Source organism: Callospermophilus lateralis, chromosome 1 (assembly GCF_048772815.1).
Source record: "Callospermophilus lateralis isolate mCalLat2 chromosome 1, mCalLat2.hap1, whole genome shotgun sequence".
In the NCBI taxonomy this organism is placed as follows: domain Eukaryota; kingdom Metazoa; phylum Chordata; class Mammalia; order Rodentia; family Sciuridae; genus Callospermophilus; species Callospermophilus lateralis.
In genome coordinates this window covers 12,333,517-12,400,957 of record NC_135305.1, presented here as the reverse complement: position 1 = coordinate 12,400,957, position 67,441 = coordinate 12,333,517, and the positions used below count along the sequence as shown (strand labels likewise).

The 67,441-nt window shown below is 48.7% G+C and overlaps 3 protein-coding genes across 9 annotated transcripts; 1 reads left to right on the top strand and 2 right to left on the bottom strand.

The window, feature by feature from the left end:
• Nucleotides 1–1,847: 1,847 nt before the first annotated feature.
• On the bottom strand, nt 1,848–8,617 carry Fam131b (family with sequence similarity 131 member B). 2 transcript variants are annotated; one of them, XM_076859834.2, is made up of 7 exons: nt 8,571–8,617; nt 5,987–6,096; nt 5,604–5,639; nt 5,212–5,305; nt 4,720–4,917; nt 2,962–3,105; nt 1,848–2,745 (listed from the first exon to the last, which is right to left on the bottom strand). In XM_076859834.2, the coding sequence occupies exons 1-7, from the start codon at nt 8,596–8,598 to the stop codon at nt 2,273–2,275; spliced, it is 1,083 nt and encodes a 360-aa protein (XP_076715949.1). In that variant the 5' UTR covers nt 8,599–8,617; the 3' UTR covers nt 1,848–2,272. The 2 variants fall into 2 exon arrangements, with proteins under 2 accessions (XP_076715949.1, XP_076715957.1); XM_076859842.2 differs by lacking the exon at nt 5,604–5,639.
• Nucleotides 8,618–33,486: 24,869 nt separating this feature from the next.
• Nucleotides 33,487–42,921, top strand: Zyx (zyxin). 6 transcript variants are annotated; one of them, XM_077110440.1, is made up of 10 exons: nt 33,487–33,611; nt 34,520–34,739; nt 35,195–35,394; nt 35,537–35,629; nt 35,724–36,254; nt 40,308–40,443; nt 40,573–40,742; nt 40,847–41,025; nt 41,920–42,040; nt 42,416–42,921. In XM_077110440.1, exons 2-10 carry the CDS (start codon nt 34,532–34,534, stop codon nt 42,518–42,520), a joined length of 1,743 nt encoding a protein of 580 aa, XP_076966555.1. In that variant the 5' UTR covers nt 33,487–33,611; nt 34,520–34,531; the 3' UTR covers nt 42,521–42,921. The 6 variants fall into 6 exon arrangements, with proteins under 6 accessions (XP_076966555.1, XP_076966556.1, XP_076966545.1 ...); XM_077110441.1 differs by lacking the exon at nt 33,487–33,611 and adding an exon at nt 34,241–34,369 and having other exon boundaries at nt 40,323–40,443; XM_077110430.1 differs by lacking the exon at nt 33,487–33,611 and adding an exon at nt 34,241–34,369.
• A 371-nt stretch (nt 42,922–43,292) lies between these two features.
• On the bottom strand, nt 43,293–58,609 carry Epha1 (EPH receptor A1). Its single transcript, XM_076859823.2, has 18 exons — nt 58,528–58,609; nt 57,427–57,494; nt 52,554–52,835; nt 50,746–51,148; nt 50,374–50,529; nt 49,710–50,057; nt 49,453–49,580; nt 49,074–49,224; nt 48,778–48,877; nt 48,490–48,548; nt 47,580–47,705; nt 46,545–46,730; nt 46,373–46,434; nt 46,066–46,272; nt 45,682–45,831; nt 45,218–45,411; nt 43,462–43,617; nt 43,293–43,371 (listed from the first exon to the last, which is right to left on the bottom strand). The coding sequence occupies exons 1-18, from the start codon at nt 58,607–58,609 to the stop codon at nt 43,293–43,295; spliced, it is 2,937 nt and encodes a 978-aa protein (XP_076715938.2).
• Nucleotides 58,610–67,441: the final 8,832 nt, after the last annotated feature.

Here is a 67,441-nt window from a genome sequence, read left to right as displayed (position 1 = left end):
CAGGGGACCAAGCCCCAGTCATGTGTGAACCCTACTAGTTCCTTCAGCTCTTTAATCATCTTCCATCGGGGACCATTTGGCTTCGTTGGGAAAAGGAGGGAGGAAAGAAAGCTGCTTTAGTTTACCTTTCTGAACTTCCCAGGGCCCTGAGCAAAAAGGAACTGTACTGAATGAACCTGCTTCCTGGATTAGGCATCCATCATGAGCTAGGGGTAGAATGTAGGGTACTGGGGGATGAGACGAAGAGGAGAAGGTGATGCACTGACAGAGTGGGTCGGATAAGGCAAGGAATCAGGGGCCTTGTGGGTGGAGGGTAGCCTGAGCACACAAACCCCAGCGACCTGCAGCAGGAGATGGGCCGGGACAGCTGCCTGGGTAGGCAAGCTAACCCCTTCCCGACCTCCTAGCAGTGAGGCCCTGGTACGCCGAGTCAAGACACATTAGCAAGCACAAGAGGTATTTTCTCCGTTCAGGCAGCATTAGATGAAGTAAGTGACCAGTCACCTACCGTGGCTCACCATGCCCACTCTCATTTCTGCCAAGAATCAATCTCAGGATAGCCATTCTCCCCCTCCCCTGGAAGACAGCACTGGCTGCACTTGAGGGGCACATGTGTATGAGGGTTGGAAACTGGTGGAGGACAAGGGTCATAGATGGACAGAAGCACCCCAACTCTTGACCTCTTCACTCCAAAGCCACAGAAGTCGGGCCTATGGGAAAATGGGTAGTTTGTGCTCCTGTCCCAGCAGAGGATCAAGTAGTAGGACCCCTAACAGAGTGTGTGACTCAGGCCTTGAGCTGGGGCCTTAGGAGCACAAGGAAAGGGAAGGAGGCTCTGAGCCTGAGTCTTCTGCTCCTGCCAAAATTCTACCTCCACCATAAGCCAGGAGTGGGCCACCACTTCAATGGTAGGGGCAAGTTCTGCCCAGCTTCACTCCCCAGTTCACACTGGCTCCTGTCCTCTGGCACCCTCACAGAAGTACTGGGCTGACTTGCTGCTCCATGTCCCTACCTTCCAATCCAAACCAGAGTGGACACTGGGTGCCCACGGTAAGCTTGTACCCCACTGCAAACCCATCCTGAAGGAAGGATGCACTGATTCTCCCCTCTTCCTCCTCAGGCAGCCCAGGGAGGGAGGGAGGACACCTGGGAGGCCTTCCCAGGAGTTCTGGGAGGAGCTGACAAAGGGACAGAAGGAACCAGTGCCCACCTTGGCCCACAACCACCAGCCTCATCGGGCGAGGCAGCAGCAGCACCCGACTCCTCCCTCTGCCCTGCTCGACCCTGAGTCCCACAAAGTTATAAAAATGTAGAAAAGGCAAAGAGAAAAGTGTAAACAGCTCCAGAGAATTAGGGTGGGTGGGAGGAGCCCTGGCCCTCATGCTCCCCACCAGCCAGGACACCTACATCCTGTGTCAGCAGATCTCGTGTCCCTCACCCTCCTCAGGGCCAGAATCCTGGAGCAAGGGGTGGAAGAAGGCAGGAAGGGAGCCAGAGCTGGAGCAGCCAGCCCCAGCTGGTCTTTTCCCAGATCTTAGAATCCTCCTTTCAACCATGAGACATTCGAGATCGAGATCCTAGAACAAGCCGATCCTAGAACAAGCTGCCGTGTTTGTCCTTGATCTCATTAGTAACCCTCTTAACTCTGGGCAGGCCTTGAGATAAAGAATCATGCTTGTACTCCCTGTAAATCCAGCTGCCACGTCCACCTCCTCCTTGGCTCCTGATCTCAGAAGCCAAATTACCCATCGAGGGCAGACTGTCCACCCTAGACACCTACGTGCCCTTCAGTGCCCGCCGAGCCATGAGGTCTGCTCCTCACAGTTGGAATAAGCTGGGGCCACTGCCAGAGGAAACACAGAGTCGGGAACAGCAAGAGTGAAATGGAGAAAGGAGGCATTCAGACAGCACAGCCAAGGCTCCTGGAAGACGGAATCAGGGAGCAAAGAACTGAGATCCAGTCTCCAGCAGGCCCGTTGCCCTCCTGTCTCTGGGCTGCACACAGGCAGACCCAGAGACCCACAGCCACGGCTCTTCTCTCACTACCATGCCAGGTTCACAGCCATATAGTTGCCTGGGTCTCAGTTCCGGGCCTGTGGTTTCTAGAGCGTAAGCCTAGATACAACCCCTGTGGGTCCTCCACTTTCCAGGCGAGGGCTGGAAGCTCCAGGGTTCCCCGAGGTCTTCTGCCCGGGTTTCAGCTGTGCTGCTGGGGCAAGGGAGGGTCTGGGTTGCAGCCATGCCCCTCAGGTGAGAGTGGCCTAGGAAGAAGCTAGTTGTTGGCCTCACCCTCCTCCTCATCAAAGGACTGCACGCCTGAAGATGTGACATCAGACACCTTCCTGCTGAGAGCAGTGGACACCTCAGGGTCTTCTCGTGGGGAAAGTGACTCAAGGTCTCGGCATCCCGCATCCTCTTCCTCCTCAGGGGCCAGTGGCCTCTTCTCCTCCTCAGCAGGGCCCCTAGCCAGGTCCACCCCACCCACCCCTGGCACCCAGTCAGTGTCTCCCCCCAGCAACGGTGGAGGCTCCTGAGCAGAGTATCCTGAAGCAGGGTGGACAGGCCCCATGTCATGTAGGCTGGGCTGTGAGTCATCAAATGCAGGGCCAAGGTAGGATCCTGTGGCTGGAGAGGCAATGAGGGACTGGTCACTTGCTTCCCAGGCATCAGACGATCCCAGACAGTACATGCCCTGGGACACATAGGAGTGAGGCCAGCCATCCATGGGGGCTTGAGCAAGGGCATCTGTAAAGAGAATCAGGAAGGTTGATGTTCTGCCAGAGAACATCAGAGGCAGTGACGACAGCACAGAGACGGAGGGTAAAACAGAGGGTGCACAGAGTGGGAGGACAGTGGGAGAGTCGAGACCAACAGGAAAGTCCTGGACAGGTAGATAGAGGCAGCCCAGAAACCGGGGAGCCTCTTAGGCCCCAGGGGTTAGGTTCTGGAACCCTGTCTCACCCTGACTCTCCATCAACTCCTGGTAGTTGTCACTGTAGTTGCAGCCCAGTGGCTCCTGGGTGGAGTTGACACTCATGTCCTCACCATCCATGGAAGACCAAGCCATGAGTGTGGCCTCGGAAATAGCAAATTGTTCCATGACTCCTGGGAGAAGAAGTGCAGTCACCAAGAGATTCCTCAGGGAACCCGCAGACACACGCAAAGGGGGAAGAGACACCCTACTGCAGCGAAGCTCAATAGAATCAGAATGCAAGCCACCAGTTTCATTTTAAACTTCATAATAGCCATATTTAAGAAAATAAAAAAGAAACAAGTAAAACTAACTTTAACAATATATCTTATACCCTATGTAGCTCAGTATGTATAAAAGATTATAATTTTACCATATCATCAATATAAAAACTATTAATGGGGGCCTGGGGATGTGGCTCAAGCCGTAGCGCGCTCGCCTGGCATGCGTGGGGCGCTGGGTTCGGTTCGATCCTCAGCACCACATAAAAATAAAAGATGTTATATTCATCAAAAATTAAAAAATAAATATTAAAAAATTCTCTTTCTCTCTCTCTTAAAAAAATTTTAAAAAAGCTATTAATGAGATATTTTACATTCTTTTTTTTATATGAAGTCTTTGAAATCCAGTCAGTATTTTACACTTAGAGCACATCTCCATTTGGACTAGCCACATTTCAAGTGGCCAGTAGCTACTGTATTGAACAGCACAGTTTTTGTATATGCCTTGAAACAAGGCAATATTGTGGGACTTCCCAGAAGGTCAGATTTAGGATGCCTAGGGGAAAGAGTTGGGGGTCTCTAGTGAGATTAAAGTTAGGGATTTCCAAAAGTTCATCTTCGCAGGTTTTTAGGAATTGAACCTAGTATTAGGCGGTTGAGAGCAGAAGCTAACTGGCAAGTTTCAAGAACACCAGAGAATCCCCAAAGGCACATCAAGGGAATGTGGGTCTCCAGTGTTATAAACTGTAAGCTCAAGGGACTGGAAGGAGAAAGAAGGGTATAATAGTGGGATGGTTGTACTTGGAGGACCCTATTCTAGTCAAAGTAATGAGTCAGTTGAAGCTTGAATTGCTACTGCCCTGTCCCAACCCCTGCATGTCCTGCTGTTTTCTCCATTACCCATACCACCAACACACCAACACACCAAATCTTGCCTTGCTGCTAGACCTATCCCTCTTTGTAGGCATTTTTTTAGACCTGTCATAAGAGCTCTGCCACCCTTATGGGTAAACTACATGTCTGTAATGGAACCTATACCGCGTTCCTAGAACTCAACTCCTTCTGTGGACCGCTGTCTCCTAGTCCAGTTCCCTTGAGCATGAAGAGGTTGTCACAAGTAATGAGCCCAGGAAGTGAATTCCTGACACGAAATGCTGACAGGCTAAGGCTAGAAGAGATCCCCAAGGCCTGGCCTTCTTTCACTTCTAGAAACATGAGTAGAAGCAGAGGTTTTGAAGCCCAAGGCTCCTGCATTTCTCTCTACTAAGGGAGTCGTGGGGTAGTCCCCCAATGTAGGAGAGAAAGCATCAGGATAAGGGGGCTCACAAACCCCTTAGAATTTCTTTCATTTGTAAGATACAGGCATGTTTGAAGGCCCTTCTCAGCATCCGGTCAAAACACTTGAAATTATTGGGAAATGTAAGCCTAGGGTCAGCATATGGATGGGGTCAGCATAGGGAAACAGTTTGGAGAGTCAGTCTGTGGTCATCTCAAAACATATCTCTTGAGGGTTCGAGGTTCAAGTACCTGCTAAAAAGCGCGCCTCCTTCTCGCCATCGCTGAGGTCGGAGTAGGCATCCGTATCCCTGCGCACCGCCTCATGGCTATGTTGCGGCTGAATGGTTGGGGCCTTTCCCCAGCCCTGCCACTCAATCATATGGGCCACCCGGCCTTGCCCCATGGCTGTGGGCTTTGTCACATGGTCCTTCATGCTTCTTGAGATCCCTAAGGAGCCAGACATTCTCCATATCCTCCAGAATATCACACAATTAGACCCTGCCCCCCATCATCCCTGCCCCAGGCCATAGGATTGCCATCCCATTAGAGCAAGTATCCCACGGGACTCAACATAAGAGGGACAAGCCTCGAGGAGGACACAGGAGCTTGGAAAAAAGAACAAATAACTCAGGGGTATATGGGGATGTGGGCCCTTATCAAGCCTGAAAGGATGAGGAGACAGAGACCAGGAGCTTGTAAGTATTCCCTTGTCTGGATGCATCTCCAGGTTGCAGGTCTCACCTGAGAAAGATGACTTGGCCAGGGCCCCAATGCCATAGGCGTTAGAGTTTCGTTTAAGCTTCGGAAGGATGGAAGTTGTGTCCTCCATGGAGAGCTGCAATAGGGAATATGGGAGGAGGAGCAGAAGAACAAGAAGGTATAGGGATGCTCTATGAGTGGAGAGGGGTCCGTGGTTTCTACAAATATTATGCACTGGGGCAGGTCATATATCCTAGAGTCCCCAGGAGGTATATACTCCAATCACTCTTGAAAATGGAGGACACGGTGGAGCATGGGAGGGCCCACAGGGCCTGCTGGAGCTAGGCAGCACGTGTCCCCTGGAGGGTCTAAGGGAGACTATAAAGAAGAGGGGTTAGTGTGGACTGGGGGAGGCTGGGCACAAGTGCACTCACGTTGATGCCGTCCCAGGAGAAATCAGTTCGCGTTTGCTGTAGGAGAGAGGAAAGGGAATGGTATTGTAGGCACTTCCAAGGGTGTGCATAAACCCACATTCCTCAGAGGGATGTCTAGAAGTATGCAGAGTGCAGCCAGCTTTCCTGAGGCTAACTTGGGGAAGTAGGATCTCAGTGGGAACGGCTGGCATGTATTTTCAGAAAAGCGGGAAAAAAATGTTCTGTAAAAGTGTCAGTCTGAAGGAGTTTTGGGGATGTTGCCATGGAATTTGGAAAGGGAATTCAAAGATCAGGCAGCTAGACACTTAGGGGCTTCATTCATGGCTGTTCTTGGGGTCTCTGAGTTCTCCAGCAAAGGGGGCAGCCAAGCATGGAGGCCTTACCTCCGCAGAAGGCCGGTGGAGGCTGCTCCCATGCAGTGAGCTGGTGCTGTCCATGTTGATCTGGTCCACATCCTTCAGACCCTTCCAGTCCACTGCAATCACCTCATTCCCTGAAGGGACCAGAAGGTTAGTTGCTCACTCTTGCCCCCGGGCCTGTCCTTTGTCTTTTCTCACAGAATGCTGAGGCCACAGACTGGGACTATACATACCCCATCTCTTTTCAACAACTGTCATGCTTTCTTCTGATTTCCCATTTCCTAGTGTCCCAATATTTTTGGTGAGAGAAATAATGATGCTGAGCCAAAACATTCAGTTTTAGCTCCACCAAGAATAGCACACTCAGAAAAAGTGTTTCATGGCCTTGTTTGTTGTTGTTGTTTACACAGAGTGGGAGGAATCCGAGGTTGGATTTTAGTAGGATAACAATCCTCCATTCTGTCCAGAGCAACCTGACAATTTCTATATGGGATCTGGGTTTTTCACCAACTGCAGAGTACAAAAGGGAGCAGAACTTTAAGGAGATGCTTCTTGCCTAGGCTTTATTATTTGGGTGGGGATGGGGAGAAATGTGACTTCCCTCAAGAAAAAACCTTCTGAAAAGAACTGCTGAACTTGTGGGGATAAAGACAGAGTGGCAAGGGCTCGTGTGTTTCCAGAGAAGCAGTGAGAGTAGAAAGAGTGAAGAATGCGATGGAGACACTGCACTGTTGGGAGACAGGTGATAGATTCAAGGGGAGGGACAGGAAAGTAGGAGACAAGGAGACTTTGCAAAATCGGCATTGAAAGTATAGGAATTTGAGGCAAGTTCAAGAAGACTGAAGACAGGGGAAGAGGAGACAGGGTTTGAGGGCTGGCAATGTAAGGGAACCAAGGCGCGTGAACCAAGGAGCCAAGGGGTAGATGCTTAGCCCTAGTGCAGAGCGGCACCGTCTGAAGTCTCAGGGAAGAACTTCTTGGATAGTTGCTGAGGGATTCAAGCATTAAATGGCTGTCTGAACCATTTGCTCTTATGGATCTTCTACACAAAGAAGTTTTGTGACTCAGTTTGGGGTTACAGGTCCCTTCTTGGAAAGGATGCATTGAATGGGGTATTGGACATGAGGAGGCATTGGGCATCTCTGATACAAAAGGAAGGGGATTGGAATTAATGGGATTGGGGGAGGGAGGACCCCTGTCAAGCTGGCCAGCTCCCCCTTGGGTACCTTGGGGGATGCTGAGACGGGTCACGTCAGGGGCTGTGACTGGGATACAAAATATGGACATCTGCACGTAGCAGGAATGGGGCAGGCAGAGAACAATCTCTGAGGAGAAGAGAGATGGCGGAGGGCAGAGTGGGAGAGAGGGGAGGGAGGAAAGGTGGCCTTTGAGGAAGAGGGAGAGCTGAGTCAGAGCCTTGGGGGGCAGGGAGGGGGAGGGAAGGGGAACTGGGGAGAAGGGGTGAAAGCAGAGGAGGAGGGGGGTCTCCATGGAAATAAATCGGGTCTCAGAGAAATCAGGCTTCCGGAGAGTGAGTTTGTTTGTAATAATAATACGAATTATTCTCTCAGCCTGAGGTCACTCACTGGGGCGTGTAGGCGGGAGAAATTGGGAGTTGGAAAGGGAAAAATTGGGGGTTTGGGAGAGGGTTGGGTTAATTTGTTAAACCGTAAGAGCAGAATGGGTGTATGGGGTGGGGGATAGAAAGGCGGTAGTAAGGCAGAGGTTGAAGGAAGAGGTCGGATTAGGAGGCGCCTTCCACCTCCCGCAGGCAAAGGTAAATAAAGAGCCGGCCCCGCCCCGACAGCCCCCGCGGACAGGTGCCGGCGGGTCCTGGGGTTCCTCCGTGGCGCCGGCCCCACCCTTCTGGGAAGCGGGCTCCGGCCCCTCTCGACGCTCCAAGCCCCAGCCTCCGCCGGTGTCCAGGTGTCCACCGCTCTCCCCTCCACCCCAGCCCAGCCCGGTTCCCTGCGGGCGCGGAACCGGTTCCCTCCCCAGGCACCAGGCTCTTCCCGCCCCCGCCCCAGAGGGAAAATGCACGTGAACAAAGCAAATCGGGGGAGGCAGGAGCGACGGGAAAAGGCAACCGAGAGGAAAAGGGTTGGGGGCAAAACACCCGAGCCAGATGGAGGTTGGCGGGATGGGGTGGGGGCGTGCAAAAGGCACTCGGGAGCCGAGAGCGGGGCAGGGGGCTCTTAGGAGGGGGCTGCTCTAGAAGCCGCGGGGCGAGGAGGCGCTGGGCACCGCGGAGTAGAGGCGACGGCCTGGAGGTGGAGGGTGAGGGGACCCAGAGTAGGGCAGAGCGACGGAGGAGCGGAGGGAGGCTGCCGGAGAGACGAAGGGAGAGGGACCGCGCCTGCGGGAAGGCGACGGGGAGAAGGGACCGAGCCGAGAGGGACGGAAGCCCTGGAGGCGCCAGAGGCGAGCCAGGAGGACGAGGAATGGAGGGACCGCGAGCGGATGGAGGGAAAGTGGAGGCGCGAGGCAGGGCCGGGCGGGCGCGGGCAGCGGTGCCCGGAGGGGCGAGGGCAGGGATGGGGGAGGGGGCGGAGGAGCGACCCGGGGCCGAGCCCTGCCTCCGCCGCCCGCGCCCGGCCGCGGTACCCACCCACAGTCCGCGAGCCGATGCAGCCCATGGCTCCGGGGGCCTCCGGGGCCGGGCCCTCACCGACTCGGGGAGCGCGCCGGGGGGAGCACCGGGAGCCGCGCCGCCGCCCCAGCCGCTCTGCAGCGCCGCGGCTGTCTCCGCTCGGCTCCGCTCCCCCCTCCCCTCTCCATCCCTCCCCACGGCAGCCTCCGTCGCCGCCGCCGCCGCCGCCGCCGCCTGGCTCCCCCGCCCGGGCTCGGCTCGCGGCGGCCGGGGAGGGGGCGGCCCGGGGATTGGCTGCGCCCGGCGCCTCCCCGCCCCTGGCCCCGACCCTGCCGCCGTGCGCCCCGCGCCCCTCGCCGCGCCGCTGCCGCCTCCCTCTGTCTGCCCTTCCCAGACCCCTCCCCGGGGTGCCGGTGGGATCCCAGGGTGCCCGGCTGGCGTGTTGGGAGCCGGGGCAGGAACCCAGGGCCCACCCTTGGACGCCGGCGGGTGGACTTTGAGGGCTGGGGGTGGGAATGCTTTAGGAGAAAGTAGGATGGGGTGGGAATCAAGCCCCACTGAAGGGCCTTGGATACCAAATTCCGCAAACACTTATTTTCTTCCTGGGGCCGCATCTGGGACGCACACGGGAGCGTGATTGGATACAGCTTTGGTTGCTCTGCGTTTCATGTGCGCTATTTTGTCCACCCAAACAGATCGTGAAGTCTTTGCCAGTGGGTCGTGTGTGAAGCGTCCCTGTGCTCTGTGCTCGCTGGACGTTCTGCGATGGGTGTGGGGACGGTGCGGGCAACCTAACTCCAAGCCTGACCTGGGATGGGGAGTCGGGATAATTCAATCACAGCTTGAGTGCAGTAGAAACCTCAGGACGCGAGGCTGGCTGGAAGACATAGTTTTAAGTCCCATTTAACTTTCTAAGCCTTGCTTTCCTCGGACTAAGGAGAGCGTGGGTGTCACGAAGCAAGAAAGGGAGAGGAAGGCGGACCTCTGGTGGGAAGAAGTGAGGGAGATACCAAGGGCGTCATGGTGGTCTCCTACCATGAGTTGCAAGGGCTAAGGGCACTATGTCATAACAGGGAAGAAGTGGAGTCCTGGAAAGACACTTGAGAAGAGGCAAGGAGCCCCTTTAGTCTCAATAGTCCCAGCAAGCCCAAATTGTGAGAGCAGGTCAGGTTAGCCCCAAGGAAGATAAACACTAGTCCAGGATGTGTTTGCTCTCCATAGCTTTGATGTTCCTCCCTAAGTTGGAGAGACGACGGTGGGCCAGAGCCCCTGATGTGTGCTTCTAGCAAAGGAGAAGTCTATGGATGCAACTTTGCAACATTTCAGTTATGAATGGGAAGCTGCATCCTATGGAATTCCAGAAGATGCGGGCAAAGATAATTCGTCTGTTTTTTTTTTTTTTTGTTGTTGTTGTTGTTTGTTTTTGTTTGTTTGTTTGATGCTACAACAAAAGACTGAAGACTAGGTAATTTATAAAGAATAGAAGTTTAGGGCTAGGGTTGTGGTCCAACGGTAGAGTGCTCATCTAACACATTCAAGGCGTTGGATCCAAGCCTCAGCACCACGTAAAAGTAAATAAATAAAAATAAAGGAATTATGTCCAACTACAACTTAGAAAAAAATTTTAAAAATTAGAAGTTTATTTGGCTCACAGTTCCCGGAGGCTGGAAGTCCAAGAGCATGGTGTGGCGTTTGCTCAGAGTCTGGTGAGGGCTTTCTTGCTGTATCATGACATGACTGGCAGGTATCACATAGGGGAAAAACAAGCACACCAGGTCTAGTCTCTTTCTTTTCTTATAAAGCCACTAATGCCAAAATGGGAGTTCCATTCTCATGATTGCATCAAATACTAATCACCTCCAAATGACCCCACCTCTGTATGATATTAACATGTGAATTTGAGGATTAAGTTTCCAACACTTGGATTTTGGGGGGAACACATTTAAGCCATAGACAATACTAGTAATCTAATTGCAGATCTGAGAGGCAAGATTATGGAGAGAAATTGATCTTTTGTTTATGTGCATGAAGAAATAAACCAAATTGAATGATATAACGCCTTAGGGGAGAACAGATAAGAACCAGTTATAGGTCTGCTTGGATTTTAACAAATCAGTACAGTTTGTGGCAGCAGCTGATGCCTTATTTCAACAACGGAGAAAAAAAGTACTTTCTTTTCCCCCTCATCTACTATTGTTGGTGATACAACAGAAACATCAAATAGTTTCAGTCCTTCTGGAATGTATTGTTTTGCTGCAAAGGAAAGAAAACAGAAAAATGGTAAAACAAACAAGAAAAAATACTAGTCTCAATGCCCTAAAACCCCTATTACTTGATCAGAGAAAACATTGACAAGTGAATGGCCAGATACAGAGATCTTAGACCAACTGCCTTCCGCCATAAACTGCTGTCCCCTTACAGTAATCCTTGAGTGATATATTTATATTGTACTACGTAATCCTGTACCATGGTTACCATTGCCTTCCTTTGGTCCCCCTCCCAAAGCTATACAAGGCTGAATCTATCCAAATGACTTAAATCGGGTTAGCATGAGGAATCCCAGGCCCTGGAGACCCCTCCCACATTTTGTCCTGAGGATGTTTCCAGCACCAGAGAAAAGCAAATGAACTCTAGGCTCAGTCCAGGCCAACTCCACTCCCTGTCAGGGTCCTCTTCCCTCCCATCATTTAGGGCATTCTCCCAGTCTCTTTGTCACCTTCTGAGCCAAGGCCAGAGATTCCAGTTCTAATCGGAATGGAAACAATCATTCTAGAGGACAATTTGACAATACCAATCAAAAAATTGTTAACATATGCATTGTTCTTGTGGTTGTTACTAAATTGTGATACAACTATTCCATTTATAGAAATAGTCTAAAGGAATAAAAATAGAATGTTGACAAATATTTAACCTTCATCACTCATCAGAGCAAAGCTGTTAACATCATACCTGGGAATTATTTAAATAAATCATGACATATGTCTATAATAGCATGATATACCATTATTAATAATATTGTATAGTAGCATTTGTTGACATGGGAAAATATTCATGCTGTATTGTAACATTATAAAAGGTAGGCCTATAAAAGTTATTATAAAAGGGAGAGTATAACAGTTTTTGTTTAAAATACACACACATTCTTCCTATCATTTCTCAGTCTTTCTATCCCAAGTAATTTATGGAATTCCTGATGAAAGCTCATGTTTCACAAGGCTCTAAGTCCATTCATACTATACAGTTTGACCTCCAATGAAATCATAATATTAACTGGGTTATTTCCAAAATCTAAAAATATAGGACTTTGGCAGAATGCCCCTGTGTGCATTGTACTTCCTAACTGGTTGCCTTTGGGACACAGTCCCAAGGTGAAATCATGTCTCCCAACCTCTGTTTTGCTGGCTTAGGAGAGGCTGGCCTCCTGTCGGTAGTTCTTGGATAGAAGGAACTGATCAGGTTCAGTAGCAATAGTGTTTATATTCTTGTTCTAGGATGCATGGAGAGAGTAAAGAATCCATAACCTTGGATGGGAAAAATGACATCTTCATATGCACTAACTTGTAACTGTAATTCCCATTGACTTCTGTAAACATGTAGGTAGCAAGGACTGTAGAATCAGAGGTGTTGTACTGTGTCTTTGTCACCAATACAAATCACAGATGTTTATAAGATAGTCATTATATTGTTTTACAATATCTATTATGTTCATCACCATTGCCTTTACATTTTTTATTTCATGCTTTGTCTTTGTATGTATGTGCATATAGGAAAATGCTGTACCTCTGAGCTATATCCCCAGATCCTTAGTTAATGCTTTTATAAAGAAGCAAATACGTTACTATAATACAATTTTATAATAACTCTATTTTGATATAATTTTCTCCCTCTCACTTTTGTTTCTTTCCCTTTTCTCTTTCTCTCCCTGTTTTCCCCTCCTCTCCCCTTCTTTCTTTCCTTCTTTCTCTTTTTCTTCCTCCCACTCTTTTTCTCTTACCTACCTTCCTTCCTCCCTTTCTCTCTCTTCCTCCCTTTCTCCTTCTCTCTTCTTCCCCAAAACTGTCAATTGAACTCAGAGGAGAGGCTGGCCTCAAACTTGCCATTTGGCTTTAGCCTCACAAGTCATTGGGATTACAGATGTGTGCACCTTGCTCTGCTGTAATCATATTTATTTCATTTTACACATTTAATATTATTTTGAGAGGGGAGAACATGGGCTTTCCAGATTGCGAGTCCAGGGCACAAAACCATTTAAGAACTCCTAGCCTCCAAAGATGCATCTGGTGGAGAGATCACCTCTTTCATCACCCCTCTCTGTGTGGACTTAATCGTGTTAGCAGTTGCAAACAAAATGGCCTAGTAAGATATGTTTCTTCTCATTTGTATCTGGGGTGTTCAAAAACTATGGTAGGTTCTTTCCTCTTATCTGAAAGACTGAGGGTGTGAAAGCTGGGGTGGGGGGCTGCCTTTATACACACAAGCACAACAGCTTAGTGATGCGTTTCATATATATATATATTTCATATATATATATATATATATATATATATATATATATATATATATATATATATTGTGTCCACCTACAACATATATATATGTGTGTTGTAGGTGGACACAATACATTCATTTTATTCATTTATATGTGGTGCTGAGGATTGAACCCAGGGCCTCACACGTGCTAGCTGAGCACTCTACTACGGCAGAGCCACAACCCCAGCCCTTAATGATGCATTATTATTGTTTTAATGGGAGACATTAGATCACTGTTAAAGGCCTAGGAAGTGATCCAGCTGAGAAGGGGAGGTTCCAAGTCTAAGAGGACAGCACTGATTGCTTAGGCAGTGGCAGGTGTGTGTGTTGGGGGAGCTCAGGGAGAGGCATTAGGCTCAGCAGGAGGAATCCAGCTCTTTCATCCTAGCAGAGGGAAAGATGGGAGAGGCCAGCAGTCTGCATGTTTGGTGTTGGAAAGATGAGGGATTCCTGTCTGCTGGCATCTGTTCTCTCTGACAAAGAGACAAGATCATCTACCAAGAGTCAGGTAATGGGGGAGAGAAGTGGGGAAGAGAGGAAAAGTAAATAAATAACAATAGATAATATGCAAATATCGCTTTGCAGTTGATCAAGGGTTTTCAGTCTGTTTTTAGGACAGCCCTGTAGGGAAGACAGTGAGGTAGCATTGCAGTTGAGAGTCAGGGGTAGAGGTCAGTTAATTTTCGTGTCCCCAGGATCATCCAGCTGGACAGAGAAGGAATTGGAGTTTTAAATTCAATTCAGACAGGAAAACCCAACCTGGATTCTATAGAAAAGAGCTTTAGTTATGCATTTATTCATTTGTTTTTGTTCTTTGTTTTGTTTTTGATACCAAGGATTGAACCAAGGGGCACTTAACCACTGAGACACATCCCCAGCCATTTTTCTTTTTTATTTTGTGATAGGGTCTCACTAAGTTGCTTATGGTCTCACTATTTGCTGAGGCTGGCTTTGAACTTACGACCCTGCACCCTGGTGCCTGCCTTGTTCATTTGTTTTTTAAATAAAGTTACTAGGCTCAGAAAATCCAATTGAAACATATGTTTTCACTCTTGACATTTTAAAAAATTTATTTTAATTAGTTATACATGATAGTAGAATGCATTTACGCACTTTGATGTATCATACATAGATGGGATATAATTTCCCATTTTTCTGAGTGTACATGTTGTAGAATCACATTAGTTATGCAGTCACATATATACATACAGTAATAATGTCTGTTTCGTTCTACTATCTTTCCTGTCCCCACAACCCCTCCCCTCCCTTCCCTTGACTTCTCTCTACCTAATCTAAGGTAATGCTATTCTTCTCTAGTGCCCCCTGCCTTATTGTGAATTAGTATCCATGATTAGAGAAAACGTTCAGCCTTTGGTTTTTTGGGATTGGCTTATTTCGCTTAGCATGATATTCGCCAGCTACATCCATTAACTGGCAAATGGCACAATTTCATTCTTCTTTAAGGAATATATTCCATTTAATACATACCACATTTTCTTTATCCATTCATCTATTAAAGGACACATAGGTTGGTTCCATAGTTTAGCTACTGTGAATTGAGCTGCTATAAACATTGACTTGACTAAAAACCGAGGAGTGGGATAGCTGGGTCAAATAGTGGATCCATTCCAAGCTTTCTGAGGAATCTCCATGCTTTCCATAGTGGTTGTACAAATTTGCAGTCCCACCAGCAATGTATGAGTGTACCTTTTCCCCCACATCCTCACCAACATTTATTGTTGCCTGTATTCTTGAGGATTGCCATTCTGATAGGAGTGAGATGAAATCTTAGAGTAGTTTTGATTTTCATTTCTCTAATGGCTAGAGATGTTGAATACTTTTTCATATATTTGTCGATCGACTATATTTCTTCTTCTGTGAAGTGTCTGTTCGGTTCCTTAGCCCATTTGTTGATTGGGTTATTTGTTTTTTTTGTGTGTGTGTGTGTTAAGTTTTTTGAGTTCTTTATATATCCTAGAGATTAATGCTTTATCGGAGGTGCATGTGGTAAAGATTTTCTCCTAATCTTTAGGCTCTCTCCTCACATTTTTGATTGTTTCTTTGCTGAGAAGAAGCTTTATTAAATTTGATTCCACCCCATTAATTGATTCTTGATTTTACTTCTTGAGCTTTAGGAGTCTTGTTAAGGAAGTTAGATCCTAGACTGACATGGTGGAGATTTGGGCCTAATTTTTCTTCTATTAGGCACAGGGTTTCTGTACTAGTGTCTAAATCTTTGATCCACTTTGAGTTGATTTTTGTGCAGGGCAAGAGATAGAGGTTTAATTAAACCTCTACATATGGATTTCAGTTTTGCCAGCACCATTTGTTGAATAGGCTATCTTTTTTCCAGATAATGTTTTTGGCAACTTTGTCTAGTATAACATAACCGTATATATGTGGGTTTGTCTCTGTGTCCTCTATTCTGTACTATCGGTCTACAAATCTATTTTGGTACCAATACTATGTCGTTTGTGTTACTATAGCTCTGAGTATATTTTAAGTTCTGGTATTGTGATGCCTCCTGCTTCACTTTTCTTGCTAAGGATTGCTTTAGCTATTCTAGGTCTCTTATTTTTCCAAATAAATTTTATGACTGCTTTTTCTATTTCTATGAAGGATGTTATTGGGATTTTAATAGGAATTGCATTAAATCTGTGTAACGCTTTTGGTAGTATGGCCTTTTTGACAATGCCTATCTGGGCTCACAGGAGATCTGTCCATCTTCTGAGGTTTTCTTTAATTTCTTTCTTTAGTGTTCTGTAGTTTTTGTTGTTGAGGTCTTTCATCTCTTTTGTTAGATTGATTCCTAGGTATTGTATTTATTTATTTATTTTAAGGCTATTGTGAAAGGGGTAGTTTTTCTAATTTCTCTTTCAGTGGATTCATTGCTGATTTACGGGAATGTGTTTGATTTGTGGGTGTTGATTTTATATCCTGCTACTTTGCTGAATTCATTTATTAGTTCTAGAAGTTTTCTGGTGGAATATCTTGGATCTTCTCCTTTCATGGGATAGTATTTCATTTGAAGAATATTGCTGTTAATTCTTCTTTGAAAGTCTTATAGACCTTGGCTGAGAATTCATCTGGTCCTGGGCTTTTCTTGGTTAGTAGGCGTTTTGTTTTGTTTTGGTTTGGTTTGGTTTTAATTTTTGCTTTTGGGTACCAGAGATTGAACTCAGGGGTACTCAACCACTGAGCCACATTCCTATTTTGTATTTTATTTTATATTCCTATTTTGTATTTTATTAGAGACAGGGTCTCAGTGAGTTGCTTAGTGCCTCGCTAAATTGCTGGGGATGGCTTTGAACTCATGATCCTCCTGCCTTCGCCTCCCGAGCTGCTGTGATTACAGGCATGAGCCACCTCGCCTGGTGGTTGGCAGGCTTTTGATGGTGTTTTCTATTTCATTACTTGAAATTGATCTGTTTAAATCATGTATGACCTCCTTCCTCATTCAGTTTGGGTAGGTCATATGTCTCTAGAAATTTGCCAATGTCTTCAATATTTTCTATTTTATTGGAGTATAAATTTTCAAAAGTAGTTTCTAATTATCTTCTGCATTTCAGACATGTCTGTTGTGATATTTTCTTCTTCATTTTGTATTTTAGTGATTCAGGTTTTCTTTCTTTTTCTCTTCATTAGCATGGCCAGGAGTTTATCTATTTTATTTATTTTTTCAAAGAACCAACTATTCTTTTTGTCAATTTTTTTTCAGTTGTTTCTTTTGTTTTGATTTCATTGAGCTCAGATCTGATTTTAATTCTGCTGCTTTTGGTGTTGATTTGTACTTTATTCTAGGGCTTTGAGATGTAGTAGTATTAGGTCATTTATTTGTTGACTTTTTAATTTTAATGAATAAGCTCAATTCAATAAACTTTCCTCTTAGTACTGCCTTCACAGTGTTCCAGAGATTTTGATATGTTGTGTCAGTGTTTTCATTTACCCCTAAGAATTTTTATTTTATCCTTGATTTCTTCTACTATCCATTCATCATTCAATAGTGTATTATTTAGTCTCCATTTTTTACAGTAATTTATATTTTTTATTTTATCATTGATTTCTAATTTCATTTCATTGTGATCTGATAGAATGTAGGATATCATCCTTTTTTTATTTACTAAGAGTTGCTTTGTGGCATAAAACATGGTCTATTTTAGAAAAGGAGCTATGAGAAAAAAAGTATATTCACTCGTTGATGGATGAAATATTCTATATGTCTGTTAAGTCTAAATTATTGATTGTATTATTTAGTTCTACAGTTTCTTTATTTAGTTTTTGTTTGGAAGATCTGTCCAGTAGTGAGAGAGATGTGTTAAAGTCACCCAGTGTTATTGTATTGTGGCCTACTTGACTATGGAAATTGAGAAGGGTTTGTTTGATGTACTAGATGCTCCATTGTTTGGAGCATAAATATTTATAGTTGTTATGTCCTGCTGATATATATTCCCCTTAAGAAGTATGAAATGTTCTTCTTTGTCTCTTCTGATTAACTTTGGTTTGATAAAAGGTTGGAAACCCGTGCTTGTTTACGCAATCCATGTGTGTGATAAGTTTTTTCCCATCCTTTCACCTTCAGCCTGTGGATGTCTTTGCCCATGAGGTGAGTCTCTGGATGACAGCATGTTGTTGGGTCTTGCTTTTTAGTCCAATCTTCCAATCTATGTCTTTTGATTGATGAGTTGAGGTTGTTAACATTCACTGTTATTACAGAGATATGATTTGTATTCCCTGTCATTTTAATTTATTTCTGGGTTTTAATTTGACTTAGTTTCTCCTTTGGTTGAATATTCCTTTAATGTAGACCCTCCCTTTACTGGTTTTCACTTTTTTCTTTTTCTACTTCATCCTCATGGAATATTTTGTTGAGAATGCTCTATAATGTAGGTTTTCTAGTTGTGAATTCTTTTAATTTTTTGTTTATCATGGAGGGTTTTAATTTCATCTTCAAATATGAAACTTAATTTTGCTGCACATAAAATACTTGGTTGGCATCCATTTTCTTTCAGAGCTTGGAATATATTATTCCAGTATCCTGTTAGCTTTGAGGGTCTGGATTGAGAAATCAGTTGAGATCCAAATTGTTTTTCCCCCTATACGTAATTTGATTTTTTTCTCTCATAACCTTTAAGATTTTATCTTTATTCTCTGTATTAGTCATTCTCATTATAATGAGTCTTGGTGTGTTTCTGCTGTAATTTTGTACATTTGGGATCCTGTAAGCCTCTTGTATTTGATTTTGCATCCCATTCTTTAGGTTTGGGAAATTTTCTGCTATTATGTCATTGAAAAGATTGTGCATTCCTTTGGTTTGTATCTCTGCTCCTTCATCTATTCTGATCACTCTTAAATTTGGTCTTTTCATGTTATCTCATAATTCTTGGATGTTGTGTTCATGATTTTTTAATATCTTCTTTGCATGTTCAACTCTACTTTCAAGATTATATATTTTTTTCTTCATTGTCTGAGGTTCTGTCTTCCAAGTGGTCTAGTCTGTTGGTGATGCTTTCTATTGAATTTATAATTTGGTTTACTGATTCCTTCATTTCAAGGATTTCTGCTTTTTTCCCCCACAATCTCTAACTCTTTTTTGAAGTGATGTTTCACTTCCTGTAGTTTATCTTTGATTTCCCTCCTTATACTATCCTTTACTTCACAAATTAATTGAACTATATACAGTCTGAACTCCTTTTTGGACCTTTCTTCTACTGTGTTATCAGCGGCTTCTGTCATTAAAGCATCTTGGTTTGTTTGAGACACTTTATTCCCCCCACACTTTTTTTCACGTTGTTAGTGAGTTTTCCCATCTAGAAGTTTGGATCTAAGGCAGGATAAATTATGCCCTGTAGAACTATTGTGTCCCTGAAGGTTTCCAGCGCTTCGCTTTTACTAGTGAGACCCATATCAACAGCACCCAGTGTTCACAATAAATTAATAGTTCCCACTAAGGCGTCTACTGCTTTCTCACATTAAACCAAAATGATAAGTTCAATAACTATCTATAGTATAAACAGAAAATTTGTTAAAATGGTGTACAATTTCAAATGGTAGATGAGAGAACAGAGGTAGTGTAGTACACAATGTTCATGAGGGAGGGATAAGCTAGAGGCAAAAATTCGAAGGAAGAGTGGAAGGGAGCCAACAGAGATTGGCTGTTGGTTGGAGAAAAGTTGGAAAGAAAATCCAAGAAAACAGACAAGTAAGAGGAAGAGTACAAAGATAAAAAATTAAAGACCTAAGAATACAACAAAAATGCAAAACACCAAGTATATTCATTGTCCTCCACACACTGATGCATAAAAAAAGATCCTATTCCAAATATGGTACAGATATTAGTGAATTGAAAAATAAAATAAAATAAATCTTGCTGGAAAGTCAAGCTGTCTCTGTCAATGTTCAACAGTTTCTCAGCCCTGTCTCTGATGTCTCTTGGGGTCACCAAACCCCGATCAGCCCTTGTAAACCCAGTCACTATCCTATGGATCTGGGTTTCAGATACCTCAGGCTCAGCCACACTGTAGTCCCAAGATCTCAATGCGGCTCCTACTTGCAGAGAGACCACCAGGGATACACTTATGTAAAGGAGCAACCCCAAGATGCAGCAGCAAGACAAGGGCCACCAGCAGGAAGACCCCAGGCTCCTCCAAACCTGCAGGCACCCCCACATTGGACCTGATGGGAGTCCCACCAGGGGAGATAGAGGCTCTTGTGGAGGTAAACCTGCTGGCACCCGGGACCCAGGCCCTGGCCCTTGTCCCCAAATGGGTGCGGTCCTGTGTAACCAAACCTGGAGTCGCCCCTGCAGCAGACCTCTTGGTGGTGGTAGCAGCAGGAATGGCGGCGGTTGGTGGCAGCAGATAGCCGGTCAGCAGCAGTGGTAGTGAAACAGTGTCATCAGCAGCTGCAGTGGTGGCTACAGTGGGGGTTGCAACTGTGACTGTGGGGTCAGTATCACTAGGCGATCTCAGGGACCAGCAGCAGGGCTGGTGTCAGTGGCTTCAGGGGCAGTGATGTCTTGGGTGGCAGCATGGGCAGCAACCCCCAGATAGAAGAACTCCAGGTCACCTGGGTGGCGGGGCAGCAGTGGTATCGGAGGCAGCAGTAATGGCAGTAACTGATCAGAGAGGAGACCTCCGGGCTTCAGTGGTAGCCACCTCAGAGGTAGCATCAGAAGTAGCAGCGGCGGTGCCCAGAGAAAAGACCTCGGGGCACTGCAGCGGCCTCTGGGGCAGCGGGGTTTGCCCACTCTTGACTTTTTTAAAGGTGTGCCCATAAGCTGAAGAGAGGGCCATAGCTACTTACATTCCTAGATTTTAAAGTGGAACAGAGATGATCTTTCCTTAGAGTGCCTTGTAAGGAGAGCTTTGTCATGAAGTCTCAGTGATCAACATGTGGGAAGGGGCTGGAGTCTGAATCTTGGGGCTTGGAGGAGGTTATGCAGGCAGCTCAGCCTTGGGTCAGCTTTTAGAGGTTCAGAAGGGACCCCACGTGTTTAAGGCACCCAACATGGGAGGATGGATGCTAGAAAACTGGCAAAAACAATCTTGGGGTCTGGGTGGAAATCACCAGGGTCTGAGCACTAGTTATGATGTAGATCTGTATTCTTTTTTTTTTTTTTAATATTTATGTATTTATTTTTAGTTGTAGTTGGATACAATATCGTTAATTAATTAATTTATTTTTATGTGGTGCTGAGGATGGAACCCAGGCCCTCACCCGTGCTGGGGGGCGCGGGGAGCTCCACGGCTGAGCCACAATCCCAGCCCCAGATCTGTATTCTTTTAAAGGAAGTAATTTCCTCAGTGCTCCGTGAACAGAGCACCAGGAGTAGGGTTTGGGGGAGTTTGATTGCTGACAAGGGACCCCATTCACATATGGGTACTGAAAAGAGCTAAGTTCCAGATGAGTGGGAGCACTGGTAGTGTGGGTGTTGTATTTCCACAGAATAGGGAGTGGCTGCCAAATCTGCCCTGCTGGGCTAGGTTGTTCCAGTCCCCACCCTCAGCTGGGTTTCCCAAGCCATCAGTGAATCATGTCCCAGGCCTCCATGCTAAGGCAGGGCCCTTCCCTGAGCAGGACAAGCTGGCTGGTAAAGGAAGGACATCTCGGCATCTCAGAGGAGTTGGTTATAGAGGAAGCCATGGTCCCTAGCAAAACCCTCTAGTTTCTGTCAGTTGTGGAGAAAAAAGGCTTCACTTGATCAATCTCTGACCTGATGGACACTGAGGACAACAGGAGCCTTAAGGGCAGCATGAATCGCTTATTTGATAAAGTGTGAAGTCTTTGCAAAATACCGGGTTCTAGGTGCGTTCACTCTGGTGTTTAGATGAGGACCATCTTTCTGACAGCTGCCATAGTGGCCTGGCAGGTAGTTTTGCATCCATGGTGCTCTGACCTTGGTGCACTCCCAGGTACACATCTCCATGTGAAGCTTCCTGCATGGGCAGCTCAGCATCACCGAATCCATCTTGTACAGGATCCTGTGGTTCCTGTTCAGCAGAGGAGAGTGCCCAGGCAAATGTTCCCTGCAGACTCTCGTAGAGGTTGTGTTTCAGATCACACGTAAATGGACTTGCCTAGTATTTTTTTTTGGGAGACAGGTCTGTGGGAAAGCCTGAAAGACAACTATTTCAGATTCCCTAGTTCCATCCACTATGGTTTGGTTATAATTTGTGCTCCAAAGATTCATGTGCTGGAAGTTTGGTCTCTAATATAACAGTTTGGAGAGGTGGTGGAGTGTTTAAGAGGTAGATCCTAGTGGGAGGTGATTAAAGGTCATTGAGGATACCTTTTCTGAAGGGATTAGTGCCCTTAAGCAAAAGTGGGTTAGATAACTCAGGGCTGGGTTGAGTGCTGTCAGAGTAGGTTGTGGTAAAGCTTGGCACCATCCTTCTGTGCTTGTACTGCTCCAAGCTAACTCCATGATGACATCCACCATGTCTGATGCAACATGAGGTTTGAGAAGTGACCACTCAAAACTTGGATATTTTACCTCCAATGTCATGAGCCAATATAAACCTCTTTCTTTATAAAGTACCTAATCTCAGGTATTTTGTTTTAGAACACAAAGAAAGCTAAGACACCATCCAAATTACTCATGAGAAAGGCCAGTCTGAGAGTTCTAGGCTATGGGGTTCCTGCATCTCTCTCAGAGGGCCCAGAAGAATGTGTAAACATTCCTGCTGTTTCCTGATCAGGCCCCCAAACAATGCAGGGCTTCAGGGTACCATAATCATTACCAGGTCACAAGTGGAAGATGACCAGTTAAATTGCTAGGACCTAAGAAGCAGGACCTAGAGTCTGAGCGACCAGGAGTGAGAGCCAGGTAAATAATACATATTCCCAGAGAAAAGAACAAGGTGGGATCTTCAGAAAGTAGCTGCTCCGCAACCACAGATCTCAGAGCATTTACAAAGAAAGGAAGGGATAGGCTGTGAAATACAGATGGTGGTTGCTTGTCCAGCCCCAGTGGCTGTGACTTGTCAGTTTTATAGCCCTCCCTCCAGGAGAGCCAGTGAGAACCTGGAACTGGAAGACCCCTTTCTGACAGTTGCCAGAGTGGCCTGGCAGGTATTTTTGCATTCAGGGAGGGGGGGCAATGGATGATGTCTCACTATGCTCTGGAGCCCTCCCATCTCCCCTGGGAGCCCTTAGCCCTCTCCCTTCTGGGTGGCAGGCCTGTTGATTGGAACACCTTCCTGTCAGTCGTCTCTGTCACCAAGGACAGCTGACACCCTACCTCAGATTCCTGAATGTACTCTCTTCTGAGTTTTCCAACCCTGTGTCCACTCTGGATTTGGGGATTTCCTGCAACCTCAGCCTGGACCCCTCTTTGTAAATGCTTGATTGGGTGAAGATCTGCTTCTGGCAAAGTCTACCTGTCTGAACCTCTTTTGCCATCCTGATCTTCCTGAAAGGTACATAATGCACAAGGGGTAGACGTGGCTGCTGTCTGCCACCTCCTATGAGCTGGTCCACTGAGTCCAGAGAGACACATAGAGGCATTTTCCTGAAAATTAAAGAGCAGCTGGTACACAGAGCATTAACTGCAGACTGCTGCATGCTGGAATTGAAAGTCAAGAGTCTTACTATCCTTTCACGGACAAGGAAAACCCATCTCTCAGATCTTCAAAGCCACATAACTCTAAGTGGCTTTGTAAGTGGCCTAACTCTGACCAAAATTCAGGGCCTTTTTTCTTGGTCTATCATCCTTTCCCCTCTTCTATGATACCTCCATAATAACTTTATCTTAGATTATTGTTCGTTGATTTTGATTATAGCATTAAACACTGTTGAAATAAACTCTCCTCAGTGTCTTTTCCCCCCCCATCCGTATATAAGCTATTTATTAACAGAAAAGGCCTACAGACTCATTTCTTCTTAGATACACCCACGGTGTGGCCGCGGCGCCCAGTGGTCTTAGTGTGCTGGCCTCGGACACGAAGGCCCCAGAAGTGGCACGGTCCCCTGTGGGCCCTAATCTTCTTCAGTCGCTCCAGGTCCCCCCGGAGTTTATTGTCTAGACCATTGGCCAGAACCTGGCTGTATTTCCCATCCTTTACATCCTTCTGTCGGTTCAAGAACCAGTCTGGGCTCTTGTGCTGTCGTGGATTCTGCATAATGGTGATCACACCTTCAACCGCATCTTCAGTGAGTTCTCCAGCCCTCTTGGTGAGGTCAGTGTCTGCTTTCCTCAACATGAGCATACCTTCGCCCCACACCCTTAATTGGCAGTGATGGCAAAGGCTATTTTCCGCTGCCCATTGATGTTTGTGTTGAGTACTCGCAAAATGTGCTGGAACTTTTCAGGAATCACTAGAGACACGGCGGCAGCAGAGCGGCAGCGTGTGGAAGAAGCTCCACAGTGTCTTTTTGTTCAGGTAGACTCCTTAGCTTCTTACAGATGAAATGAATTTAAAAGAACAATTTTTAAAAAATTTGTTCTAATTAGTTATACATGACAGTAGAATGCATTTTGACACATCATACATAAATGGAGTACAACTTCTCATTCATCTGATTGTACATGATGTACAGTTATACAGGTCATGTAATCATATATGCACATAGGGTAATAATGTATGATTCATTCTATTATCATTCCTGCCCCATGCCCCCTCCCCTCCCCTTCACTCCCCTCTGTCTAGTCCAAAATACCTCTATTCTTCCCCACCCCTTATTGTGAATTAGCATCTGCATATCAGAGTAGACCTTTGGTCTTTGGTTCTTTGGGATGGGCTTATTTTACTCAGCATAATAAAGAATATTATTTTAACAGAGCAGATCTCATGTTAAATTTTTTTTTTCTGATAATAAAATAAAATTTAAAAAAGACTGGCGTTCTTTCTAACTTATGAGTTCCAGTGTGAACTGTTCTTTTGTTCTTTGTGTTTAAGAATAGGTGTGCAACTCCAGTGTTTGTGTTCCAGTCATTGTTTGGTTAAGATTTTGTCACTGTGATAAGCTGATAGGCATAAGTCATTACTGTCCTGGGTGGGGGTCCACTTGAGGGCTGTTCACACAATGAGTCAATAAAGATTGTCGTAGACAAGAACTGCCTACCAGTGAACCCACCCAGACAAGAAAGTCCAGAGGAGACTGGAAGCTTGGAACTTCAGGTAATATGTGTGTGTGTGTGTGTGTGTGTGTGTGTGTGTGTATTTCACTCTTTAACTTAAAAAAAAATTGCACAACCAGCAAGCACTTGTTATAGAAAAAAATAAAAAGAAAATCGATCATCATATTCTGATGTGTTTCCTTTCATATGTATCTATATATAAATAGTTTTTTTTTTTTTTTTTTTTTTGGTATCAGAGATTAAACCCAGAGTTGCTTAACCACTGAGTGACATCCTCAGCAGCCTCTTTAAAAAAATATTTTATTTAGAGACAGGGTCTCACTAAGTTGCTTAGGGCCTCTCTAAGTTGCTGAGATTGGATTTGAACTCACAACCCTCCTGCCTAAGCCTCCTAAATCACTGGGATTATAGGCATGTGCCACCACACCCAGCTTCCTTTCAAATATTGTTTTGCACATATACATTTAATAGGTGGCTAGTCTTGAGTTTGTGAGTATCAGAGTGTGAGAGAGGTATGGGGGCTTTGAGAGTGGACACATGGGAATGATTCTAAAGATTGTCCAAGGAATTTAAACTGGTATGGTGGCATGATGAAGGAGGTAGAAAGAAGAGCTGACATGAACCAAAGGTCTCAGTGGTCGAAGGATTGTTTGAGTTAAGGTAAAAGAAGGGAAGGAGTTAGAAAATAAAAAAGAGCTGGTTGGAGAAAAGGTGGCTTAAAAGTATGATATTGAGAAGATGGAAAAAATTCTATTTGAAGTTATATCGTGCAATATGGTAGCCACTGGCCATGTGTGACCACTGAACACTGTAATGTTCACTGTAACTCCCTCTTCTACAAGACCACCAAATTCTGAATTGAGATGCTGCTAGTGCAAAATATATACCATTCTCATGAATTAGTACCAAAAATGTAAAATATTTCAGTAATAATTTCTAAGATATTAGTTACATGTTGACATGATAATATTTTGGATATATATTGGCTTAAGGTACATTATTAAAATTAATGTCATTTATTTTTTATTTTAAAATTATGTATATGGCTCAAATTATATTTCTCTCTTTTTCATGGGGGTGCTGGTCAAGTAGAATTAAGTCATGTGGCGAGAGAATTTCAAGGAACATAGAGGCAAGTGGAAGGAAGAATCATCTATGCAGATATTGAAGTGACTAAGAATTCATAGCAGAGTCATGGTTGAGTGAGTGACAGTGAAGTAGAACATAATGATGTTCAAGAAATGAAGATGTATGGCCCAGGGTGATAGATGACAATGCAAATGTGCACAGAAGCATGTAGTGAGCTAACTGGAGATTTGAAGTTGGGAGATTTTAGGGACAAGGGAAGGAAAATGGTCTGGACATAACAATAAGGATTCACAGAGGTATCTGTTCTGTAGTCAGGACCAATGGAAAGAAGGTTGTGGAGCAAAGACTTTCACTGCCATTAGGAAGGGCTACAGAGGAGGGGTGTTTTCAGAGGAGGCCAGGTTAGGGCAAGAGGGCAGAAACTGTTCCAAGAAGAGGAGCATGAGCTGAGAATGGCCTATGAGCTCTAGAGGGCATCCTGGATTGGCACCCCTGGATTGGCAGGGGAGTGAAATGCAGGGTGAGCCGAGAACCTGGGGCTTCTTTAGGGGACTGGCATATTGGGGTTATGGGACTTAATGAAATGAGCTCTGGTGGTCTTGAGGCAGAATGGATAGAGGTGAGGCTCTGAGTACAGGGAGGTTAGGAGGAGTGGTGTTCTTTTTTCATTTCTGCTGGGGGACATGGAGGCCTGGGAAAGGGCATTTGTACCTGAGTTTGAGGAAGGGTGCGTGTCTCCCTCTTCTACAAGACCACCAAATTCTGCACTCCATCAAAGTCCTTTCGAGTTTCATGCAGTACTTGTGTTATGGTTTGGATCTTGAATATCCCCAGAAGACCTGTGTGTTAAAGCCTGGCCACCAGCTTGTGGTGTTACTGGAAGGTGGTGGAACCTCTAGGAGGCGGGGCCTAATGAAAGGAAGTTAGGTCATTGGGAGATGTGACCTGGCCCTGGAGGTCAAAGAAGGGATTCCAAGCTGAGATCTGAATGATCAGCAGGAGTTCACTAGGCAGCAAGGGAGGGGAAGCATGCCTACAGAGGAGTAGCTCCTAGGAGGTCAAGGGATATGCCCTTGAAGGGAATAGTAGAATCAGCCTCCTCCTCTCATTCTCCTTTGCTTTCTGGCTGCTGTGAGGTGACCAATTTCCTCTGCCATCTACTTTTACCAGGATGAACTATACAGCCAGAAGCCCAAGGGCAACAGGGCCAAGCAACCATGGACTGAAATCTCTGAAACCATGAGCCAAAATAAACCTTTCCTCCTTTAAATTGATTTATTTCAGGTGTTTTGTCACAGTGACAGGAAGCTAACAGAACTTCAATAGGTGATTTCTTGAGCCACTCACTCATAACTTCAAATTACTACTCAGAAGCAGATGACTTTAAACCTTCCCTGTAATTCTCCTCTGCTCCCTTCTCTTCTCTGGGTGTGGGTAACCTACTCCATCGTACTCTGGCTCATTCTGGGCATGACTAGAACAAAGCACATGTTCTTACTCCCACAGTTGTGCCTCTGAATGGAAAGCACCACTCTGCATGGGGCCAGAACTTGGGCTGGGTCAACGGCTCTCCCAGCCTCCCTCCCCACATTCAACCCATTGCTAGATTCTGCCCATAACTTTGTGTCCTAAAAAGCTCTCTAATCTGTGCATTTTCATCCATCTCCACAAACCACCCCTCTGCGTCAGAGCGCTATAGTAGCCTCTTCCCTGTGTATTTCAGTACTGCCCCTCCTGCTATGGTGCACACCACCTCTAGGGGGATATTTTCAACTTTTTTCATGCCTTTCTTTTCATCTAAAGCTCAGCAGCAGTTCCCTGTTGTCCTCGGGATAGAACTGAAGCTCTTCCTTGTGCCCTGCAGCTTCTCTGCACACCATCCAGCCTTCTTTCCCCGCAGTGCTTGCACCTGACTGACTCTGCGTTCTCACGTGGCCGTCTCCAGATATCACAGGGCCTCCCAGGAGCTGCTCCTCTGTAGGCATGCTTCCCCTCCCTTGCTGCCTTGTGAACTCCTGCTGATCATTCAGGTCTCAGCTTGGAATCCCTTCTTTGACCTCCAGGGCCAGGTCACATCTCCCAATTATATACTCTTTCAGGTCCTGTGACCATTGCAGTTTTGGGCCATAATTATTGGATGAGTATCTCCCACCTGCAGATCCCCTACGGGCATGGACTCACCATGAGGGCTGGAGTCATGCCTGCTTTTACTCAGTATTATATTCCCAGCACCTAACAAAAAGCCCAGCACACAGTATGTGTTCAATAAATATTTTGGGATGAATAGATGAATGGCTTGAGTTGTCATAAAAACCCTCATATTTTATCAAATACGGGATCTACTTTGATCTAGCATGCAATTCCAAAAATTCTGGAACTCAATTTCACTCAGTAATTACATAAGCATTTGGATCTTTACCAGGAATGGGGCTGGGCCTACTCTGCTGCTACAAAGCAGACTAGAACACCTTTGCTAGAACTACACAGATTGCTGCTTGGCAGAACATCCTCCAGTTACTTCTCACGCTTGGGGGCAAAAGCCAGAACTGGTTTGCTGAAGCGCGTTGCTTCTGTCAGATTTTTTTTGTTTTTAAATTTTTCAATATTTATTTCCTAGTTTTCGGAGGACACAATATCTTTGTTTGTATGTGGTGCTGAGGATCGAACCCGGGCCGCACGCACGCCAGGAGAGCGCGCTGCCGCTTGAGCCACATCCCCAGCCCTCTGTCAGATTTTTCAATGATGAGACCAAAAGGCCCAACAAGAACAATTTTAAGGAGGGAAAGTTTATTTGGGGGCTCATGGTTTCAGAGGCCTCAGTTCATAGACAGACAACATGGTGGAAGGGTGTGGCAGAGAAGAGCAATGGGAACTTGACACCAGGAAGCAGAGAACTCTGCTCAACAAGGACAAAATACAAACCCTAAAAGCATGACCCAGGGACCCACCTCTTCCAGCCACGCCCCACCCATCTCAGTTACCACCAAATTAATCCCTATCAGAGATCAATGCACAGATTAGGCTAAACCCCTTCTAATCCAATCATGCATTATTAAATTTTCTTTCATTGTCTCACACATGAGCTTTTGGGGGACACTTCATATCTAAACCATAACACATGTTGACAAGTCTCAGCATCTTTTGTTCCACTAGACTCTTCCTTTTTTTTTTTTTAAGACAGTGTCCATCTGCAACTTTGGTCTCACCTCTGGGTGGTGAGGTAAACAGCAACTCAGTGGGTGGAAGGAAGGGCAGGCTAAGGAAGCTTTTGCAAGCTCTGAGGGTTAGCTGACCAGAGCCCACTTCCTCTGTGATATCAGCCTTTTGGGTAGCTTCTTAAAGGCAGGGGAGGTGGGGGAGCACTAGAGATGGACTTTCCATTTCAAGTGAGGCAGGTTTTCTATCTGAGCTCAACCCCCACTCCTTGAAAGGTTTACTCCCCCTAATGACTTCGCTGGCTATTTTCAGTGACAAACATTCCCACTCCAGGGCCAGGCTCTGATTTTGGCTTCCTCTGGGAGCAGGGAGAAGGAAGCAGCAGATGCCCTGCTCACGACTGCCTTGGTGCCAGCAACCTGCCTGTGCTGCTGTGGGTGCCCGGGACTCTTTTCCTGTCCGCCCTTCTCAGCTCCCACGGTTGCTGACTCTTCGCCATCTGACCATCTGCCTCCGCTGCCCCCCCCCCCCAACATTTCTGGCCTGCTGGCGCTTGCTGTGCCCGTGGGTGCCCATCTGCCCAGCCCTTGGAGTGGAGCACTCCTGCCCTCTGCTCTGCCGATGCCCTGTGCAGATTCCACTGCCCTGGTCCTGAACCCTTACTGCTATGGCAGGCACCTGATAGGAGAGCAAGGTTTACGTGGTGAGAAGTCCATCAGTATCACCATGCCAAGTAAACACTACTGGGTGGAGATTCGAAAAGATTTTTTTTTTTTTTTTTTTTTTGAGGACAAAAGCAAGGATTACTTGTCTTTATATCCAGAATGCCTAGAATATATGTTATTGGTAACTATTGGTTGGACTGAAGTTGGGGAAGGGGAGGGAAAGTGCAATGGATGCTCTGGAAGAAAGAAGGCTTGGTGCGCGGCTGAGGGGGTGGGGGTGGGGGTGTGTGCTTGCCAGTCCTGCCCTTCTACTGGGGGAGAAGTCCCTGTGCAGAGCAGGAAGCTGCTTGGCTTTGGCCCTGACTGCCAAGATCCCTGGATCTTGCTGGCCCCTTCACCCTTGAAAGCACAGAATACAAAAAGTAAAAGAAAAAGGGAGACCTCATGGACCAGCGATGCTTTATTCAGCCCCAGAGGGACACATCTTTGGGGGCAAAATGGCGGCAGGCCACCTCAAGGGTCTGGCTTTTATATGGCTTTTGCAGAGCCAGGTCATTGGAGGAGCTAGTTACTTTTGGTAGGCCCTCTTGGTGGGCAGGGCCAGGTAATGGGAGGAATTTAGGGTGGGGTGGGAGGTCGGGTAGTAACCCTATCCTTTAACCCTCACCTGATCTTCATCCTCACCTCACCCTCCATTGGGTCTACAGTCCTACCCAGAGAGGAAATTTTTGTATTGACAAGCAAGAGCCCAGGAGACCAGGAGGGCAGGAAATCTGGCAGCAAGTGAGAAACTGCAGGCTGTGTACTCAGGACGAGTCAAGCGCTCTGCAGCAAGCACAAAGACATGGTCCATCTTTCACTCCTCTTTTGTTTCTTTTGGATTATAAAAATAACACATGTTCACAGGAGGAAATGAACAGTATCAAAGCCTGCTACCATTCCTGATTCTATTCTCTAAAGCTAACTGCTGTTAACAATTCTTTAGAAATCTTATGGAATGTACTATTTTCCAAAGCTCATACATGTACAACTCAGATACAGAATGTGTGTGTCTACATGCAGTTAGACAGAGAGATGGAATTTGATGATGCTGTGTGTCAAAGGAAATGGCTGTCCATGAATGCAAAGTTAAGGGGGTTCAGGTCCTGGCAGCAGTGAAAAGGCTGTGGAGGGCTAGGCTGGAGCTCCAGAAGAGAAGCCAGGGAACAAAAGAGTGTAGGTGAGGCTGGAGGTGGCTGGGAGTGGCAGGAATGTTTAAATAACAAAAGATTTGTGTTGCAAAAAATTATGCACTTTAGGAGTGAAGATCCAACATCTAGTTAGCTTCAGTTTCCTTCAATAAAAAATGGGATAGTAATGTCTATTCTTACAGGTTTATTGTGAGGATTAAATGGGAGGTAGTATAAAGAATTCAGCATTGTACCTATAACAAGGCACTAAGCTTTTTCTCAGTGTGTGCTATTTTGTGTGGGTTGTGTGTTGCTAGAGATTGAACTCAGGGCCTTGTGCACATTAGGCAATTGCTTTTTACCATCAAGCTACACCTCCAGTCCTAACAGTTCACAATTGCTGCTGTTGTTATTGTCACAGTGGTACATTGCTGCTGTTAAAGAGTGCTTCATATGGTGCCCAGTACCAAATTGCTCCTCTGGTCACCTGAGCTTCCTGACAGAATCCCTCTTTCCATTTTGGAATTCATCTTTTGCCACTAACCTGCTTCTTCCCTTTTGTTCCATGATTTTTATTTATTTATTAATTATTATTATTTACTAAGGAGTAAACCCTAGGGGCGCTTTACTTTTGAGCTACATCCCAGTCTTTTTTATTTTTAATTTTGAGACAGGATCTTTCTAAGTTGCTGAAGCTGGTCTTAAACTTGCAATCCTCTTGCCTCACATCCTGAGCACTGGGATTATAGGTCTGCACCACCATGCCCAGCTTCCATGAATGTTTCAAACTTCTATATACGGTGCACCTTTGAAGGAAACTTTCTGGCACCTGAAAAGCATAAATCCTTGGAGATGTGTTGGGATGTTTTAGGCAGTAAAGGTGAGTGTCGATTTTCTTACTTCTCACTGGCCCTGCCAAAGCTGTTGGGTATGCTTTAGGTGGGGACATCCACTGATTTGCTATACTTTAAGTGTACTACCTGAGGATACCAATCAGAATTACTTGCTTAAGAAAATACCTGCCGGGCCTAGTAGTGCACACCTATAATCCCCATGGCTTGGGAGGCTGAGGCAGGAGGATCATGAGTTCAGAGCCAGCCTCAGCAAGATGCTAACCAACTCCGTGAGACCCTGTCTATAAATAAAATACAATGTAAGGCTGGGGATGTGGCTTAGTGGTGGAGTGCTCCTGAGTTCAATCCCCAGTACCTCCCCCACCCCTGAAAAAAGAAAAAAAAATACCCAAGAGTCATTAGGGCAGTTCCTGTTCATGGTCTGCATTTTAAGGTTGATTGTTAAGCTCCACTGAGATATTCTGGGCCAGTGATTCTGTCCTTCTGGGAAATTCTGTGTTTATACTTGTATTGAGAATGTCTGGTTTAAAACTCTTAGCTCTAATATTCTGCATCCCAGATGCTCTTAGTTGTCAGTAAAACTAAGCCTGCCTACGCACCCTTCTATTCTTGATTTATAAATAGGTTTATCTGCCTCACAATTATACATATTCTATTTTGCACATGCACCTCCCTTAAGGAGTCTTCTAGAGAGTAACTGGCTTTGACTCTTACAACATTATCTGAAAACTATCCCCGCCCCCCTCCATGTAAGCATATTTAGAAGGAGATGAAACTATTGGCCTGTGGAGTCCAAAAGACAATCTCCAACATGCACAGGAAATCCAGAACCATGCTTCTAACAGATCTTCATAGGGGCAGGCTCAGGATTGGCTAGTGCAAGCTGGAGAGGTGTGCACTACTCTTTTTCTTTCATGCATGACCACACATGTTGTGGCTATGAGAAATATTAGTGAGAAAGACAATAAAAGAAAAGAAAGAACAGTGGGGTCTGAAAAGGTAGTGATGATGTAGTCTTAGATATAATTAAGGACTTAAGTTGAAGGAAGGAGAGGGCACTCACTACATACATCAAGACCCATGAGAGGTCGGCCTGGCAATCAGGAAGGGAAAATGTGGGGAAAATTGCCTAAAGGCTAATCAGGTTGGAAGGTACTCCGGGTTCTGGGCAGGACTGGGACTTAATTAATTATACTATTATGTAGCACTTTCAGGTACGGTACTTCACTTATTTCTCTGTATAATCCAACAAGGAGGGTGGACTGAATACCATCACCCTCATAGAGAAAGTGAAGCCTAGTGAAAGAAACTTGTCAGTTGGGCATCAAGCTGGAACTTTGCATTCTGGCTACAGTCTGCTCTGAGCGTCTGCCAGCAGTTGCTTCAGACTTACGCGGTAGGGGGCAATGAACCCTGACCTGCATGTGACCTGAGCCCATCTCTTCAGCTCACAAACCCCGTTTTCTCATCATAAAGTCACGGGATTATTTTGCATGACCCTAAATCTTAGCCTAGATGTTCCTTGACAGTGGGGGGTAGGGGATTTGGAGGGCAGGGACTGGAAACTGAATAGAGGGTGAACAAGAGACTGTCTCAGATATCAGTCAGGAATGACGAGATGCGAGAAACGGGAGCGCCCGAGGGTGCATATTGAGCTAGAGGAGGAAGGGCATGACGTGGTGAGTAGGGAAGAATTCAGGAAACGCTTGGGTAGGTTTCCACGTGCAGTTAAAATGAAGAAAGAACACAGGTCTGGTCTCTTACGCATAGCCTGGGGCTGAATCGCAGGCTGAGGAATCCGGTCGGACCAGTGGGGGGCTCCACCGAGTGAAGTCTCCAAATCCCCGAGAGCTGCACCGTCGCTCCTTGAGCAGATGGGCTGCGGGAGGCGAAGAACTGCGGAGACGTGTCGCCTGCATCTCCGTCTGTCTTCCCACGTCCGAAATCCGCGGGCAACCTTCACCTGGATCCTGCCCTCCCACCTTGATTCCGCTGCTCGCACTCTCCCTCCCGCTACGGTAGGCGGGGGCGCCGGCGATGCCCATTCCTAGAAGCCTTAAGAGGTTGCCCAGCGGTGGAATTTAGCATCCCCCAAGATCGCTTGAGGTTGGTGTTTACACACCCTCTAGCCACCAAAGGGCGGGGGTGGGTGATGGTGCCAGGAGAGGGAACTCCCCCTACACCACTCCACCCACCCTGGAGCCCACTTTCTTCCCAGTCCTGCCAGCCTCCCAGGGCATCTGGGGCGCGGGGCTGACGGCTCAGTGGAGAAGCAGCAGGGGGTGGAGGGGAGCAGGTAACGGCAGGTCGGGAGTCGGGGACGAGGCTGCTTCGGGACCTCTGGGACACATGCCCGCCGGCTCTGCCCGGACTGGGGACGTGAGTCTGATCTCCGGCACCCGCGGGTCGGCGGTGGGCGGGGGGGGGCAGGTCAGGAAATGACATCAGAGGCCTGTGTTTGGGGAGGGTGGTCTTGCCGGGCCGGAGCAGCGGGGGCGGCGGCGGGCGGACCTTCGCGGAGCCTCCGGCCCTGGGCAGGATCAGGGCCCCTTCCTGGGGGAGTTTCCTGCCTGGTCCGCCCTCCCCGCCTCTCCCCGCCCCCTCTCCGGGCCGCTCCTTGTATGGTCTCGGCGTCGCGCTCTCCCCGCCCTCCCTCCCTCCCTCTTCCCTGCGTGCCTGCCCGGCTGGCTGGAGGCTGCAGGACCGGGAGGCAGAGTCTGCGGACCCGGTGCCGAGGCGGTCACCCGAGACGCGGCGCGTAAGCTCCCGGCCCGCGGTGAGGCGCGGGAGAGGCCCGGAGGTCTCCGGGGAGGTGGCGCGGGACCCTGGGTGCAAGGAAGGGGCGGGGGGTCGCGGAAGAGAACTGAGACCGCCTGAGGTCCTCGGCCCGGCGCCGCTTGGTAACCTGGCCACCACCCCCCAGCAGCCCGGCCCGGCCATGGCGGCCCCCCGTCCGCCTCCTGCGATCTCCGTCTCCGTCTCGGCCCCGGCTTTTTACGCCCCGCAGAAGAAGTTCGGCCCCGTGGTGGCCCCAAAGCCCAAAGTGAATCCTTTCCGGCCCGGGGACAGCGAGCCTCCCGCTGCGGCCGGGGCCCAGCGCGCACAGATGGGCCGAGTGGGTGAGATCCCCCCGCCGCCCCCAGAAGGTATGCAGCTGGGTTTGGGGCTGGACCTCCGCGGGCACTGGGTGTGGGGCGGATTTTGGGAATTTGGGGTATTTGGGAAGGTGGTTGCAGAGGGGGCTGGGCCCAGCCACCCCGTTCCGAGCAGATGTTCTTACCTCATCATGGAGCTCATGGCTGGGCGCCAGGGCTCCTGGGACCGTTCCAAGTCCCCCGCCTGGGGGTGGGAGGCGGGAATGTGGGCCACGAATTTTACCCTGTAGGTCCATTCTCCGAAGTGTAACGGGAGCTGCACCACTTCTCTACCGAGTTCTCAGTCTTTCCTGGTCCAGGAGCACCAGGGCGCCTTGCGCCCCTTCTTTCCTTACCAATATGCTCCAGAACCCCCAGGAGAGTTCTTGGGTTAGGATTAGAGCTGTAGACGGAGGGAAATAGAGGAAAAGAGGGCCCCCACCCATGGCCCTCTCCTTCCTTCCCAGACTTTCCTTTACCCCCTCCTCCTGTCCTTGGGGATGGCGACGATGCAGAGGGTGCTCTGGGAGGTGCCTTCCCACCTCCGCCTCCCCCCATCGAAGAACCCTTCCCCCCTGCGCCTCTGGAGGAGGACATCTTCCCTTCACCACCCCCTCCTCTGGAGATGGAGGGAGCGCCTGAGGCCCCCACCCCACTCCCTCCGCAGGTATGGAGACCTGGGAGGGCAACTACACTGGGGCACCCCTAAGGAAAGGGAAGAAGGCTGTTTCCTCTTACCTCCTCTGCACCTATTGGGGTGGGGTGGGCATGGAGAACTGGAGTGGGTGCTCTGACCCTTGACCCTCTAGCCCAGGGAGAAGGTGAGCAGTATTGACCTGGAGATTGACTCTTTGTCCTCATTGCTGGATGATATGACCAAGAATGATCCCTTCAAAGCCCGGGTAAGGGATGGGACTTTGCTGGTTTGGGAGGAGAGGAATGGAGGGAGGTAGCCACTTCTGACTGCACTTCTCTCCTCTCTGCCTCCCCTTGCAGGTGTCATCTGGATATGTACCCCCTCCAGTTGCCACTCCATTCATTCCCAAGTCCAGTGCTAAGCCTGCAACTGGGGGCACAGCACCCCTGCCTCCTTGGAAGGCCCCTTCTAGCACCCAGCCTCTGCCCCAGGCTCAGCCTCAGAGCCAGCCACAGTTCCATGTCCAGCCTCAGGCCCAACCCCAGGCCCAGACCAAGCCTCAGGTCCAACTCCATGTCCAGCCCCAGGCCCATCCTGTGGCTTTGACAAACACCCAGCTGCGAGGTCCCCCAGCCCCAGCTCCAGCCCCTAAGTTTTCTCCAGTGGCTCCCAAGTTTACTCCTGTGGCTTCTAAGTTCAGCCCTGGAGCTCCTGGTGGACCCATGACACAGCCCAATCAAAAATCGGGGCCTTCGGAGACTGGTCCTTCCACTGGCACAGGCTCCCCTCAACCCCCCAACTTCACCTATGCTCAGCAGAGGGAGAAGCCCCGAGTGCAGGAGAAGCAGCACCCAGTGCCCCCACCAGCCCAAAACCAAAACCGGAACCAGGTGAGGGACTAGGAGGCTGAGAACAGGGGGATAGGGACAGGGCTCAGTCAGGAGCCAGAGAATAAGGGTGAGGTTCCTGGGGAGGGAGGGCCTGGAAGGGTAGGATAGTAGTTTTAACTGGGGGTGGGGGCTGGACTGATAGAATGATGGGAAGGGAAAGCTCTTCTACAGCAGGCGCCTGCATGGGTGGGGCCTGACCCCATGGGCAGAGCAACCAGGGCTCTCTCTGAATTAGGAGGATTGGTCAACCTTGCCTTGTGCCTCTGCCCCAGAATGTTAAAGGGAAGGATGAGCTCAGCAGGCCAGCCTTGGTTTTTCCTCATTCTTGGATCTTGAGTTAATCTACCAGCTACTTTGAACACTGTCCCCGCCGGAGGGCCCATCTGGAGATAAGAGTGAAGCACCAGTAAACACCAGCTGAGCCAGCATCCACTGAGTGCCAGGCACTGTGCTCTGTGCTCTGTAGGCTGGGACACCTGGGACATGGGAGGGAAGAGATCTCTCAAAGAGGTTCAGCCTTTGGGAGTTGAGGGACCTGGGATAGAATTCCTGGCTTGGCTTCGCACAAGCTGTTAGACTCTGTCAAGTTAGGTGAAATTTGAGCCCCAGTTTCTCCATCTTTACATTTATATACTGCATGTGAAGAGTAGTGAGCTAATGCTTAGGAAGTGCTGGGTTCTCTGTGTAGCATGTACATGCCCAAAGTAGGGACAAAACAGTTCTTGCTGTCTAGTTCAGGAGAAGAGATCTGCGGAATTTAAGGGACCCTAATGGTGGTCTAATCCAACCATAGTGTCTAACCCATAGAATAGGAGGAAAGGCCAAGTGCCAGTGAGTTCCTGTAAGTGAAAATTCTGTGACTTTCACAACTTAGAGCCAGGAGCCATTGAGGGGTCTGGTAAGTTAGGGAAGGCTTTGTGGGCATGCTGTGCCCTGAAGGATGGGCAGGTCTGAAGAATCCAGGGAGGAGAGAGAACGGCATGTACGTGGGAATGGCATGGACAAAACTCAAGGGTGCAAATACACAAGGGGTATTTGGAGAACAGAAAGCAGAAAGTTCCTGTGGGAAAATTAAGAGCTATACTTAGGTAGGTGGGGGCGAGAGAGAGTAGGAAATGAAATCGTACACCAGGGAGCTGGTGCATATTGGAGAGTCATTAATGATATTCGGTAGTGTGTGGCTGGGTCAGGAGGGCTGGTGATTGCAGTGCTTTTGGAAGCTCTCTGGAAAGTTTTTCCAGCAGAGATGTGTGTTAGAGAAGGGAGATCGGTGACGTGTGTGAGTTCACTCCTGGGCCACAGTAACATTAGTTGCAATGAAAAATAAGACCCAGCGATGAGAGCTATCACAAAGGAAGAGCCTACAGGAGGAGGCAACTGATAAGTAGCTGGAAGAAGAGAGGAGGGAGAGAAGTAGAAATGCCAGGGGGATTCTGGGCCTGGGTGTGTTGGAGAGTGATGTTATTGCTGACAAAATAGAGAAGTTCTGAAGGGGAAATGATTTGGATGGGAAGAGGAGGGGTCTGACTGTCAGAGTGTTGAGCAACAGGTTCTAGGAACCCTTGCTTTAGGCTGGAACTGTTATCCAGCTAGAAATGTGGGACCAGAATTTAGGAATAGGCCCCTGACCAGAGGTGTGTACGTGGTAGGGTGCATAGACACTGAAGCAGTAGAGACTGTGGCTTCCAGAGATGGTGTAGGGGGAGCTGGGGTCATGCCACGTTGGCCAAGTGGGAGTGTGGGGGAGGAGAAGGGTGAATCAGGAGAATGAATATTGGGCAGGGATTCGGGTCAAGTAGGCCACTGGAGCAGTAAGGCCAGAGATATGACTGTTAGAACATTGTAGATGGCCTTGGAGCAGCTCATTTGAACTCTGTAAATGGGGGTTAAGAATAAAAGGAGTTAAGTGAGTGGGTGGTAGGAACATGGAGTTGGAAGTGTAGCCTCAAAGTTTGTTAGGGACTCTGGAAAGGACTGAGTGTGGGTATTTTTCAGGTTAGAGGAGGAGGATCAGGATGTGTCTGTAAAACAGGAGGCCAGAGCCAGTGAGGGAAGGGTCAGTGATGCTGAGAACAGGGGCATCTCACTCCGAGGTATTCCCAGAGATCAAGGACAGGGCCACAGGCGTAGTGCTTCCTATGCTTCAGAAGGACACTGAGGGAGCTTGTGCTGGCTGGCTGCCATCAGTTGTGCTGGGGTGAGGTCATCTGTGAGAGTGAGAGGATAAAGCGTTTGGGGGCTCTAGGACATGGAAAAGTTTTGGAACAGCTGCTGTGGGGAAGGCAACTGGGAATCTGCTGGAGCTAAATACAGACAGCCGAGCTGGAGCTGGGGCTGGAGGGCTGGAGGGCGTGGAGGGCGCTGCAGTGTTTTGTGAGCTCACTCTGCAGTGTTTGGTGACCTCTCCACCTCCTTGCTGCAGCTTGGAGGTTGAAACAGGAAGCAGGCAGTGGTGCCACCCAGGGTTGGAGATCGGGCCAGATAGCTGAGGGTAGTAGAGGGCTGTAAGAGCGACAATAGGACCCTGTGGGCATAGCGACTCAAGGGGTCAGCTTGGGGGCTTGACATTTCAGAAAGGCATTGGGGGGAGGTGGGGTCAGGAGACTCAAGCCTTGTGCTGGGCTCCCTTTGCAAACTCAGACTGAGTAAAGGAGAGGCCCCAGGGACCTGGGAAGGATCTTTGGGACAGAGACCCATAACCCTGAGGTCCAGTGCGTCTCCAATTGTACAGTGAATGATGGAAAGTAGTTCATAGCCATGGGAATTGAGATCAAGGTCTGAGTCCCATGTCTATGAAACTGTTGGCAGGCAGAGAGGAAGGCAGTGACTGCTTGAGTGTCCTAAAGGACATGGGTGCCTGAGGGCAGGGGTATGGATAGCTTGTTCATCCTTTCAAAGAACGGAATGGGCATTTACAGTGATACTGGAGAACAAAGCTCCCCGAGTCATTTTCTCTGACCCCACAATGCCAGGCAGGAAAACCTAGTTGAAGCAAAAGGGGACCCTTTCATTGAGGGACTTGTTATTTGAGGGTAGGAGACTGCAGGAGTCTTAGGGGAACACGCCTAAGAGCTGGGGAAGTCCACACTCTAATTCTGTGCTTCCCTGGGCAGAGCAGAGTTGAGCCAAGCCCTGGTGCTACTGTGGTGCAGCAGTAGGTGCAGAGCCAGGGCTGAGGGGAGAGTGGCCGTGGAAGGAGTTGGCAGGAGGCATGGCGGTTCCTGTGTTGAAGGAATGACAGCATCAGCAGGTGCAGCTGTGACCAGGGATCACGGTCCTGGGTGGACTTACCAACATTCCTGCAGGAGTGTCATATGAACATGTCATTGCCTGTCTGACAGCCCTCCTGCAGTGTCCTGTCCTAAACTTCCCTCACCTCCACCCACAGTCTTCAGAACTCAGAATCCCCCTAAGCAGGAGGGGTGGGCTGGCCTAGGCACTGGTCTTTGGGCCTCCTCTGAGGCCTACTGGGCAGGGATTTGGGTCAGGTAGACCAGAAACCCCTTACTCAGGAGGGACTCCAGGGTCTCTGTAGGGCCGTGGGCTGGGGAGCTCTGCAGACAGCTCTGGGGTTTAACCTGTGCTTCCCGCCTGTGTTGCATCCTCACGCTAACAGGGGCTGCTCAGCAGCAGGCGGGACGGGTAGGTGTGTGTGCACGAGTGTGCACGCATTGCGTGCCCCTGCCCCGTGGGGCTGTGTCTGAGCATGCTCTGTGGAGTTGGTGCGTGGCTGGCGTATTCAGTGCTTCAGTGTGCGTGGCCTCCGTTGCTCAGTTGTTCTGGCCTGTCTGTGATTGCAGGGGTTGGGGGCGGGGGTTGGGTTTTGGGTGTGGTTGGGTTTGGGTGAAGTGGGTGGAGATGCGTGCTTAGGTCATCCCCTGCCCCTTTGTGATGTATGTGGTGCTGCTGGCCTGGGCAGGGGGGTGAGAAGGAAGAGCTTTAAACTGAGCATCTAGGAAACAGGCAAGAGCTAGGTCCTCGTTGGAAGAAGGGGGTCAGCGGGCAGGTCTGGGCAGGTCCTTGGAGGAAGTGACCCTTGAGAATGTGAAGAAGGTGTTGGGGTTTCAGGTGCGCTCTCCTGGGGCTCCAGGACCCCTGACCCTGAAGGAGGTGGAGGAGCTGGAGCAGCTGACTCAGCAGCTGATGCAGGACATGGAGCAACCTCAGAGGCAGAGTGTGACAGTGAATGGTGAGTCCATCGCCTACTGTGGTGACACTTCCCCTTCCATTGTTGTGTTGCCTGGGGCCTGAGCTGGCTGATCCCTTGCAAGCTTAAGTTCTTCCTCCTGTTCTTGGTGTTCTTCTTTGGCCTTCCCAGAGTCCTGTGGCAAGTGCCAACAGCCACTGGACCGTTCGCAGCCCGCAGTCCGGGCACTGGGGCAGCTGTTTCACATCACCTGCTTTACATGCCACAAGTGTGAGCAGCAGCTCCAGGGACAGCAGTTCTACAGCCTGGAGGGGGTGCCATACTGCGAGGACTGCTATACAGTGAGTCTGGGTTGGGGTTCTTGGGCTGGGAACGGGGTCGATGAGCCTTGGAACCTGGCCCTTGGGTGCTTGTTCCCTGGCATCCTGCTCCTCTGACTCCTCAGGATACCCTGGAGAAGTGCAACACCTGTGGGCAGCCCATCACTGAACGAATGTTGAGGGCCACGGGCAAAGCCTACCATCCGCAGTGCTTCACCTGCGTGGTCTGCGCCTGTCCCCTGGAAGGCACCTCCTTCATTGTGGACCAGGCCAACCGGCCTCACTGCGTGCCTGACTACCACAAGTGAGGACCCCACTTACATGCATTCTGGGCCCCACTCTGGGTTCCATCCATGCTTTGGTAGCCAGGTTAACACCTGGTCCCAGGCTAGCTCCAAATCTCTGGTTTTGCTTTCTGGCCCCACAGCCGGCCTGTTGATAGCAGGGAACCGCACATCTGGATTTAGCTGTGCAGTGGCCCTAGGCCTGTGTAGCTAGTCCTGCTACTGGCTGCTCCTGCCCTAGCTCTCTCTGCAGAGCTTCTTTGGGTGTGTATTCAGTGTTCAGCAATAGGTGCTGGCATGACTTCATTTCACACACAGGCTGAGTTCTGAAAGTTCCTTTGGTGATCAACTGGTGGGAGCACTGGTTCCTCCTTAGAAACAGAGTGGCCACTTTCTTAGGCTGGCTGGCAAAATACCGTCACAAAGTAAAGGGCCGGCTGGGAAAACGGCTGTGGCTGCCCCCACCTCAGGGATGCATTTTCAGGATTCCATGTGGGGTGACTGGGACTCCGTGCCCCTCTGCACTGCCGGGGGTTCAGGGTAGACACACCCACATGTTGGGTTGGGGGTAAGACAGGGTGGGAGCTGGAGGCTCACCTCCCACATGCTTCCTGCTGAGCTACCGTGTGGATGGCCGAGATGAGGCTCTAGTGGGAAAGAACACTGAGTCAGGTGTGTGGGAGATGGGTGCTAGGAGGGTGAGTGGGGAGGCAGAAAGTTCCCCTTGATGAGGACTGGCTGGGGCGCTCAATCTTGGTCATTTTTCCTGAGCTCCCTCCCCTGGAGACGCAGGACAGAGAGGTCTGCCCCGTGGCCCTCCAACCGCAGTCGCAATACCTTGAGCTTTCTCAGGGGGCATGAAAACATAAGTGATCTGCACCCCACTGACCCTTGTTTTCTGCCCCCGCCCTTAGGCAGTATGCCCCAAAGTGCTCCGTCTGCTCAGAGCCCATCATGCCTGAGCCTGGCCGTGATGAGACCGTGAGAGTGGTCGCTCTGGACAAGAACTTCCACATGAAGTGTTACAAGTGTGAGGTCAGCTGTTCCTCCTGACCCCTCAGGAAGGTCACTTTGAGTCTTGGATGAACACAGAAGGGCTGCCCAGCGGGAGGGAAGTGTTCTATCATGGCATAGATGGGGAGTTGAATGAGGTTCTAAGAGACAGGAGGTTGGAATGGAATGCAGGCAGGACAGGAGAGGCCCCAAGCCTGCACTGGGGTGGTGGGGAGAGGGGACCCTGGAAGCCGAGAGAGACCTAGTGGGTAAAGAGTGGGAACCTGTGTGGTCAGGAAGACACACATGGTCAGGACACCAGCTCTGGGCCACGTGAAGCACTTGGCTTTCCTAATTAAAAAAATGAAGCTGAAGACAGGACAGTGAGGTGGAGCAAGGACACTTTCTTCTTCCCAGGACTGTGGGAAGCCCCTGTCTGTCGAAGCGGATGACGACGGCTGCTTCCCTCTGGACGGCCATGTGCTTTGTCGGAAGTGCCACGCTGCTAAAGCCCAGACATAATGCGGACAGGCCTCCTTCCAGACTGCAGGTCCATACCCCGTCAGTGGCCACCCACATTGAGACCAATCCCTACCTCCACTCGCCCTGAACCTCCCTCCATTCCAAACCCTTCCCTAGTATCCCAAGTGCCCTGACCCAGGGCCCTATTGGCCTAGGGTGCTGAGGCCCAGCCCTGGGCTGCAGTCCTTGCCTATGCTGCAGGGATGGCCCGCTGTCCTCCAGGGTCCCTAGGGGGCACCAGGCTTAGTGCTGCTGCTTTCACTGCTGCACCAATACCCTTGGCGGGTCTCAGCAGCCTCTGTGCTCTGCTTGCCTAGGCCCGACGAGCCTGGACACCTGCCTCGCACCGTGCTGCCAGGTTGAGGCTACAGCCACAAATTAAAGAACTTGTTTTTCCAAAATTTTCAGTAATGGACTCTTTCATAGTGCCTACAACTGTCCGGGTTTGATGGGAGATGAAGATGAAAAGATTCGGAATAGGGATGAAAACCCAGTTCCTGTTTATTTACAAAAATATATATATGTGTGTATGTCTGTATACATATTAAACCCTCCCCCAGCCCAGCTGTCATTTCACCTCTACCCCCCCCCCCCGACCTCCCTTTTGAAACAAGGAGGCTCCTGAGTCCAGAGACAGAGTCCTGGAAGAGAGGGCAGGAGCAGCACCAACAGCCTACGTATCGTAGGTTTAGGAAGGGCCCAGGCAGTGACCCTGGCGGCCTGTCCTGAGAACAGTGGAAGGAGAGGGCTGAGGTGTCCTCTTGGTGGCCACTCAGTCTTTAAATCCCTGAATACTGCAAAGAATGCGCTTCTGGTGCCCCGGCAGTGTGATTCCCATCTGCGTCAGGTCCCTGTGGAAGAGAAGCGAGGCATTGAGCCTGGTGGCCCAGCCCCCAGCTGCCACCCTGTGCCCAGGCCACCCCTTGCGCCAGTGTCCGTACTCGGCCGTCAGCTCCAGCACACACTCCATGGTGTCCAGCCCAGCTGAGCGGAAGTGCAGAATGTAGCGCTTCATACGGATGGACTCCAGCCACTCAGCCACGCTTCGATAAGGAATCCCGTCCGAGCCGCTCAGGCTGGGCAAGCGGAGTGTCACCCTGTGGAATATCAGACTGAGTCAGTTCCTGAGGGTTCAGGGGCTGGTTGGAGTGGGCCTCCGCATTGCAGCGGGTGGGTGCAGAGATATCTGGGCTTGGTGGTTTAGTCGGCCATTGTCTGAATCCACATCCTGGGCTGTTTCCTGCTGTGGGCAGCTGACTGATGGAGGAAAGTAGCTGCCCTGGGAGTCCCTGACAGAAGGGGACCCCAACCAGTCTGTTTGGGCACTTGCCTGGATGCTGATTCAGGCATGAACCGAGAGGAAGTGGGGGGCAGGAGAGCAGGGGCCCTGTGGTGGGTGTGGTCCCACCTTTTTCCAGGGTGGCTGCTTGAGTCCTAGGAACAACCCATACTTTGCCACCTATTGTTGCGCTCTGACACCCACAATACAATGAGTGTTCCTGTACTAAAGCCAGCCAGAGCCAAAAACCATTAGCAAAGTAAATCTGCTGGGGGAGAAACGTCCAACATTCCAGAAAGATTAGCACATGCAGTCTCTAGCGTATGAGGGAACCGTGCTCCAAAAGACAGTTTCAAAAGTTGGAACTTGGAACACTTTTTCGCCCAGAAACAAGGTTATATATGGTGGTTTGATGCAGAGGGCAATATGCCAGGCTGGTTCACTGATAAAGCACTGGGAGTACAGCCTGGCCTGGCCCAGCTCCTCCCCTACCTTAACCCCTCCCACCACTTCTTTCTCCACATTCTAGCCATGTTCTTGGTAAAGTACATTTTTGACCCTATCTCTCTCATGGATGGTTTTGAAAAACTAGTCTCAGCACAGTTCTCTGCACTGAGGAAGTCCAACCTTCCCAGAGGGTCGGTTCCTGGCACTGACCCCAGCTGCCTCCCCAGCTTCACGGTGGCTGTCTCTGAGCTGGATGCTGCTGTCATCCTGCAATAGCTGCAGTCTTCTGGTCTTCAGCTCCCTGGACCCTCAGATTGTCCCAGTGGTCACAAGGCCTCCCCAGACTCCAAGGCTGTGCCTGCCAGTCCCATCTCAACCTAGTTGCTCAAGCTCCCTCGGGGCACCAGAACCATAAGCCCTGCTTTGTCTCCACTGTCCAGCAAGTGCTCCGAAATGGTGCTCCAAAATGGACCCATTTGGTGCTCCAAAATGGATCAAATGTATGAACCTTTCCTCCACATGCAGGATATTTCTGTGAGGAAGGGGATGTATCCAATTCTCAGACGGGGCCACAGAAGCTCCCCAGAGATGTGGCTTTGGCCATAATGCAATATAGTCAGACAGGGAGAGATGGTTGCAGGAAGGGTTCTAGGTAAAGGCAGGGAATTGGGGTCAGGCTGTGATTTTCTGTGGGCTTGGTAATTGTGTGCAGACCTCTTTAAGTTGTACCTTTCTAAATTTTCCATGTGCATTCCACTTCAGTGTGCTTGTTTCCCATCTTCAATCAAAATACCATGGAGTTTGGGATCTTATCTCATCAGGGTGGGCTCTCCTCAATGAATCCTGCCTCCCATGCTGGACTCTGTCCAGAGCTCCTCAGGGGCCAACACTTGGTGGATGTAGTGGAGGGCCCATTTCTGTCCTTCCAGATCTGCCCTTTGAGTTCACCTGTCCTTTCCCAGCATGGTTACCTGGGGTCAAAGTTGGCAATGGTCCTCAGGGAGTGAGGGTTGGCAAGCAGTTGTTCCAGATGTGCCCGCAGCTGGAGGAAGTGGGGCCGACGGGCACGATCATATGCCCAGCAGTTCTTCATGAGTTCATATAGAGGGGCAGGGCAGTCCACAGGAGGGGGCAGCCGGTACCCATCCTCAATGCTCTTCATTACCTGTAGCAGGAAACAGGGAGGACAGCCCTAGGGCAGGAAGCTGACCTGCAGGCCTAGGACCAAACTGTGCTCACACAAGATCATTGCAATATATAGCCTCAAAGCAATCCTGACCAGGTTGGGAATAGTAGAGAACATGTTGTGATGTAAAGGGACCAGAGAGAAACTGGGGTTAGGAAAATATTTGCAAGAAAGGACCATGGGAGGGATTTGAGAGGGGACAAGCGATGTGAAGCAGGGGTGACATGGGGAAGAATGTTCCAGACTCACCTCCTGATTGCTCATCTCCCCATAGGGCTTGTCACCAAAGCTCAGCACCTCCCACATCACAATCCCAAAACTCCACACGTCACTTGCCGTGGTGAAGATCCGATGGGCAATGGCTTCAGGGGCTGTCCAGCGGATGGGGATCTTTCCACCCTAGGAAGGCATGGGACAGAAAAGTGATGTGCTTTAGGGCATGAACAGGGGTGAAAAACAACAACAAGCGATAACAATAACACCCCCCCCCCAAAAAAAAAAAGACATGTGGGATGGGGATAGAAGGTTATTGTGTCTCAGGAGCACAGATACTTGTAACTCTACAGGTGTGACTGTATGGTTGAAGGGTGATGGTGAATATGGACATGTACACAGTGCATACTTGTCTCTAACCTGTGTTTCATAGGTACCATCAAAATCGTCCAGGAGGCGGGTCAGGCCGAAGTCAGACACCTTGCAGCACAGGTTCTGACTCACCAAGATGTTCCTGGCAGCCAGGTCCCGATGGACATAATTGTGGTCACTGAGGTAGTTCATGCCAGCTGCTATGCCCTGCAGCATGGCCACCAGCTGCCCAGGGGCCAGCTGGTCCTCCCGTTCCTGCGAGTGGGTGAGTTGGGGGGTGAGCAGGACCTCCCTTCCCAAGGCTCAGGGCTCCATGGTATATCCCCCTCCCCAGCTGGTCCTCCACCTTCCTCACCTTCAGGAAGGCATCCAGGGCTCCGTTCTCCATGAACTCGGTGATGATCATGATGGGCTTTCCTGAGACAGAGCGCATGCCGTCACCCCAGAGCCAGGCTTCCTGCCCTTGGTAGCACACCCTCCACTGCTGGTGGTGTTACTCCCTCCTTCCCCCGGCCCCCTGCTCATACTCTTTGTGATGACGCCCTCCAGATGCAGAATATGTGGGTGGTTGAACTGGCCCATGATAGTCGCCTCTCGAAGGAAGTGCCACCACTGGCCATCTGGGGACGTGTCTTTCAAGGTCTTAATGGCCACAGTCTTGCAGTCCTGGCTGGGGAGCCTCAGAGTTCCTCGATATACTTCCCCAAACTCTCCTGGTGGAAACAAAACAAGGTTGTGGTCTCGGGCACTGTCAGGCTGCCCCAGGGTCAGGCAGTGACCCCTTCCTGACCCCTGGCCCTCTCCTTCTCTGGGGGCACAGAAATGTGGAGTGCACCTCCTGGGTCAGGGATTAGTCTTTCTCTCCTAGGGAAGGGACAATCTGGAGCCAGCGCGGATCTCCGCTACCTGGTCCCACTGTCTTCTGGTGTTAGTGCACTACTTGGCTTGTGGTAGGTGCTCACTAAATGCCGGGGAAATGGGCCCTGTGCTGTGGGGCTGCTGTGTTTGTCAAGAGCAGGCCCGAGTGGCGGGGGGAGGCTGATCCTTGCTGCCTTTTCCCATGAGCTCCCTGGTCACGGCTCAGCTGGCTTGGCTGCACAACTGGCAAGGACACTGCCAAGCTTTGTTCTCTGCTCAGATCCATTTCCTCTGGTGACCTACAGGATCAGGGCAGCCCAAGGACACTGGGCCCCTGATGGGGTGGAGCGCTGGGAGGCTCTGAATCTCTCCCACTTTTGGGAACCGTCTGAGAACAGCCTGAGCCCTAGATGGCAACACCTCTGTGGGCAGAGAGGATTTGCTTATCAGAAAACTCACAAAGTGTGCAGAGCAAAGTGTGCAGCAAGGGAGGTCGGCTCCAAGGCTCCTGACATGGGGTTCTGACATGAATGCAGCAGCTCAGATCGGACACAGGGCAGAGCGAGTGTGAACTCATCTGGGAACTCTGGGACCAGAGGAGAGGCCAGCTTGGGGTCCCCAGGGAAGGCCCGAAGGAAGCGGCCTGCTGGCAGCTCTGTGCTACCACACGGAGGGGACCAGCTGTGGGACACAGCAGGACTCACCTTCTCCTATGACAGTGTCCACCATCAGCCAGGCTGGATCAAGCTCCTGAGTGAAGTCCAGGGCTCCCTGCGCAGGGTCCTCATAGGCCTGGAGGTCCACGTAGGGCTTCAGCCACAGCTTGTCCTCTGTGGGAGGACAGGGGGCTCAGCAATAGCAGCGTCCCCTTCAGGGCTTGGGAGTATGGAGGGGGTGAGGAGGAAGGGGCTGACAACTGAGCCCACTCATCCCACACTTCTCTGCTGCCCGAGGTGAGCCCTGGCTCAAGTGGAGGACAGTCTATTCGTAGCAATGAAGTCTGCCTGGCCTAGCCTTTCTTCTTCCGGTCTACCTCCAAGCCCCTCTCTTCACTCCTCAGGGTCCACAGCAGGGGTCAGGACCCAAGCCTGGACAGCGAATGTGCTGCCAATTTGTTACCCAATCTTCCTATGGCTCATGACCTGGCCTCAGACCCCAGGCCCCTCCACACCTCATTCATTCCCAGATGAAGCCTTCCTCCCACTCCAGCCACTTGGATGGACCACAGATTTCCCTTTGGCAAGGCCACCTAATGAGGTGACAAGCAGGAAGCCCACATGCCTCAGAGGACCCCAATCCCCCGCCTGACTGGCATTGGTCTCCGCCTACAGACCTGGCCACCATCGTGGGGAAGGCTCAAGGCCCGGCGCGGCAGTGCAGCAGCACCAGTGCCAGCAGCTAACTGCACCCGAGCCGCCATGGACCATCTGGGCAGAGTTAATTAACCAACGTTAATTAGGTGGCAAAACACGAGAGCCCTAGGGACAATAAACCCCACTTGCACGCCCCAAGCTGACCTGGCAGATGTGGGTCCCTTGTTTGCGTCCCAGTGGCCACACACACACACACACACACACACACACACACCAGCATGCATGGGTACTGCTGGCTCACCTCGATCCACATCGGTGCGGCGGTCCCGATGCCTCTGCTGCCGTTGTCGCTGGACTCTCCTGTGGGAGTGGAGCAGCTCCTTCAGGGTCCCAGGACCACGTGGGTGGCCCAATGGGCTCTGGCTGAATTTACCCCAGAAACAACAGGGGCTGGGTGTGCAGGATGGGAGTGGGGCCACCTTGAGCTTTGGAGCTAGAGGATGGGAGGGTCATCGGGGCTATAGTCAGGGCTTCTGACCAGACACAGGGACCCAGGATGGGTGAGCAGGGAAGAGGCAAGAGCCAGCACCTTGAATGGAAGACGTGAAGAATCCCAATCAGCAGAGCTACAACAAGCAGCAACCCAAAGATGATGGCCACAATCTCTCCTCCAGTCAGGCTCCTGGAAACTGTAGACACAGATGGCGAAGAAGTCCGGCGTTCAGAGTTCACCGGGGTGATGGGAATTAAAAGGCAGTTAATATGTGGTATGTGTCTGTTCCCCACACCAGGGAGATGGGGTGTGTAGGGAAGAGGAATAGGAGCAGAGGTGCTTCTATGGGATGACAGGGGGATGTGTCTGGGGCAGAACAAGAGAGAACCCACCTGGCGGGCTTGTCCGAAACTCATGGTCAGGGGAGAAAGGGCCAGGGCCCAATGGGGTCAGCATTCGAACTCTGACGATGTACGTGGTATCTGGCTGCAGTTTTGTCAGCAAGACCCTGGGTTCTAGAACCATCTGGTGCCATTCTTCATCCTGCGGGTGAGACTCGTGTCAAATGGGCTGTGCTGAGCCAGCCCCTGGAAGTGTTGGAACATGTGGGGAGAGGCTAACTGGCAAGGTAAGCACAGAGCTCTCTGAAGGTTTGTCCTGAGAAAGTCACAGTTGGCTGTGGGTGGTTTCCCCATCCCACACTCTGGGCTAGGAACGTTGGGGTGTGCCCAGGCAAGGACACCGGAGGCCATCTCCCAGCAGCATCCTGACCTGGTTCAGCACATGCAGCTCATAGCTCAGGTTGCCCCCAGGACTGCGGGGCCGGGACCCTGCCCAGGTCAGCTCCAGCTGCCTTGGTTCTTTCTTCACCAGCCTCAAAGACAGGCCCGAGAGTGACTCTGACAGTCCGGAGGGATAGACATGGATTTGGAAGGAAAGAGGGAATAACTTAAGTAGCATTTCAACTGCTTCCTCCCCCTCCCTCATGCCTGTGGTCCTAGGTCCTCTGTTTGCTCCAGGTGCCTCACCTGCATGCCCCATGTTGATGCTGAGGGAGGCACCAGTGGGCGGGTGGGAGCTGCCCAGCCCTGACACTCCGTTTTGGGATTTGATGTTGAAGGTATAGTTGGCATTGGGTTCAAGGCCATCGACTTGCACAGTAGGCGTGGTGAGCCCCTTGGCACTAGGGGAGAAGTGCACGCCCGTCCCACAGGGCTGACAGGGACCCCTATCCTGTGCTGGACCCTGACACTGCAAACATTCCACACTGTATGTGACGTCTTGGCGTCCTCCCATATCTGTTGGGGGTTCCCAATGCAGGGAGAGCCGAGTCCCCGATGCAGAGAAGCTCAGGTTTTGTGGAGCTGATGGGGGACCTGTGGGAGAAGAGCCATCTGTAGGTGCCAGCTCTGCTCTCACCCAAGCTGCTGACTCCCACCCCCACCGCAATTCCCAAAGTCCTCCAAAGCCTTCGTAGAGAGAGACTTGACTTCTACTGAAGAGAAAGTGACAGAAGCACATTTCTGTGTTTTCCCAGGGAAAGCAGGGGACAGGGGAGGGGCTAAAGCAAGCGCCTGTCATCCTGGCAGTCTCCAAAATCTGATAAGCTCTAGAAAATTCTGATTCAAACAAGGGCTCAGCAGAGGTCAAAGGTCTCCTCCCAGCCGACTGTGCCCTGCCCCATGGACTCACGTGTGCATGCCACCTGGGAGTCCTCCCCAGGGGCTCGGTAATGGCCGTTCTCACAGGTACAGATGGTGGCCCCCTCAGATGGGGCTGTGCTGTGCAGGGGGCACTTGAGACAATGGGGTGTGTCCATGTCGGTCCGGTAGGAGCCCTTAGGGCAGGCTGGAGAGAGGATGAAGTGGAGTCAGTTTCCTAATGTAGAACTAAAGGCACCCCTCTCTCCACTCCAATCCCTTATACTGGAAACACCTCTGCAAATGTGTCCCCAGGGCTCTTAGGCTGAAAGTCACTGGATGGAGCACTGGTTTCCTTCCCTGCCTTGGCACCCAGGAGGCCCTCCCAGTGGCCCTTGAGGATTCTCACCATGTCCTTCCTTACCAGTGCATTCCACACCACTGCTGCCTTCCTCGTAGCCAGGCTCGCAGTGACACCTGCCCACTGGCACCAACCACTCGCCATCGGGGCTGCAGTGCATGCGGGGCACGCCCGAAGGCCCAGAGCTGGCCTGTGAGTGGGGTAGGCAGGTCCCTGCCACTTCTACCAACCCACCAGGACCAGGGAGAGTGTCAGGGAATTGGGCCAAGCCATGCACAGCCTCAGGACAGCGCTGGTAGAACACCCGCACAGACACCAAGGCCACACAAGCACCAGGGTTGTGGAAAGCAAGGTAGAGGCCGCGGCGAGTCAGGCGGCCCAAAGAGCAGCGCTCGACGTTCAGCTTCACAGCGCCAGATGCAAGGTCTCGAATGGTGAAGCTCTGGTCTGCAGCCACCGTGGTTACCTGGGAGGAAGGGTGAGAGGAGAGGCAGTGACAGCAGAGCCATGCTTCATCCCACAGAACGGGAGAGCATCCCTAACCTGGAAATCCAAAATCCGAAATGTTCCCAAACACGAAACGTTTTGAGGATCTATATGATGCCACAAATGGAAAAATTCCATACCTAACCTTGTGACAGGTCACAGTCAAGGTACAGGCACACTAAAAACATTGCATAAAATTACCTTCAAGTTGTGTATAGAAGGCATGAATGACATATGAATTTCATGTTTAGAACAGGGTCCCATTCCCAGACGACTCATTAGATATTCACAAATACTCCAAAGTGCAAAAAACCCTGAAATCTGAAACACTTTTGATCCCAAGCATTTCAGACAGGGGATACTCAACCTGTACTTTACAATTTACTCAATCATGTTGGAAGGACTTATTCTGTGTGAGGAACCTCATTAAGTATTTTGAATGTGTTATATTATTATCCAGCCCATGCAATCACCCTATGATGTCTTATCATCTCTACTTAACAGATGAGGAAACTAAGACTAAAAGAAATTAGAGACCTTGTATGAGATCACCTAGCTATGACATGATGATGGGGCTAGGACTGGAACCCAGCAAGTAGGACTGTACTGTCCGTAAAATTTCCACCACTGGGAGGTGGCACCCAGTCCTGGTGCCTATGTGGTGATCAGTTATAGAGCGTGTCAGGACTAATTTATTGTTAATAATAAATTTTACAACATGCTCTTTGGAAAGCAATGAGAGCACATCCCATAATATATGCTCCTTGGGCAGGGGTTGTGGCTCAGTGGTAGAGCACTTGCCTAGCATGCGTGAGGCACGGGTTTGATTCTCAGCACCACATACACATACAAATAAATAAAGTAAAGGTCCATTAACAACTAATTAAAAAAATAATATGCTCCTTACTCTTTTACATTCACTATACTTCCTGAGTGGGAAAGAAAGGAATGGTATTGAGAGATCACAGGTAGGGAAATGTCCTGTTACAAAATTCTAGCTATATTTTTTGGGGTGTTAGGAAGACAAGCATCAAGGATAGATAGAAATTTCTAAAACCTCAGCACTACATTTCCCTCTTCTACTGTGGCATCCTGTTTTCTTACTGGATGCAATTGAAAGACTCTAAAATAGATAAGGCTGACCCCATTACAATCACTATTTTATGATGAGGAAATTAAAGCTCAGAGAGGTTAACAGGCACAGCAAAGAGGTCTTCAAATCCAGCCTTTTTGGTTTGCAGTCCCACATTCTTTTCATTATTCTATGCCTGCACTCTCTTGTTGTCTCTGTCACCTTCTGTTTGTTCTTAGCTGAGCAGGGTCATGGTAAGGAGCCAGGCAGGGATCAGTGCCAGGACCAAGATGGCATGGAGGGGAAGCAGTACCTTTTGGAACAAGGGCCGTCGGAGCTGGATGCCCACGTCCTGGTCACTCTCCATGTACAGAAGGTTGAAGGTCTCCTTGCAGCCCAGAGGCCCAGCTCCTCCAGGGAAACTCTTGCAGTCACGCACGGTGAACTGCAGCTCTACGTGGACCTGCGAAGCCTCCTCCCCTCGGTAGATCCAGTTGGAACGAAGCCAGTGTTCAGTGTCTCCACCCTCCTGCAGTGGGCAGTCCTGGTACATGTACAGGGGTGTCCCGTTCAGCATCTGTTGCACCTCACTCCACTGTGAGAAGAGAATCAGAGTCAGGGACCAGAGTGGACAAGGAGGAAGCTGGTGTCAAGGGTCCAGGTTCATACTTCTTAACGGGCCTAACCTGACTGCTGGGCCAAAGCAGAGTAGGCTTAATGTTGAAAGCTATGAATTACTTGGATAGTAATTCCTGGCCAGTCCTGGCCCCTTCAGTCAGCCTACTCAAACTACCAGAGTGTGAGCACCAACTTTTACCTATTTGATCAGCAGAGCTATCAGGTACCCTAAAGGCAAAGCTTATTCACAAACCCTTTCTATTCATTTGTTCAAAGAGGAGACTTGTTTTTCAAAGAAGTAAAACCCCTATGCTCTTGGAGGACAAAAACAAGTACAGAATGGTCTAATAGGGGAATCTCACCTTATCCAATATTCCTTCCAGTTACAGCCATTATCAAAGTCAATTGGGAAAGTGGGCTGTGCTCCCAGGAACCATCTAGTCTACCCCCTTAACTTCCTTTACTTTAAAAGACATTTTACGCCTAGCAATAATAATGCCCAGTATGAAAGAAGCCCTTTCCATGTGGATGTAAGGCCCACCAAAGCCCAGTGGCTGAGTGACTTGCTCACTTGCCGAGTTTGGACATGAAGCCAGGGACTTCAAGCTCCAGAGTTTATTTTTCCCGTACTAGAGGCTGAACTCAGGACCTTGTGTATCCTGGGGAAGTTCATTACCACTGAGCTACACCCTTAGTTTTTTCCTTAGTTTTCTTTTGAGACAAAGTCTCACTACATTGCCCATGCTGGCCATCCTCCTGCCTCAGCCTCCTCAGTCACTGGGATTACAGCCCTGCACCACTGCAGCTGGCTGGGTTTATTCTCCTAATTATCGTGCCTCTATGTGCTTATTATATAACACCAAGGAATAAAAACATACACAAAATAAAGAAAGTCCTCCAATCCTTCCACCCTCATCCCCAGAGGTGGCCTAGCCTAATAATTCTGAGTAAAACTTTTCACATTGCTTTTGATGGTGCTTCTTGCTAATTTAATTTATATTTCATTGAAGAGGAGGCTATGTGTTTCTCTTCTGTTCATTGGCTATTTGTGTTATGTGCAATTATGTGTTGTTTTTTTTTTTTTTTGAGGGGGGTAATGGGGATCGAACTCAGGGGCACTTGACCACTGAGCCTCATCCTCAGCCCTATTTTGTAGTTTATTTAGAGACAGGGTCTCACTGAGTTGCTTAGGGTCTCTCTAAATTGCTGAGGCTGGCTTTGAACTCGAGATCCTCTTGCCTCAGCTTCCCAAGCTGCTGAGATTACAGGTATGTGCCCAGTTTGTAATTATGTTTTCAGAATCTTTACCTGTTTATTTTTTTTTAAATTTTTTATTTGTGTGTATGTGTGTGTGTGTGTGTGTGTGTGTGTGTGTGTGTGAGAGAGAGAGAGAGAGAGAGAGAGAGAGAGACAGAGAGAGATAAGGTACTAGGGATTGAACCCAGGGACACTCTGAGCTACATTCCCAGACCTTTTCATACCTTATTTTGAGACAGGGTCTTGCTAAATTGCTGAGGCTGACTTTGAATTTGTGATTCACCTGCCTCAGCTACCCAAGTCTCTGGAATTACAGGAATGCACCTTTGCCTGATGTTCTATTATTAACATTTGATTATTCATTTGGATGAGGTTTTTTTTTTTAACATAATATCAGTATTAATCATTTGCTTGATTATGTGTGTTTCAAATGTTTTCTGCCATACCACTTCTTTGTTAATGATATCTTTAATGTGGCTATATATTTTTAATTTTTACATAATAACATCATGATTTTTTTGTGTTGTGTATTTTGCTTGAGAGTCTCATCCCTAAATTATAAAAATCTTCTATCTTTTTCTCTTAAATTTTATGTGTGTTTGATTTTTAGGTTTAGATTTTAATCTCCCTAGAATTTATATGCTCATTTATGTGTGTGTGTGTGTGTGTGTATACATGGTGTTAAGTGAAGAGGTGTCTACTTTCTTTTCTTCTTTGAAATCACAGGCATCCAATGGTCAATTTAATAATTAGTCATCAATACTTTTGATATTTGATGGACTCAACACATACGTCCACAAAACATAGTTCTCTCGCATATTCTGAGAAACTGTAGATACAGAATTAACTGGCCTTTGGTAAAAGGAAATTTACATGTCTGAAGGAAATCTACATTAGTAAGGTATCTATACCAGGAAGAGAACTGCTTTGAGATAACTTCTAATACAGGAGAAGGCTCTGTACCTGCACAGCAGGACAGCCTTTGTTCACCCTCTCCGCTTGTGATCTGAGTGCAGGTTGCTGCCTCTCACCCCCAGTTCCTTTCTTCAGCTCAGGATTGTGTGCATGCATCAGTCATCTGACCCTTTCTCCAGTCTCATATTTTGTGGACTTCCTGTGTGTATGAAGGTTAGTTAAAATACGGTTTCTCCCATTACTATCTATTCCAACGGCTCACTTATAGAAATTTTAGAGGGTAGAAAGTTTTCCTGTCCCTTACAATACTTTCCACATTGATTTCCAATTCCAATGTCATCCACATTAAAAGATATGTGTGTTTGTTTTTTGGACTTTCCATTCTTTTCCATTGGCCTGAGCATTTTTGTCAAGCCATCTGTTTTAATTATTGTTGCTGTTCTGAAATCTGCTGGTAGGACAATTCCCATTTTATTCTTCTTCAAAAAATATGCTGTTATTCTTAAGTATTTTCTGTGCCAGATGAACTTAAGAAAGAAGCAGTCCATTGATATTTTGGATTCTACCTTGTAATTTGATAAAGAAGAAACAGAGGCCCTAAGAAAGTTCCCTTTCCCTGGTTTTACTCCACTGCAGTACGTGGGCTTTTGTGCCTACTCTCAGCTCTGGGAAAAGACAAGAAAAAGCATCATGAATTAAGAATTGTTAAAGGGGTGGGGCAGAGTTATAAGCTGCTGTGAGGCACATCTTTCTGCATTATGTTAGAGAGTGCACAGTTAGCAAGGGTTGTCTGAGAGGAAGGGGGCTGGAATGCAAAGGCACCTCATGGGTGACTGAGGAAGCCCAGATGGGAGCCCCAGTGAAGGGCACTGGGCAGGGCAGGTGGACGGGTTGGTGGGTGGTTCATGTGCAGCTCATTAGCCAGATTGCCAGGGCTGTAGCTGGAGCCTGGAGAAGCAGATGTTCCCAGCTGCGATCTGCCTCTCCCTATTCCAGCAGTGACAGATGGGGGAGAACCAGCCAGCCAGGAACAGCACTAAGGATCCTATCACTTACCACTCAGGCACTGCTGGCTGGGTCATGGGTGCACTCTGGGGATCCTGATGTTGAGTGTGTGTGCATGTGTTTTGGGAAGATGGAGGGGACAGAGGAGAATGGAAGCACGTGACTGCTGGTTGTCTTCTTGCCCTCCTAATGCAATACTGTTTTCTCTGTGAGGCTGAGAAAGGGGCCTTGTTCCCATTCCAGTCCAATTAGAGGAGAGTTATTTTGGGTGGAGGTGGCAGGGGCACATCAAGGCCCATAGGAGCCAGCAGATAGACCTGCAGCCATCATTGTGAGGTGATTAGCTGGTTTATGAGACAAGGCGCCTATTAGGGCTGGCTTAATCCAGGATTTCCCACGCTGCCCCTCCTGGAGGTTACATTATGGTTTAGTTTATTAATTCTAATTATGGGCCACTCTGGGAAAGCAGCAAATGGAACCAGGACCCTCATACCAGGAAGGAAAAAAAGCAAGTAACCCTGACCTCCAAAACAGGCTGAACTGAAATCTCAGGTCCTACAGTAAGGAAGACACTACTGAGGAAACAGGGTGTAGGACCCATGAGTGTCCAACTGCTCAGGCAGCTTCCTGTGCTGCTGTGGCCAGCCCTGTTGGGAAGCAGCAAGAGTGTTCTCTGGACTTCATGTCCTAATATGCTCTCTGGGACCCACCCACAACTGACCTCTGCTCACTCTGTTACAGGGACACACAAGGAAGAATGGACTTAGTGCAGGCTCCTGCATCCTCCACTGACTGTAATACCTCGGGTAGAGGAGCCTGCCTGCGGGGTATGAAGAGTGGAAGACTCAGGGACCTTGAGGGGAGCAGCTTGAAGATCCGAGGGAGTCAAAGATCCCTTGAAGAATCTGAGGAAAGCTTTGGCTCTCCTCTCCAGAAACATAACTTAGAATACACTTTTGGATGGTCCCTGACTCCCTGAAGCTTTGTCAATGCAACCCTGCTGGAAAGAGCAGAGCTGGGTAGAGGATGCTTTTGGGTGTTTCTGTCCCTCCCCAGGCAAGGCTGTGGTCTCAGCCCTTGGCCATGCCCAACATGGCCAGTCATTGTCTCCCTGGAAATGGGGGCTCATCTCCTACTCTGGTCCTCTCAAGAATTAGCCCCTGGAGCAAAAAGGGAGAGGAGCAGCCAAGGAGGCATTCCCCATGAGGTGAAGACTGACCCTCCCCCCAATGTCCCATTCAGGAGGCTCTGACTCAGCCTCCCCTCCCCCTCCTGGAGGAGACACTTCCAGTTTTTCCTGCTCTTTTTGGTTCCTCCACCCACCTCTCCACCCCATTTCCCATTGGCCTTCAGCCTTGAAGCACCCCAGATCCTTCCTCCCCGACACTTACCCCATCCTCTGGGGGATCCAGCAGCCAGCCCAACTCTCCCTGTGCCATGCTTGTGTCCATTAGAGTGACTGAAGGTGGAGGAAAAAAGAGCCTGTCATCTGTGGGGGCAGAGGTACATGCATCCCACATTCCTCCTCTGGAGCTCCAGCCCCAAGCTCCAACATCCTCTTCCAAGCAGCTGCCACATCCTGAGGCTTAGAGCAAAAGGGCCCAAGACTGAGGAATTAAGAGTTCCAGGGGTTCCATTGTTTTCCTTCAGAATGTGAAGGGAGCAAGGCAGAGCCAGGCAAGGGTTGGAGTGTGAAGCTTTAACCAAAGCCAAGACAGGAAGCAAGAGGAAGAGCAGCTCCAGAGAATTGCAAGGGCTCAGTCATCCGGGGCTGGTGTGGCTGGACACCCATCTGCTGTAGAGCTGCAGAGTTGATGGCAGGCGGTGCTAAGCCCTTGGGAATACTTAGTGGGCCCTGGAAAAGGACTACTGGGTAGGAAACCTGATTCTAAACTTCTGTCAAAGGCCTGCACTGGCCTGTAACTGGGGGTAGTGGGTGGGAGTACCAGCACAGCTCCAATTTTGGGAAGTGTGGGGAGCAGCTTCATTAAGGGTGTGCATGCCTTAAGTGCAAAATTTGGCCTCTACAACTGAGAATCTCTCTATCTGAGCCTAACCCTTCCCCAGGATGGCAGGTCCCTCTGTTGCATGGCCTGGACTGGCAAAAAGCAACTTCCCATCTCGGACTTCGGTGGGCATCGATCTCTGGGTTGGGCACCTGAGGTTGGGATCCCTGGCTTGGGAATGAAGGGTCCCATGAAGGATGGGGTCAGGATGCAGCTTCCTGGCAATAGTCAGGAATTCCCTCTCCACCCCCAGGCAAAGACTGCTGGCCAGCAGGACTGGGGGTGATTGACCCGGGACAGGCGGGACAGCTGGAGCATGGGGTTAAAGACCAAAGACTGGCGTGGCCAGTCGATCGCCTCGCGGACCTGGCAAAACAAGGGAGCGGGAGGGGGCGCAGGAAGGAGGGCCTCTCAGGAATGCCGGCTCCTGCAGGAGAGGCCGGCCGACCGCGGAGGGGTGGGGGCGGCGAGGGCGGGGGTCGGTACCTTCCTCGGCGCGCGCCCCCGGGGGCAGCGGGGCGCAGAGCAGCAGCAGTAGCCCGAGCCCCAGGGGCCAGCGCCGCTCCATGGCGCCGGGCCGGGACCTGGGACCTCGGCCCCCACCGCTGGGCCAGGTCGCGAGGGACTCGGTGAGCCGGGAGGGCCGGGCGGGGGCGGGGGGCGGAGCCCCTGGCTCACCTGGTTCACCTTCTTAAAGGGATAGTAGGAGAGGAAGGAAACTTGTTAGACAGGTAATAAACTTCAAAACCTGGAGGCGTCTTGACCGGAATGAGGCTGCGGGCGTCGTCTAGTGGTTGGAACCGGGAATTAAACCTTTCCCAGTTCTATCCCTGACCCAGTCTTGATCCAGCCTTGAATTTAAATCTACTTCTGCTGTAATTACACCCGTTTTCCCTTCTCTACTTTTCTGTAGACCCTAGACCTGTAATAGACACCGGGAAAGGGAGGGGTGAGAGACACGCCTTCATCCTCCGGTGCGGGAGGCTTAGATAAAAACAATGCAGCCGGTACAACCCGTAGCGCAGCGGAGGGGCAGTCAGAAGAAGCGTGCCCAGACAGTGGGCGCACTAGGGCTGTCTCAGGGAGAAGTTGGTGTCACTTGTGGCAGAGTCTGGGTAAAGCAAGCGAAAGGACCTGAAGGCAAGGAACCCCCAGGCGCGCTCAGGAGGGGTGAATGGACCTGTTTGACGGCTGGGGCACAGAAATTGTCCTGGGAGCCAGAGCAGAAAGGCAGGCGCTGGCCAGATCAAGGACGGTCTTTGTAAACATGAGAAGGAGTTTGAACCTTGCCATGAGCTCTCACAGCAGACGTGGGGAGTTGGTGAAGGTTCCGGGTACTGGAGGCAGAAGGCACCTACTGCCTGCCTATCTAGTGGTGTCAGCCTGGGCCCTCCCACTCTCTTGGAGACTACCTCTGTTTTACCTACATATGCTTTAGGTTCTGTAAGCACCGAAGAAGAGTAAGACAATCCTGCCCTAAAGAAGTATTGGTTTGAAGGAGCTCGGGACTGGAGATAACCCAAGCACCCAGAGATCAAAATGGCAGAGAGATCTCCCTTGGAGGTGCAGACGGGGAAACAATGCATCCATTGAGGGCTGTACCACGGGGAACCCTTATTCCTTCACCCCTCCTGGCTCTATCCCACTGAGGGGACTTTTTGTAGTTTTGTTGTTGTTGTTGTTGATCATTTAAACTAATGCATGTTTTGGTCACTGTGAAGGAAGGGAGGTGATAAATTATAGAAGCTTATTTTATGTTTAAGAATTAATGTTTCCAGGGCTGGGGATGTGGCTCAAGCGGTAGCGCGCTCGCCTGGCATGCGAGATGTTGTGTCCGCCAAGAACTAAAAAAAAATAAATAAATATTAAAATTCTCTCTCTCTCCCTCTCTCTCTCCCCTCTCTCTCTCTCTCTCTCTCTCTTTAAAAAAAAGAATTAATGTTCCCAATTTTCTTCCTTTTTAAAAATACAGATATGTATAGGATGCATATGGCCCATAATTTGGGCTAGCCAATTCTTATTGGCACAAAAAAATAAGTGCAATTCATGTATATTGGTTAGAAAATTCATGTTGAACAGAAAGAAACTAAATGGGAAGTAGAACTCTCCCTCCTCCCACCCTCTGGTGTCTGTCCCTCTTGTCAGCCACCATCCGCTATTTCTTGTGGTTCCTCCCAGGACTTTTCCCTGTGTGCACATCATCATGACCACCATATATCATCCCTCCCTCTTCCCTCCACTCCCACGCTCATACCTGCTTTTAAACTATCTATGGATGGCCACATGATGTGCATTGCTGGCCAGGGGGAGGGGGGGCTGTTCCCTGACTTAAGGACTTTGAGAAGGAGGAGGAGGAGGCTCCTTCTGGCTCTCAGGGGTCAAAGCTGTGTGATTTCAGGCAGGAGGAATGGGCCAAGGGTGCAAAGCCAACAGCAGGGGGGAAATGGAGCAAGCTTTGGACAATCGCTTCTAGGAAATAAGCCAGACGGTGATGAGGTAATGCATGTGCTTGTTGCTGTAGTTTGTTAAAGTTAGAAGACCCTTGGGACTCAGGGGGTGGGGGGCCGGCACCATGCCCTGAGAGGTGGAGTCTGCATCCCTGGAAAGGAGGCTTGTTTGTGTTTTAAGATAGATCCTCTCTGCTGCTCTGAAAGTCTCACTATGGGAAATGAATGTCCTTCTATCTTCATTCAGGAGGATCCTAATTGAATACTTCTTCCTTACACATGTGAGAGGAGGCAGACCTTTGATTTTAGACTATCTTGACTAATAGCACAACTGCTTCAAGTTATTTGTACTCTCTGGCTTCAGTTTCCCTAGATCGGTGTGATCTCTAAGACCAGGGGTGGTCCTGAATAAGGGAAAGATAGCAGCATTTTGACTCAGAAGACTTAGGCCGGTTCTGTTAGCCATTCTGTGCCTCAATTTCCTTACTTAAAAATGGAATGAGTCATGCCCACCTCATAGAGTGGCTGTCATGATCAGGAGAGGAGAAAGTGTCCCATTACTTGTTGAATGCTGAGCAACGCTGCTTTACTAGGAGAATAATGGAGACCAGGACCCAGTGCAGCTCTGCTGGTTTCCCAGCTTACTCCAGGAGCAGAACGACCTAGATGACTAAGACATCATATTTTTCCCTTTAAAATCACCTTTATTAAGGGATAACATGCATAAAATAAATTGCACCCACCCCATGTGTATAGTTCAGTGGACTCTGACAAAAAGCATATGCCCTTTGTTCACCCCTCTCTGTCAGATGGAGAATGCTTCCACCCTCTGGAAACATTTCCTCACTCCCCTTTGAATCAGTTCCACTTCTGGCCTCAGGCATCTGTAGTATCAATAAGTGTGGCCTTTTCCAGAATTTTGTGTAGTCTCTGGAATTCAGCTTTTTCTTTTAAGCTTGACATCCCAAGATCTATCTCACTGCAAACTAATGTTGTTTACTCCTCTTTGTATTGAGCAGTATCCCCTGTATGAATATTCTAAGACATCATTTAACAATTCAAAGTCAAAACCGAAAATCCATCCTCTCTCTGATATCCTAGAAGCCATGAGCTCACTCCTAGCTGACAGGAGATCTTTCCTTCTTCCTTAGAAATAACCCAACATGCCTGGCATTGTTCTCCATTCTTCATCCAGGAAGGAAAACTGCAGAATCTCTACACCTGGGACTTCCCGGGCCCTGACTTGTCCCTGCAGCCTGGACCTTTCTGGCTAACTTGTTCATATTGTTCCCTACTTCCCTCCCACCCTGTCTCCTTTCTGACCTGGGGTAAGGTAAAATCACACCAGCCTAGATCCAGGTCTTGAATGTCCATAAGGCTTGGCTGAAATGCAACGCATGTCACCAGGAGGCTAACCCAGGGAATGGCTGGCTGGTAACCATCAGGAGACCATTAGTACAAATTAATTTATCAGATGAATGTCAGGTCTCCTGGCGAGGGCTGGTATGGATGGGACCAAAACTACTTTGTGGGCTGCATGGGACCAGCCTACACTTGTAGGCAACAAGATGCAGGAGACTGTGTGGACAGAGGGAGGGGAGAAACAGCTACCTCCTGTGCAGCTTTCTGGTGAATTCTGCACAACTTTGATCATAAGCCTGCTTCCTCCTTCCCTTTCCTTCTCACCTGTGCTCTCACCTATCTCTTCTCTGATCCTGGTTTGCTCTCAGGCACGGGGTGGGGATAATAATAGTCACCGTTTATTACAGCACCTACGCAGGCTGCCAGGCACTTTACATACATTATTTCACTTACTTCTCACACCAACCCTTTGAGGAAGGTATTATTAGTCCACTTTATAGATGGAAAAATCGGAGGCACAGGGAGCCTACTTTAATTGTTCAAAATCACCCAGTTGCAGACCAAGGATTTGAACCCAGTTCTGTGTGACTGCTTGGCCTGCATCCCTAACCCCTACCCAACCCTAACCCATACTCAGGATATCAAGAAGCATGGGTATTGGGGAACCCCTATTTTATTTTACTACTCCTGTTCAACCCCTACAAGTAACAAGTATCCTGACTTAAAACACCATGGATTTGGTATAGAGTCACCCAAAATGCATTTCGTGTTTTGAGTTCTTTCATTGTGGGTGTGAGATTTAGTCATGCAGTGTGTTGATCCAGGCTCCAAATGCATGATTCATTTTCATTCACTGTATGAAGAACACCTTATATTTTAAAGACCTCTTGATCTATGGTTAAATGTTCTACACTTGAATTGTTGTATCTGGTGACACCCAGGATTTATCAGGCATGCTTCATTCTCCTAGAAGCTACTTCCATTTTCAGAGGAGATTTTTTGCTAACTCAAATGGACACGAATTGATGAAGCATCTACACAGGTGGACTGTGAGCAGACACCAATTGTGTACCTGGCCCCCCACCCCCCAATGTTCCTCTCTTTTTCCATGTCACTTTGCCAAAAGTCAGGCACCTGATACCGTTTAGATAGCTGGATCTTTGTGTATAAAATAGGGCAGTCTTGAGATAGAGACCTTGAGGTTTTCTCTGAGATGTCTGAAGCGAAGTTGTCTATTAGAAGATCTCAATATTTGATATTAGATATCAATATGTGATATTAAAATCAAAGTGTGAAATATGATATATCAAGAACTATGTAATGTTTTGAACAACCAACAATAAAAATTAATTAAAAAAAATCTGTTGCTGAAGCAGAAGTTTTAAATTTAAAAAAAAATATGTGATATTAACAGCTATGTGATATTAGACAAACCACCTACTTTTTTCAAGCTTCAATTTTCTCATTTATGAGATGGAGAGATGATGATGCTGTGGTTTGAACATGTCCTTCAAAACTTCATATGTGGGAAATTTAATCCTCAAATTTGTATGTTAATGGTATTTGGAGGTGGAGACTTTGGAAGCCAATCAGGATTAGATGTGATTCTTAGAGTGAGGCCCTATGAAGGCATTAGTGGCTGTATCAGAAGAGAGATTCAAGGTAGAACCCTTGCTCTGTCTTCCCCATGTGATGCAATCTACCATGTTGTGATGCAGCAAGAAACCCTTACCAGAGGCCAAGCAGATCCCAGCTCCATGCCCTAGGACTTTTTAGCTTCCAGACCATGGGCCAAAAAACCCTGAAATCACCCAGTATCAGGTATTTTTTTTTTTTTTTTTAGTAATAGAAAACTAATACAGGTGATAATGATGTTGATAAAGATACCTACCTTACAGTGTATGATACAAGTAAAAATATGATAAAGTATTGAGCAAAAGTTCCCAGGACCACTGAGCAACATAAAGATACAATCTTTTCATTTGTGTCCAGCATAGGTTCATTTACAAAATAATTTAGAGGGAATTAATGGTAAAGTCGGTGGAAGGAATGAGGAAGGACATTGACTAGCATCTGTTCCTGGATTAAATGGGATGTTGGATGAAGCTCAAATCTCAAGAAGAGGCAAGAAAAGACTAAAGAAGGAGCTAAGAGAAATCACTCCCGATCCATTTATATTATGAAGCCTTAGGTAAATACCACCACGCTAACACTTTCAGGATATATTACATTCCTCTCCGCTTTTATTTTTTTGTAAATCCTGTACCTATCTCTGCAATATTAAAATTCTCCAGAGCATACTGTTTGTTCTAGGGGCAAGAAGGGAGTGGAGATGCTGTGAGCCTGCCCTGCATTCTCGTCTGGGCCCCACAAAAGAGGAGGAATGGAGGGACGCCTAGGGGATGGGCTCGATTCTGAAGCTGATGGGCGAGAGAAAGGGCGCTGAATGGGAATTCACTTGGGGTACGCATCACATCCAAGTGTGCATTTGGATAAAGCCTTTACTTCAACAACCTCTTGTGCCATCCTTGCCAGGTGACATGCAAAGCAAAATAAAGCCCATTCACAGTCAGCCTATTATTTCCATCGATTTCTGGAGCAGTGAAATGAGCTCGGGTGGGTAGGTATCAGTCATGCGAAGGGCCTGTGGCTCCTAATTCCTTGTGATAACACTGGGGCATGTCTCATGAGAAATCACTGTGCTTCCTCCTTGACTTATTTGCTTGGCTGCCCGAGGAGACAACGTTGCTAACTGGAATTAAGACGCTGCATTGATGCTTGGGCAGGTAGGAGGGCGGGAGAGAAAGGAAGAGAACAGATTGTCTCAGTGAACAGGGGCATGTCAGAAATTTAACAAGAACAAGTTGAGACAAGTGTTAAACACCAGAGTCCCTGGAAGCATGGTGATAACTTGGTCCTTGTCAGAAAGTTTATCAGGTAGCTCGCAGTGAGCGAAGAGAAAATGGCACTCAACTGCTTTCAAGTTGATTTCAGTTTAGCTAGTGTGAAAGGGGAGCTATTTGAATACACCATCAGCCTTGTCTTCTAAACGAGGCTGGCATGGTTAATTTGAAAAACATGCAATTTTATTATTAGTCTAGGCTAGAAGCTCTGGGAAATTCACTTCTACAGGGGGCTGGGGAGAAGACTGGCATAACTTGTACTTAACTTTTTAAACTTCTGAGTCCTGTGACCTAGAAGTCGTATTGTATTGTATGTCTTATCAAAGAAGTATGTGGGGAGCTGGGGTTGTGGCTCCAGGGTAGAGCACTTGCCTAGCATGTGTGACACACTGGGTTTGATTCTCAGCACTGCATATAAAATAAATGAACAAAATAAAGGCCCATCAACATCTGAAAAAAAAATTGCAGTAAGTAGGAGACCTCTTAATTGACATAAATCGCATTTCCTTTAAATTTTGAAGTTTTTCATCAAGGGATCATAACAGGCAACTTATGACTTCTTCTAACTGGCAATTTATGAGTTCTAGCTAGAAATGTGCTTCTTTAAGTTTATACACATTGACATACACATATTTGAACATACAGATAACAACCATCTGGTAAGAAGTTAATGTACCTTTCCCAAACTGTTCCTGAGTTTGGAAGGGACCCAGGCCACAGGTCATAAAATACGAGAGCCACCTAGTGAGCAAAGTTGGTTACTGCACCTGTATCTTCAAATTCCAGTTATGCTCTCCAGGGATAACTTCTGCTTATAAAATCTTAGCCTATCATGGGAATATTTATCAACAGAATGTTAAAGTGATGGTAATTTTCATACATTCCTGTTACTATAAAAATGTGTAGACTCTTAGGTAGAAATTAGCTTTCTTAACTTGACTCAGACATCCCAGGATAGTCTGCCTGGGAGAGGAAGGAAGGAAGAGGCTTGCAATGATGTCATCTTACTTTTGGGCTTTCTGCTTTGGATTAAAAAAAAAATATTAACCAAGTTGTCTAGCAGGTGCAGGACAATCATTATTTACAATGTATCAGTTAGGATCTGAGCTAGAGAGTCAGCAGGGGGAGACTGTAATAAGGAGGAATCGGGCAGGGAACAGTACATACAGGGACTTTCAGGACAATCTAAGGATGGCCTTTGAGGGATGGAAACAATTACAGGGGGTCCAATCAAAGGTACACTTTATGGCTTCCCTTTGATGAGATCACCCTGATTAGTGCTTAGAGGGTAGCTGAGGTGCGGCTGGGGCAGGGGCCAGGGCCAGGGCAGAAACAGGGACAAGTCAGGAGGCTGTTGTCTCTGCCAAAATGAGAGGAGAGGGCTTGAAGCAGGGTGTCAGTGGATGTGCCAGTGGCGGTGAGAGTCAGTTGTGTGGCAGAGGTGATTTCAGTCCCAGGCGGGCAACAGCTTGATAGGTGCACAGTGGGAAAATGGCGGTCGGCCCAAGAGCCATGTGCAGTGTGGCTGGACCGGCTGGGCTGAGGTGAGAGGGAGGAGGGAAGATAAGCTCAGGAAGCAGGACTGGTGTTAGCCTTGGGGACCAGCTTGCAGAGTGTGGACTTCCTTCTCTAGTAACCCGGAGGCAGACAGATTTTGAGCTTGGGATCCGTGTGCTGAGCAGAGTGTTTTGAGTGGCAATGGGCAAATAAAAGAAGAAGTAGCAGAGGGCAGAGGCTGGATTCAGAGAGACAATGGCCCATGGAGGACATAATAAGTGTTCCAACTTGAGCCATGCATGGAGGGAGGGACAGGGATGAGTGACATTCATTTGTGGACTTATACATGGATTGCCTAGCTAGACATGGAGGTGATGTGGACTCACATGTGGATTGGCTAGCAAGACATGGAGGTGAGAGAATGTAGCCAACCCCTTTATCTTATTGACCAGAGTCAAAATTTTGATTTTAAAAACCATATCTCAGTGTGAAAATAAGAGTGTTGGAATGAACTTCTGCTCTCCTGGAGAGATGTTTTAGAGACAATGAATTAGAATTTTGTTTGTCCAAAGTAGGGTGTGTGTCCTGGGGGGACTTTGAGAAAGGGGGTTTGCAGCAGAGAATGAGAGGCAGGGACCCAGAAAGGCCTGGAAGAGAGAAATTGGGAGGAGATAGTGGAGCAGGCAGAGACTTGTCAAATGTCTTCAGGACACTCAACAAGGACATTTATGATGATCTGCAGAGAGGTGTGGGATGGGATGTGGCCTCTTTCCCTGTCTCCCCACAGTGACTTCTGCATAACTGAGTCATTATGTGGCGACTTTGGGTTTAGTTTTGACTTTCTTGGAAGGATAGGATGCCAAGGACAGTTACCCATCACTAGCTCAGTCTTTTGGTTTTCCTCTGCTTCTTGTCACCTGGGGACAGAAAAAAAAAAAAAAAAGTAGGAATTTCAGTTAAATTCTGACTTTTTTTTTCCTGTCTTCTGTTTCATGTGTGTAGTTCCTGCTGCCTCCTCTTCTAATCCTTCTGTTTTGCTCTGTGCTTCTGCTCTGATGTGAGTTTTGCTTTGTATCCTCCAACAGTTCAGCTGGATTGAAAGTAAAGGTCACCATCTCTCTGCTCCTTTGCTTCTTCCAGTTCTCTTCTTACCACTGGTCTCGCCCACAGTCCTCCCTGTGGGTCTGGCCT

What these genes read in the sequence shown, in the direction of transcription:
- Fam131b (XM_076859834.2), bottom strand. Translation starts at nt 8,598, where the DNA reads ATGGGCTGCATCGGCTCGCGGACTGTGG. An exon ending in TCTCCTGGGACGGCATCAAC is followed by an intron (nt 5,306 to 5,603) that starts GTGAGTGCACTT and finishes TCCCTATTGCAG; the next exon opens with CTCTCCATGGAGGACACAAC. An exon ending in GGAGGCGCGCTTTTTAGCAG is followed by an intron (nt 3,106 to 4,719) that starts GTACTTGAACCT and finishes TTCTTCTCCCAG; the next exon opens with GAGTCATGGAACAATTTGCT.
- Epha1 (XM_076859823.2), bottom strand. Translation starts at nt 58,609, where the DNA reads ATGGAGCGGCGCTGGCCCCTGGGGCTCGGGCTACTGCTGCTGCTCTGC. An exon ending in GACGGCCCTTGTTCCAAAAG is followed by an intron (nt 51,149 to 52,553) that starts GTACTGCTTCCC and finishes CCTTCCTCCCAG; the next exon opens with GTAACCACGGTGGCTGCAGA. An exon ending in CATCAACATGGGGCATGCAG is followed by an intron (nt 49,581 to 49,709) that starts GTGAGGCACCTG and finishes CCGGACTGTCAG; the next exon opens with AGTCACTCTCGGGCCTGTCT.
- Zyx (XM_077110440.1), top strand. Translation starts at nt 34,532, where the DNA reads ATGGCGGCCCCCCGTCCGCCTCCTGCGATCTCCGTCTCCGTCTCGGCC. An exon ending in AAAACCAAAACCGGAACCAG is followed by an intron (nt 36,255 to 40,307) that starts GTGAGGGACTAG and finishes AATGTGAAGAAG; the next exon opens with GTGTTGGGGTTTCAGGTGCG. An exon ending in TGAAGTGTTACAAGTGTGAG is followed by an intron (nt 42,041 to 42,415) that starts GTCAGCTGTTCC and finishes TCTTCTTCCCAG; the next exon opens with GACTGTGGGAAGCCCCTGTC.